Consider the following 72089-nt stretch of genomic DNA (forward strand, 5'->3'; position numbering starts at 1 on the left):
TTTCTTTTATGATTTTGCTGAAAATATTTTCTGGGCCTTGTAGGAGGGAATCTTTTTCCTCTATTCCTATTATTCTTAGGTTTTGTCTTTTCATGTTTTCTTGGATTTCTTGGATGATCTGTGTCAAGAATTTTTTAGATTTAACATTTTTTGATGGATACATTGATTCCTTCTATTGTGTTTTTCACAGTTGAGATTCTTTCTTCCATTTCTTATATTTATAACCATCTCAATAGATTGTGCTTACCTCTATTGTTCCTGTTTTCTTCCCTAAATTCTTTCTCTCCAGAATATCCTTCATTTGTGTTTTCTTTCATTTTTCCAATTCTATCTTCAGATCTTGAGCTGTTTTGTTGAATTACTTCACCTGTCTGACTGTATTTTCCTTCAATTCCTTCAGCTGTTTGTTTGAACAATCCTCTGTTTCTTTAATTTCTTTCAGTGATTTAAGTATTTCTTCTGTAAAGGCCACAAATTGTTTGGCTGGAACTTCCTGTATTTCTTCATGGATGGCCATAATCTGTTTGTCTTTATCTTGTTCCATTTCTTTGCAGATCTTGATAGACTGACTATCTTCCTCTAGTTCTTTACATAGTTTATTTGTTTCCTCTATTATTCTCTTCTTAAGCATAGATGTAAGGTTATCTTCTCGAATTTCACTTACGCTAGTGTTTCCAGGGCTACTTCCCCCAGGATAACTGGGTTCTGGAGATGCCATTTTGCTGTGTCTTTTGTTCGTTGAAATTTTACACTCTAACCATTTGGATATCTTAGGTGTTGAGTGTTAGTTTCTGGTGCTTCCTGGAATCTTGTGGTATGAAGAATCCCCTTGGCAGGAAGGTAATTTTTCCCAAAGGAGGCCTCCTCAGCTTTTGGGGTACAGTCACTGAATGGCAGGTTTTTCAGGAATTGCCACAGACGTACAGACCTGAGTGGTAATTGTGGTCTGTATTAGTCAAGGGGGCTCTCCTCTCACCCAGAGAAGTTCTGGAGACAGCTGCCCTGCTTCTAGGTTTCTTACTATAAATTTAGTGAGTTGCAGCTTTAGCCTAGGTACCCCATGGTTTGGTCAGTTTACTTAGGGATAACTGGTTGCCCCTTGGATCAGTATCTGGGGGTTGATCTCAGGGAACCTAGGCTTCTGTAGGTCTAAGTTTGGACCCTTTGTATCCCAGTACCCTAGAGGTGAGCGGCACTCTCATGTGTGCAACAGGAGGCTTGAGTCTGGAGCCTGTGGATAACCAGCAACTTTTCTGGAGCTAGGTGTCCTTTGGGTTTTCTCCCAACAGGAAGACCCAGTCTGTATTTTGGGGGGGTGGGCATGTAGAGTGCATAGGCACTCACTTGTGAGTTGTTGCTCCAAGCTGGTTACTGGACAGGAACCTGAGAACTTTTCCCAAGAACATTCCCGTATGTGGTGGTGGTAGTGGGGGAGGGGTCAGCTGAGTACTCTAAGCTGGGACCTGCTGTTTCCCTCCCTGTGGAGTTTTCTCCCTACACAGAAACCCATCCTTTAATGCCCTGGCACACACAGTTCTATCTGTGATGGAGAGACAGTTGCCTGGATCTGGCGGCTGGAGCTCCACTCAGGGCTGGCTGCAGTGCACCTGCAAGTCTACAGGACCTTTTCCAGGGATAGATTGGGTGACATTCAGTCAGTCTCACTTGCTTCCTTCCCTGTGAGGTTTTCTTGATAGTGCGACTCCCAGTCTTTTGTGCCCTGGGGTGCACAGTTCAGCCTGGGAAGGTGATCAGGACATGCTTCTTGGGTCTATTTGCTTGAAAATCTTACTCCTGCCACAAAAGCCCAGGAAATTTTCCAGGGATTAGCTGGGTGCTCTGAAGTTGAATCCAATTGTTTTTCTCATCAGTGGGTTTCTTATCACCTGGTAAACACAGTCAATGGTGTTTGGGGGCCAACAGTTCCAACAATTTGTCACTGTGCAGTCTCTGTTACCCCGCTGATCAGTCACAGTGTGTGATCGGCCCTGCCATCTGGGATCTGTTTTTAATTTTTACTGAATATGAGTATTTTGATTGTATACATGAATGTGAACCTCTTGTATGCCTGATCCTCACAGTAGCCTGATGACGTGTTCAGAACTCATGAACTTATAGCAATTGATAGTAGTGGGTCCCAGTTAAACACTGACAATTGAGCCCAATTATTTGCAAGAGCAGCAAGAGCTCCTCACTGCTGAGCCATCTCTCCTGCATTATGTTGCTTATTTATGATCATCATTTACATTGCTAATATTTTCATCTTTCTATTTTTAGCTGTTTAAACATGCATTCCCTTTTAGTAAGATCTTATTAAAGTTGCACTTTAAGCTAGGGCAGTACAGATTTCTGGAAAATGAATACACAACTAGAGTGAATGCGTAATTCCTTGTAGAAGCTTCAGTAAAGATCTCTGAGTTCTTTCAATCTTTTGTGTTTGTTTGATTGACTTTTAGGGGAGGCTGTGTCTTACTATATAAGTCTGTCTGTAATAGAACTCTTTGCATAGATCATGCTGGCATCCAATTCAATAAGGTACACCTGCCTCTGCCTCCTGAGTGATGGAATTAAAGGCATGACAGAATACACCCAGCTTGTCCATCATTTTTTGTAGTTAGTTCATAAATTTCTCTGATGTGTACTTAGTATTGTTCATCTGTTAATTTCTCTCTGTGTGTCTGTCTCATTCTATTTCGCTCTCTTCTCTCTGTTTGTCTTTGTCCACAATAATTGACATGACTATTCCAAAGCAATATCCTATTCAAAAAGTTCAGATATGACACAGTTAAACTTTGTTATTCCGCTTTCTTCTAAAATGACTTAGTGATAACATTAACACTTCTTTTTTTTAATAGAATAGTTTTAATCTTTATTTTTAAATATAGGCTATACATGATTTAGAAAGTAAAATATACAAAACAATGATCAAAGAATAATCATGTGTTCTATGCCTTTTATTTTGTCTGGTCACTCAGAAATATGTTATCAGCTATGATTATTGTTGCTTGCCACTCACATTATTTTTATCCATTTATTCACTGTAGTCCACTTTCCCTTACATAAATATATGAGCCCCCATTTTTATATACTGGTATGCCACATCTCTGATCCATGGTCAAAACATGATATTCAGTGCCATGTTGTCTTTTGACTGACATCACCCATCTGTTCACTGTCCCCTGATAACCAAATCTCATTTGTTGCTAGAAAAAAAATGTCATGAATGTGTTTTTTTCTCCCACCTGTCTCATGACAGGGTCCTGACCTATTCGCCCAAGTAACTGAAGATGATTCATAGATCACTCAAGAACCCAACTAATGTCTAATTCATATTCATGCTTTACAAACTAATGAAACTCCTTTAACACAGGTTTCCAAAGCACACCTTTGGTTTTCCTTATGATTTAACCTTTAGGCTTTTTCTTCTCCCCTCCTTCACCTGATACACAGAACCCAACTATCTAACACTGGCACTTCTGTGTCAGAAAATACATGGAAGCAGCACTAGAATTATATGATTCTATTGCCAATGAAGTATAAATTTATATTGTTGCCACTCTTTCTGTTGTACAAATGCATGGCATATTTTAGAATTCAGTGACCTTCAATGATGTGCATGTGAAATTCAGCCAAGAAGAGTGGGCTTTGCTGAAACCTTCACAGAAACAACTCTACAAAGATGTGATGCTAGAGACCTGTAAAAACCTCACTGCTATAGGTAAGACAGCAAATTTTCTTTCACTTTTAAAATAAGGAGACAAGTCTTACTTTGTTATTGATCGTTTTCTATAATTCCAATTGAGAATGAGGAAGAATGAGGTGAATAAATCAGGCATGGTTCTAAGGGTCATAGAAGATAGTGGTTTAAGTTTTGCTTTAATAATAACATGATATTTCCAGTAATATATATTTTCTGGTACTCTATTTTAGGCTACAATTGGGAAGACCATACCATTCAAGAACATTTTCAAAGCTCTACAAGTAATAAAAGGTAACTTTATGTGCACACTCATACAGATATAAATCTTAAGAAATTTTAATGTGTCCTAGAAGTTTGTTTTTTGTTTCTTTGTTGGCTGCTTTTTATTTTCTGTTTTTGAAATAGGTTTTTTTTCTGTGTAGCTGTGGCTTGACTTAGACTTGCTTGTTAGACCAGCCTGACCTCAACATCACACAGATCTGCCTGCTTCTGTGTCCACAAGTGCTGGGATTAAAGGCATGAACCAGCACAGCTGGCTGTGTCCTGGAGGTTTTAAAGAAAAGCAACCATGTAAAAAAAGCACTGATTTAAGTGTACTGATGATCATTAAAATCTTACAATTCCATTTACCTCAATGTCAGGTATCTGATTTATGTTTGCAAGGCATTCCTTAAGATAGAAGAAAATAAAATAATGTTGTAACAGAAAATACCATTTGAATCATATAGACATTACAGCTACTGAGTTGAACTGCCAATCTGTTTAGTCTCATTTTATCTACTCAGATATTTTAAGAGGTATACATATTGAATAGGCGATCAGTATGTGTCCAAAACTTTCTAATAACAACCACTGTTACTCATATTCATGCAGGCACATTTTAAAGTTTAGTGAAAGGAGCAGCTTATGAGAGTCAAGAATATTGTTGTGGAGAAACCTTAATCCCTATATGACATGTCTATGATGAACAAAAAACAAACTGTGTTAATTCAATGACAGAATCCTTTATTCTTGTAATTTAAATACGTATAACATATGTCACAATGTTTGTAAGGCACATGAGCAGAGGGATATTGAAAGAAGCAGTGTTCCTGTCTTTCTCCAAGAACAATTACTTTTGTAGTAGTCCCCACTTTGAGTAGATTTTTTGAATGAGATAAATGGTTATTGTTAATTGGTTTTGCAACTTAAATGAGAATTCATCACCAAACTAATACTGCTGAAAATACCTATGAATACTAGGAATTTGGAACTTCTTCTGCTTCTCTTGGCTCACTTTGCAAAGGAAGTGTCATTCATACAGTGAAAACAATGCGAATGGGATTGCTGTGGTAAATCTCTGTATTCTTACAATAATCTCTCTCTCTATATATATAAAAAATACTCTTATAGAAAAATGATGCTATGAAAGTGAACCATGGAACAAATGCTCTTACTGTCACAGGGATCTTCGAAAATACCCATAATGAAGGGAAAAATCATTAATGTAAATAACATGATAAAACTTTAAAATTTGATTCTCCTTTACCATTAGACCAAATTATGAAATTAATTAATAAAGATAAATATATTTATTAGTGTAAAGCACTGACTGTGGTAAATCTTTCACATGTGGTAATTATCTCTGCAGGCATGCAAGCAGTCGTACTGGAAAAAACCTTCTAAATGCACTCCATGTGGTAAAGCTTTCTCCAATACCACTGATCTCATACGGCATAAAAGAACACACACTGGAGAGAAGCCTTACAAATGTAATCAATGTGGTAAAGTCTTTGCACAAAAGAGTCATCTCATAAGCCATAGAAGAACACATACTGGAGAGAAACCTTATGAATGTAACGAGTTTGGTAAAGCCTTTACACGAAACAGTACTCTCTTAAGCCATAAAAGAACACACACTGGAGAGAAACCTTATGAATGTAACCAGTGATGTAAAGCCTTTGCAGAAAACAGTATTCTTTTAAGCCATAAAAGAGCACACACTGGAGAGAAACCTTATGCATGTAACCAGTGTGGTAAAGCCTTTGCACAAAATAGTAATCTCATAAGACATAAAAGAGCACACACTGGAGAGAAACCTTATGAATGTAACCAGTGTGGTAAAGCCTTTGCAGAAAACAGTCATCTCTTAATCCATAAAAGAACACACACTGGAGAGAAACCTTATGAATGTAACCAGTGCAGTACAGCCTTTGCACAAAAAAGTCATCTCATAAGCCATAAAAGAACACATACTGGAGAGAAACCTTATGAATGTAACCAGTGTGGTAAAGCCTTTTCACAAAATAGTCATCTCATAAGACATAAAAGAACACACACTGGAGAGAAACCTTATGAATGCAACCAGTGCAGTCAACCTTTCCACAAAACTCATCTCATAAGCCATAAGAGAACAATATTAGGAAGAAACCTTATGAATATACCTAATATGATAAAGCCTTTGCACAGCAGAGTAGTATCCACAAACAAGAAAAGACACACAGTGGAGGTGTGCCTGGTGAGGGTAATTAGTGTGATAAAGCCTTTGCATGTAATATTCATCTCCTAAGACAACAACACATTGTGGAGGGAAACCATATGAATATAACTATGTGGCAAAGCCTTTGCACATAACTTCTCCTAATAAATAAAAGAACACATACTGGAAAGAAGCTGTCTGACTGCAATCAATGTGAATAAACTTTTACACTTCAGAATCATCTTCAAATTCATGAAAGAAATCCTAATGGACAAAAAGCCTGAGTGCTTTTAACATGGTGAAACTATTCCACATTTGTATAATTTTCATCATCATGAAAGGATTCATACTGGAGAGAACTTATGAATGTGTTAAAATGGTGAGGCCTTGCACAAATCTAGAGTCATCATCATCATCAAAATTACCTTACTGGAGAGGAATTCTGTGACTATAAGCAATGTAGAAAGACCTTTGTGTTCTTTGGTCCACTGAGATCCAACAGAACTGAAAAACTAGCCCAGTGGAAATGACCTCCCTTTTCTGGAGGGGAAAGGGAATAGGGGCAATAGGAAAGGAGGGTAGTTCTGGGGGAGAGAAGGGAAGGGGACTACGATTGGAATTTAAAGTAAATAAACTTATTTTTAAAAATAATACAATGCATGGTGAATATCAATTACATGCAACAGTATTATATAATGTGTTTAGGGAAGACTTATTGATAATCCTGATACTCAACATTTACTGTTTTCAGTTGTCTCACTTTACACAAGAAACTTTTAGTCCAGTGGATGAATATGTAGGGAATGGTGAACTAACACCAGCCAGGAAGTTCTCTGAGAGTATCACAATAGTGGTAGCCTGTAGAAGTTTCTTTGTGTACACATACCTATTGTTCCAGAGGTACTATTGAAAAACATCACAACCCACACTGAATTTTGAGATATGAGGGAGAAGGCTTTCTCTTTCATGTATAACCCTGCTTCTGGCCTAGATGTGTAACAATGTCAAGGTTGAGTTTTCTCTGCCTGACTTCATATGGAGAGTGTCTTTAGACATTGACACCACCAATCAAATTTGATAGAGGGCCTTTGACACAGATCCCTGATAACTCTCCCCTCCCTTCAAATATAGGATAATTTCATTCTATATTCTTGTTCTTCTTATTCATATAATAGTATGATGTCAGCTATTTTATTGGTCTTGATTCAGCCTTGGTAAGTTGAATCAACCAAGAAAATTGTCCATTTCATTTAGATTTCCAAATTGTGTGGCATAAAGACTTTTGAAGTAAATCCTAACGATTGTTTGGATTTCCTTAGTGTCTTTTGTTTTGTCCCTGTTTTCATTTCTGATTTTGTTAATTTGGATAGTGTCTCTCTGCCTTTTCGTTAGTTTGGCTAAGGGTTTGTCTATCTTCTTGATTTTCTCAAAGAACCAGCTCTTGGTTTTATTGATTCTTTGAAATGTCTTATTTGTTTCTAGTTTACTGATTTCAGTCCTGAGTTTGATTATTTCCAGGTGTCTATTCCTTTTTGCTGTGTCTGCTTCTTTTTTTCTAGGGCTTTTAGGTGAGCCACTAAGTTGATTATATGAGATGTTACAAATTTCTTCTTGAAGACACTTCATGCTATGAACTTTCCTCTTAGTACTGTTTTCATCATGTCCCATATGTTTGGGTGTGTTGTGTCTTCATTTTCATTGAATTCTAGAAAGACTTTAATTTCTTTGTTTATTTCTTCCCTTACCCAGCTGTCATTTAGTAGTGAGTTGTTCAGTTTCCTTGTGTGTGTAGGCTTTTTACTATTTCTGTTGTTGTTGAGGTCCAGCTTTAGTCCATGGTAATTAGATAGGATACAAGGGATTATTTCAATCTTCTTGTATCTGTTGAGGCTCAATTTGTGACCAACGATATGGTCTATTTTGGTGAAGGTTCCATGAGGTGCTGAGAAGTAAATTCTTTTGTGTTTGGGTGTAAGGTTCTGTAGATGTCTGTTAGGTCCATTTGATTCATGACCTCTGTTAGAGATATTGCTTTTTTTAAAAATTTCTGTTTTGTTGACCTGTACTTTGTTGAGAGTGGGGTGTTGAAGTCTCCCACTAGTAATGTATGGGGATCTGTGTGTGGTTTAGGTTTTATTAATGTTTCTTTTACAATCGTGGGTACCTTTGTATTTGAGGCATAGATGTTCAGAACTGTGATTTCTTCTTGGCAAATTTTCCTTTGATGAGTATGAAATGACCTTCCTCATGTCTTTTGATTAATTTTGGTTGAAAATATATTTTATTTGATATTAGAATGGCTACTCCTGCTTTTTTCTTAGGTCCATTTCCTTGGACCCTTCCAGCTCTTTACTCTTATGTAATGTCTACCTTTGTGACTTAGATATGTTTCTTGTATGCAACAGATTGTTGGGTCTTATTTACATATCCATTCTGTTAGTCTGTGTCTTTATTGGAGAGTTAAGTGATTTGATGTTGAGGGAAATTAACGAGCAGTGGCTGTTAGTTCCTTTTATTTTGATATTGGTTGTGGTACTGTGTTTGTGTGCTTGGTTACTTTTAGTTTTCCTGTAATGACATTATTTATTCCCTGTCTTTTCCTGAATGTAGTTAGCTTTCCTGGGTTATAGTTTTCTTTCTAGGAGCTTCTGTATCTCTGGATTTGTGGGTAGGTATTGTTTAAATTTGTTTTTGTTATTAAATATCTTGTTTGCTCCATTATGATGACTGAGACTTTTGCTGGGTATAGTAGCCTGGGCGGACATCTGTGTTCTCTTAGGGTCTGCATGATAACTGTTCAGACACTTCTGGCTTTCATAGTCTCTGTTGAGAAGTCAGGTGTGATTCTGATTGGTTTGCCATTATGTCTTACTAGGCCTTTTTCCCTTGAAGCTTTTAGTATTTTTTCTTTGTTCTGTATACTTACTGTTTATTATGTGGTGGGAGGATTTTCTATTCTGGTCTAATTTATTGGGTGTTCTGTAGGCCTCTTGTATTCTTATAGACCACTCTTTTAAGTTGGGGAAATTTTTTTTTCTATGATTTTGTTGAAAATAATTTCTGGGCCTTGGAGGAGGGAATCTTCTTTTTCCTCTATTCCTATCATTTTTAGGTTTTGCTTTTCATGTTGTCTTGGATTTCTTGGATGGTCTGTGTCAGGAATTTTTTAGATTTAACATTTTCTTTGATAGCTACAACTATTTCTTCCATTGTGTCTTCCACACCTAAGATTCTTTCTTCCATCTCTCGTACTCTATTGCTTATGCTTACCTCTGTAGTTCCTCTTTTCCTCCCTAAGTTCTTTCTCTCCACAGTTTCCTCCACTTGTGTTTTCTTTAATTTTTTCCAATTCTCTTATCAGATCTTGAGCCATTTTATTGCTTTTCTTCACTTCTCTGAATGTATTTTCCTTCAATTCCTTCAGCTGTTTCTTTGAACAATCCTCTGTTTCTTTAATATCTTTCAGTGATTTAAGTATTTATTCTCTAAAGGCCACAAATTGTTTGGCTGCAACTTCCTGTATTTCTTTAAGGATGTCCATAATCTGTTTGACTTTATCTTCCTCCATTTCTTTGCAAATGGCAATAATCTGTTTGACTTTATCTTCATCTAGGTCTTTATGCAGTTTATTTTTTTTCCTCTATTATCCTGTTCATAAGCACAGATATAAGGTCATCTTCTTGAATTTCATTTATCCTGGTGTGTCCAGGGCTGCTTGCCCCTGAATAACTGGGTTCTGGAGATGCCATATTGCTCTGTCTTTTTGAGCTTTTACACTTGCCTCTGCCCATTTGGCTATCTTAGGTGTTGGGTGTTAGTTTCTGGTGCTTCCTGGAATCCTATGGTGGGGATAATCCCCTTGACAGGAAGATGATTTTTCCTGAAGGAGGCCTCCTAAGCTTTTGGGGTACAGTCACTGAATAGCAGGTATTTTTCAGGAATTTTCAAAAATCACCACAGGCATAGAGACTTGAGCAGTAATTGTGGTGTTTGTTAGTCAATGGGGCTCTCCTCTCACCCACAGAAGTCCTGGAGACAGTTGTCCTGCTTCTGTCTTTCTTGCTGTAAATTTAGTAAGTTGCAGATGTAATCTGGGTACCCCATGGTTTGGTCAGTTTAGTTAGGGATAACTTGTTCTCACTTGGAGCAGTATCTGGGGGTAGATCTCGGGAATCCCAGGCTTCTATAGGTCTGAGGTTAGAGCTCTGTGCCCCAGTACCCAAGCAGTAATCCGTGGCAGCTGAGCACTGCTCTCACATGTGCAGCAGGAGGCTAGAGTCTGGAGCCTGTGAATAACCAGAAACTTTTCGAGAGCTAGGTGTTCTGAGGTAGGGCCAGATGTTTTCCCCACCTTTGGGTTTTCTCCCAACATGAAGACCTAGTCTGTGGTGTTTGACATGGTGTGTAGAATGGGTAGGCACTTGCCAGATGGCTACCAAGCTGGTGACTGGGAAAGAACCTGAGAACATTTCCAAGAATGTTCCCATGTGTGCTGGTGGTAGTGTGTGTGTGGGGAGTTGGCTGAGTGTTCTAAGCTGGGACCTGCCCTTTCCCTGCCTGTGGGGTTTTCTCCAGACAAGGAAACCCAGCCTCTAGTGTCCTGGGGCACACAGTTCTGTCTGTGATGGAGAGTAGGGCATGCAGGTCTAGCGACTGGAGGTCTGCAGGACCTTTTCCAGGGATAGACTGGGTGACCTGAGGTCAGTTCCACTTTCTTATTCCCTGTTTTTTTTTTGTTTTTGTTTTTGAGACTGGAGATCCCAGTCTCTTGTGCCCTAGAGCACACAGTTTGGCCTGGGAAGGTGATCAGGACACACAGGTGTATCCTGCACCTGGGATATTTTCCAGGTTCTCATTGAGTAACCTGAGAGTGGAACTGAGTGATCCCCACACCACGGAGTTTCCTCTCACCTGGGAAACACGATTGCTGTTGTTTCAAGGCCCAGAGTTCAGTCTTTTAGTTGCTGTACCAACATTGCTGTCCTGTTCCTGTCCTGGTCCTCCTGGCAATGCCATCTTGGATTCCCTCTTCCTCATCCCTTTCAATTAATTTTGGTTGAAAGTCTATTTTATTAGATATTAGAATAGCTATTCCTGCTTGCTTCCTGGATCCATTTGCTTGAAAACCTTATTCCTGTTGCAACATCCAAGGAATTTTCCCAGAGATTAGCTGGGTGCTCTGAGGTTGGACCCAACTGTTTCCCTCATCATTGGCTTTCTTCTTACCTTGAAAACACAGTCAGTGGCTTTGGGGGCCCACTGATCCAACTATTGGTCACTTTGCAGTCTCTGCTACCCAACTTATCAGACACAGTGTGCAATCAGCCCAGCCATCTGGGATATATTTTTAGTTTTTACTGAATTTTTATTGTATGCATGAATATGCACCTCTTGTGTGCCTAATCCTCACAGTAGTCTAAAGTTGTCTTCAGAACTGATGAACATATAGCAAGTGAAAGTAGCAGGTCCCAGGTAAACACTAACAATTGAGCCCAATTATTTGCAAGAGCAGTAAGAGCTCCTCACTCCTGAGCCATCTCTCCTATCTTATGTTGCTTTATGATTAGCATTTACACTGCTAATATTTTTGTCTTCTATTTTTACCTGTTTAAACATGCATTCCTTTTTAGTAAGATATTGAAGTTACAGTTTAAGCTGGGGCAGTGCAGATTTCTGGAAAATAAATATACAACAGGAGTGAATGTATAATTCCTTGTAGAAGCTTCAGTAAAGACCTCTGAGTTCTTTCAATATTTTGTGTTTGTTTGATTGACTTTTAGGGGAGGCTCTGTCTTACTATATACGTCTGGCTGTCCTAGAACTCTTTAAATAGATAATGCTGACATCCAGTTCAATAAGATGCACCTGCATCTGCCTCCTGAGTGATGGAATTGAAGGCATGACAGAATACACCCAGCTTGTCCACCATTTTTTGTAGTTAGTAACTGTTAATAAATTTCTCTGATTTGTACTTAGTATTGTTCATCTGTTAATTTCTCTCTGTGTGTGTCTCTGTCTCTATGTCTCTGTCTCTCTATTTCACACTCTTCTCTCTGTTTGTCTTTGTCCACATTAATTTCCATGTCTATTCCAAAGCGATATCGTCTTCAAAAAGTTCAGATATGATACAGTTAAAACTTGTTATTCCGTTTTCTTCTAAAATGACTTAGTGATAACATTAACATTTCTTTTTTAATAGAAAAGTTTTAATCTTTATTTTTAATCTATAGACTACATTATTTAGTAAGGAGGATATACAAAACAATGATCAAAGAATAATCATGTGTTCTATTCCTTTTCTTTTGTCTGGTCACTCAGAAATATGATGTTATTGGCTATGATTGTTGTTGCGTGCCACTCACATTATTTTTATCCATGTATTCACTGTAGTCCACTTTCCCTTCCACAAATATATGAGTCCCCTCTTCACATACTGATATGCCACATCCCTGAGCCCTGGTCAAAACATAATATTCAGTACCATGTTGTCTTTTGACTGATGTTACCCATCTGTTCAGTGTCCCCTGATCAACACATCTCACTTGTTGCTATATAAAATATCATGACTGTGTTTTATCCTTCCACCTGTCTCATGACAGGGTCCTGACCTTCTCACCCAAGTAACTGAAGATGATTCATAGATTGATCAAGAACCCAACTAATGGCTACTTTATATTCATGTCTTACAAACTGATGAAAAACAGGTTTTTGAAGCACGCCTATGTTTTTTTTTCTTTTTTTTCAGTCTAACCTTTAGGCTTTTTCATCTCCCCTACTTCACATCATGCACAGCACCCAACTGTATAACATTCACACTTCTGTGTCAGAAAATAAATTGAAGAAGCAGTAGAATTATATGATTATATTGACAATGAAGTATAAATAATATTGTTGCCACTGTTTCTGTTGTACAATGTATTGCATAGTTTAGAATTCGTTGACCTTCAATGATGTGCATGTGAAATTCAGCCAAGAAGAGTGGGCCTTGCTGGAACCTTCCCAGAAGCAACTCTACAAAGATGTGATGCTAGAGACCTGTGAAAACCTCACTGCTATAGGTAAGACTGCAATTTTTCTTTCACTTTTAAAATAAAGAGACAACTTTTACTTTGTTATTGATCCTCTTCTGCAATTTTCTTTCACTTTTAAAATAAGGAGACCAGTCTTACTTTGTTATTGATCCTTTTCTATAATTCCAATTGAGAATGAGGAGGAATGAGGTAAATAAATCATGCATGGTTCTAAGGGTCACAGAAGATAGTGATTTAAGTTTTGCCTTAATAATAACATGATATTTCCAATAATATATATTTTCTTGTACTATATTTTAGGCTACAATTGGGATGACCATAATATTGAAGAACATTTTCAAAGTTCTACAAGTAATAAAAGGTAACTTTATGTGCATGTTGATACATATATAAATCTTAAATTTTAATGTGTCTTGGAAGTCTGGTGTTTTTTGTTTGTTTGTTTGTTTATTGGCTGCTTTTTATTTTCTGTTTTTGAAATAGATTTTTTTTCTGGGTATCTGTGACTTTCTTTAACTTGCTTGTTAGACCAGCCTGACCTCAAAATCACACAGATCTGCCTGCTTCTGCCTCCACAAGTGCTGGAATTGAAGGCATGTACCAGCACACATGGCTGTGTCCTGGAAGTTTTAAAGAAAAGCAACAGTGTAAAAACAGCATTGCTTTAAGTGTACTGATGATCATTAAATTCTCATAATTCCATGTACTTCAATGTCAGGTATCTGATTTGTGTTTACAAGGCACTCCCCTAAGATAGAAGAAAGTGAAATAATATTGTAACAAAAATACCATTTGAATCATATGGACATTACAGCTACTGACTTAAACTGCCAATCTGTTTAGTCTCATTCTATCTACTCAGATATTGTAAGAGGTATACACACTGAATTGGTGATTAGTATGTGTCCAAAACCTTCTAATAAGCAAAAATTACATAGTAAAACCAGTGTTACTAATTTTTGTGCAGTAACATTGTAAAGTTTAGTGAAAGGAGCAGCTTATGAGAATCAAGAATATTGTTGTGGGGAAACCTTAATCCCTATATGACATGTCTATGATGAACAAAAACAAACTGTGTTAATTCAATGTGGGAATCTTTATTATTTTTGTAAATTAAACTGGTATATCATATGTCAAAATGATTCTAAGACACATGAGCATACGGTTATTGAAAGAAGCAGTGTCCCTGTCTTTCTCCAAGAACAATTGATTTGGTAGTAGTCCCCATTGTGAGTAAATTTTCTGAATGTGATAAATGGTTACTGTTAATTGGTTTTGCAACTTCACTGAGAATTCATCAGCAAACTCATTTTGCTGAAAATACCTATGGATACTAGGAATTTGGAACTTCTGCTTGTCTTGGCTCACTTTGTAAATAAAGTATCATTCATACAGTACAAAAATTTGTGAATGGGATTGCTGTGGTAAAACTCTGAAGGCTTACAATACTCTTCATATATAGGAGAAAACCTCTCATAGAAAAATGATGCTATAAAAGTGATTCACATAACAAATGCTCTTACCATCACAGGGATCTTCAAAAATACCCATAATGAAGGGGAATATCGTGAATGTGAATAAAGTGATAAAACTTTAAAATTTGATTCTTCTTTACCATTAGACCAAATTATGAAATCAATTCATATAGATAAATATATTTATTAGTGCAATGAAATGACTGTGGTAAATCTTTCACATGTGCCAATTTTGTTTGCAGGCATGAAAGAAGTCATACTGGAGAGAAACCCTTTAAATGCACTCTATGTGGTAAAGCCTTCCCTATATCACTGTTCTCATATGGCATAAAAGAATACACACTGGAGAGAAGCCTTACAAATGTAATCAATGTGGTAAAGCCTTTGCAAAAAGCAGTCAGCTCATACGGCATAAAAGAACACATACTGGAGAGAAACCTTATGAATGTAACCAGTGTGCCAAAGCCTTTGCAGAAAACAGTACTCTCTTAAGCCATAAAAGAACACACACTGGAGAGAAACCTTATGAATGTAACCAGTGTGGTAAAGCCTTTGCACAAATCAGTCATCTCATAAGACATAAAAGAACACATACTGGAAAGAAACCTTATGAATATACCCAACGGGATAAAGCCTTTGCACAGCAGAGTAGTCTCTGAAAACAGTAAAAGACACATAGTGGAGAGAAGCCTTGTGAGGGTAATTAGTGTGATAAATCCTTTGCATATAACAATTATCTCCTAAGACAACAACACATTCTGGAGGGAAACCATATGAATATAACTATGTGGCAAAGCCTTTGCACATAACATCTCCTAATATATAAAATAATACATACTGGAAAGATGTCTGACTGTAACCAATTTGAACAAACTTTTGGACTTCAGAATAATCTCCACACTCATGAAAGAAATCCTAATGGACAGAAAGCCTGTGAGTGCTTTTAACATGGTGAAACCATTCCACATTTGTATAATCTTCATCATCATGAAAGGATTCATACTAGAGAGAAAACTTATGAATGTTTTAAAATGGTGAGGACTTGCACAAATCTAGAGTCATCATCATCATAAAAGTATCCTCACTGGAGAGGAATTCTGTGAGTATAAGCAATGTGGAAAGGCCTTTGTGTACTTTGGTCCACTGAGATCCAACAGAACTGAAAAACTAGCTCAATGGAAATGACCTCCCTTTTCTGAAGGGGAAAGGGAATAGGTGCAATAGGAATGGAGGGTAGTACTGGGGGAGAGAAGGGAGGGGAACTACGATTGGAATTTAAAGTAAATAAACTTATTTTTAAAAAGAATACAATGAATGGTGAATATCAATTACATGCAACAGTATTATATAATAAGGTGTTTAGGGGAGCCTTATTGATTATCCTGATTCTCAACATTTATTGTTTTCAATTGCCTCACTTTACACAAGAAACTTTTAGTCCAGTGGATGAATATGTAAGGAATGGTGAACTAACACCAGCCAGGAAGTTCTCTGAGAGAATCACAAAGGTGGTAGCCTGTAGAAGTTTCTTTTGTTCACATACCTATTGTTCCAGGGGAACTATTGAAAAACATCACAACCCACACTGAATTTTGAGATATGATGGAGGAGGCTTTCTTTTCCAAGTATGAGCCTGATTCTGGCCTAGATGTGGAACCTTGTCAAGGGTGAGTTTTCTCTGCCTGGCTTCTTCTGGAAAGTGTCTTTAGACATAGATACCACCAACCATATTTGATAGATATAACTCCCCTCTCTTCAAATATAGGATAATTTGGTTCTGTGTTCTTGTTCTTCTTGTTCATATGATAGGAATGTGCTGTTTAATGCAAATTGAGCATCCTTGAATTGGCTAGTATTAAACAATTATCTACACCAATGCTTGAAGCATCCCAGTCACTCCCCAAGGGGTATAAGACTCTGTTTTCTGGAATTAAAGTTGAACTTACTTTCTGAGGTGGTTCCCAGATTGGCAGATCACTGTTATGCTTGCAGGCTTTCCAAGCTTTATACCTCATCTTCTTACCCTGGTGCCTTCCTGGGCTGGTGGGAAACAGCCCTCCAGACAGCAAGAGAATCATGTTCTCTGAAATTCTTGTAATAAAATGTTTCAAAGTTCATAGCATTTCAATTTCACATGATTCTGGATGTGAGATGGTAAATCAAACAGTGTCTTGGGGGTAGGACTCTTTAAAATGAGTTATACCTAGTGTTTATTTCACGGTAAGTTTGAAGGCAAGCTTCATGGTATGAAATCTTCTGAGGTGAGTACAGTGGCCTATGGAAAATAAATAAGAGCAGACATTTTTTTTTCTGTTTTTAATAGCTGAGTATTGTTCTTATCATGTATAGGTGGATGGCAGAGGAGAGGAACTCCCCTTTGGTATGGACTAGGGAAAGGGGAGGAGAGAAAGATGGAGGGAGGGTGGGACCAGAAGGAGTTGAGAGAGTGAACTTCAATCAGCATATATAATGAATAAATTGTGAAAAAATAAAAACATTTAATAAAATAAAAAATAGTCAGAAAAATAATCAAAATAGTAAAAAGTTGAGTCCAGTTTAGGTAACCGCCCTCCCTCATAGAAAAGAAAGAAGATATATACAAAGAAGAGAAAAACAGAATCTTTGTCTTTGCCACCTTTCTTCCCTGTGGGCTCACTTGATAATCATTATCCAAGGGAAACAATTCTTCTCTCTCTGAAGTTTGTGTTACCATAGAAGTAGGATTCAAACCTGAAACTAATGGCAGAGGTTCCTAGTTAACATATCAAATCAAACCTACCTGCAATTTTCTCCCAGCAATCCTTCAGTTCTTCCATGTTACCTGTTCCTCCAGGATAGTGTAGCCTATGAAATGCCCTGAATTCTCCTTCCCAGGGCCTGAGCTAACCTTACTCCCCCCCCCGCACCCATATATAGGCAAACTATTTTGGCTACCTGGTCTTGTCAAGAGTCATGCAGGAGCAACAGCAGAACAGCTGTAGAAATCATGGAATATGGCTCTCCTGTTAGCATACTCATGTTGAGTTTGTCTTGGAGAAGCATAATCCCATGAACTGCTTTTTCTGAGGACTTTGAACTCTTATATAGCATATCTCTGCTTGTTGTCCTTATGATGCCCATATTCCTCAAAACATGAGGAGCATGAAAGCTACAATGAGGTTTCTAGCCCATCACTGGGCAATATCACTGGCATTTAAAATTAACAATGCTTGATCTCTTTTCACATGTTTACTGGAGCAGATTAATGAATTAACCACTGCCCTTGAAAGGAGCCATAGATGTAGATATAATCACCATTATACTTAGAAAGAATATGGAAAAATAGATTTTTTAACAAGGTCAGGGAAGATGTTTTTGCTGATGGCTCTGGTGTAAAAATCTTAGAGAACAATTTAAAGTTAATAAAAGTACACTATTAATAGTAAAGCCAGGGATGTTTTACGGTTGATGAGCTGAAACAATAGTCCAACGTAGCATTGGCAGTCTGGGCGCTCTCAAACTGGGTCTAAAACTGAGAATCTCTAAAACTGAGATTCTCCTATATTTGTTTTTCCCCTCATATTCCTGATGATTTAATAAAAATGATTAATGAGTAGATGCACACCCCTTTAAGATTTAAAGTACAGGTGCCAGTGCCATGCCATTTTTTATTACTGTTGCTCTATAGTACTACTTGAGATCCATGATGAAATTACCACCAGGAAATATCTTATTGTACAGGCATGTTTTTTATCAATTCTGGGTTTTTTGTTTTCCATATGAAACTAAGAATTGTTCTTTCAAGGTCTGTAAAGAGTTGTGCTGGTATTTTGATTGTAATTCCATTGAGTCTACAGATTTCTTTTGGTAGAGTGGCCATTTTTTACTATGTTAATCCCACCAAACTTGGAGCATGGGATATCTTTCCATCTTCTGATATCTTCCTTGAAGTTTTATCTTTTGTATACAGGAAGGCTTCAGATATATTTTTTATTTAATTTTGTATCCAGCCATCGTATTGAAGGTGTTTATCAGTTGTAGGAGTTCCCTGGTTGAATTCCTTGGTTATTCATTTGTACTATCACATCATCTGCAACACATGCTGGATTGGATATGGAGAAAAGGGAACCCTCCTCCATTGCTGATGGAAATGTAAACTTGTACAACCACTTTGGAAATCAGACTGGTGCTTTTTCAGAAAATTATGAATAATGCTACCTCAAGATTCAGCTATACAACCACTGGGCATACACTCAGAAGATTCTCAACCATAGAACAAGGACATTTACTCAACTATTCTCATAGCAGCTTTGTTCATAATAGCCAGAATCTGGAAACAACCTAGATAATGTCCCACAATTGAGGAGTGGATACAGAAATTGTGGCACATTTACACAGTGCAGTACTACTTGCTATTTAATAACAAGGAAATCAGCAGGCAAATGGATACAACTAGGAAAGATCATCGTCAGTGAGGTATCAGACTCAGAAAGACATGGTATATACTCACTTCTAAGTGGATATAAGTCATGTAATATAGAATGAAGCATACAAAAATCTATAGTCCTGAGGAAGCTATCCAACACAGAGGACCCTAAGGAAGATGCTTAATCCTCATTCAGAAAGGCAAATGGGATAGACATTGTTAACATGAGAAGACAGGGAACAGGGCAGGAACCTACCACAGAGGGCCTCTAAAAGAATCTACCAAGCAGGGTATTGAAGCAGATGCTTAGACTGATAGCAAAACTTTGGGTAAAGAGCACAGAATCATATGGAAGATTCAGGAGATAAAGATCTGGATGGGCCAGACACTCCACAAGACCAACAGAGCAAACATAAATATGGGCCCTGGGGTTCCTGCTCCAACCAAGGACCATGCATGGAGAACAACTAGAGCCCCTGTTCAGATGTAACCCATAAGTATCTCAGTCTCCATGTAGATTTCCTAGTAAGGGTAGCAAGGGCTTTCTCTGACAAGAACTCAGTGGCTGGCTCTTTGATCACCTACTCCTGAGAGGTGCAGCCTTGCCAGACTATAGAAGAAGCAGGTGCAGCCATTCCTAGTGAGTTCAGATAAGATAGGCTAGTATAATATAGTAGGGGAGGAGGACTTCCCCTATAAGTGGACTAGGAGAGGGGTATAGAGAGAGAAGAAGGAGGTAGGTTGTGACAGGCAGAAGGTGAGGGGCGGGCCTACATTCAGTATACAAAGTGAATTAATTGTAATAATCAATAAAAATGTGTTTTTTTCCGGGATGACTGGACTTATGCAACTGTCTCCTAACAACAACTGAAAAGAATACTATTTCATTTCTACACATTTTCCTTTTCCTGTAATACTATTTATAATAAATACCCTCGATAAAATTCAGTGGTTTGTTATATATTCCTGGTATCATAATATAGCATAATATATTACAAATCAAAATTTGACATGTTAAGCATATAAAAATAGTTTATGAGAAAGTGGCTTGAATTTTCAAAAGAGCAAAGAGTGTTTACTTAAAATTCTGGAGGGTGAAAAATGGAAGAAAAAATGATGGAAGAATAAATAATAATATATAAATAAATTAATATTTCTTATATAAATTACATTTTGGTTACTGAGATTTTAAAAATATACACAGAACACTTTTTTCTTTCTTTCTTCTTATTATTATTAATTACACTTTATTCATTTTGTATCCCTCCATAAGCCCCTCTCTCTTCCCCTCCCGATCACACCCTTCCTCCCCTTTCTGCATGCATGCTTCTCCCCAAGTCCACTGATAGGGGAGGTCCTCCTCTCCTTCCTTCTGATCTTAGTCTATCAGATCACATCAGGAATGGCTACATTGTCTTCTTCTATGGCCTGGTAAGGCTGTTCGCCCTCAGGGGGAGGTGATCAAAGGGCAGGCCAATCAGATTGTGTCAGAGGCAGTCCCTCTTCCCATTACTGTGTAACCCACTTGGACACTGAACTGCCATGGGCTACATCTGTGCAGGGGTTCTAAGTTATCTCCATGAATAGTCCTTGGTTGGAGTATGAGTCTCTGGGAAATTCCTTGTGTTCAAATTTTCTTGTTCTGTTGCTCTCCTTGTGGAGTTCCTCTCCTCTCCAATTCTTGCTATTTCCCACTTCTTACCTAAAATTCCATTCACTCTACCCGACAGTTGGCCATCAGGCTCAGCATCTGCTTTGATAGTCTGCAGGGCAGAGGCTTTCAGAAGCCCTCTGTGGCAGGTTCCTAGGTTCTTTCCTGTTTTCTTCTTCTTCTGATATCCATCCTCTTTTCCTTTCAGGATGGGGATTGACCATTTTAGTTAGGGTCCTCTCTTTTGTTTAGTTTGTTTAGATGTACTGATTTTAGTGGGTTTATCCTATGTTGTATGTTTATATGAGTGAGTATATACCGTGTGTGTCTTTTTGATTCTGGGACAACTCACTCAGGATGATCCTTTCCAGGTCCCACCATTTACCTGCAAATTTCATGATTTCCTTATTTTTCATTGCTGAGTAATACTCCATTGTATAGATGTACCACAATTTCTGCATCTATTCTTCAGTTGAGGGGCATCTGGGTTGTTTCCAGCTTCTGGCTATTACAAATAAAGCTGCTACAAACATGGTTGAGCAAATGTCCTTTTTGTGTACTTGACCCTCTTTTGGATATATGCCTAGGAGCAGTATGGCTGGATCTTGAGGAAGCGCTATTCCTAGTTGTCTGAGAAAGCACCAGATTGATTTCCAGAGTGGTTGTACAAGTTTACATTCCCACCAGCAGTGGAGAAGGGTTCCCCTTTCTCCACAACCTCTCCAGCATGTGTTGTCACTTGAGTTTTTGAAATTGGCCATTCTGATGGGTGTAAGGTGAAATCTCAGGGTTGTGTTGATTTGCATTTCCCTAATGGCTAATGAGGTTGAGCATTTCTTTAAATGCTTCTCTGCCATTTGATATTCCTCTACAGAGAGTTCTCTGTTTAGCTCTGTTCCCCATTTTTTAAGTGGATTGCTTGGTTTGTTGCTTTTCAGCTTCTTTAGTTCTTTATAGATACTGGATATGAGTCCTCTGTCAGATAAAGGGTTGGTGAAGATTCTTTCCCAATCTGTAGGCAGTCGCTTTGTTTTGATGACAGTATCCTTTACTTTACAGAAGCTTTTCAGTTTCATGAGGTCCCATTTATTGATTGTTGCTCTTAGAGCCTGTGCTGTTGGTGTTCTGTTCAGGAAGTTCTCTCCTGTACCAATGAGTTCTAGGGTATTCCAAACTTTTTTTTCTAGCCGATTTAATGTGTCTGGTTTTATGTTAAGGTCTTTGATCCACTTGGACTTCAGTTTTGTGCAGGGTGATGAGTATGGATCTATTTTCATTTTTCTACATGTAGACATCCAGTTAGACCAGCACCATTTGTTGAAGATGCTATCTTTTTTCCATTGTATGGTTTTGGCATCTTTGTCAAAAATCAGGTGTCCATAAGTGTGTGGGTTTATTTCTGGGTCCTCTGTTCGGTTCCATTGATCCACCATTCTGTTTCTATGCCAGTACCATGCAGTTTTTAAAACTGTTGCTTATAGTACAAGATCAGGGATGGAGATACCTCCAGAAGATCTTTTATTGTAGAGGATTGTTTTAGCAATTCTGGGTTTCTTGTTATTCCATACGAAGTTGAGAATTTTTCTTTCCAGGTCTCTAAGGAATTGTGTTGGCAATTTGATGGGAATTGCATTAAATCTGTAGATTGCTTTTGGTAAGATGGCCATTTTTACTATGTTAATCCTACCAAGCCATGAGCATGGGAGATCTTTCCATCTTCTCATATCTTCTTATAATTCTTTCCTCAGAGACTTATTTTTTTTTCATACAAGTCTTTGACTTGCTTGGTTAGGGATACACCAAGGTACTTTATTTCATTTGTGGCTATTGTGAAGGATGTTGTTTCTCTAATTTCTTTCTCGGCCCTTTTTTCTTTTGTATACAGGCATGCTACTGATTTTTTTGAGTTAATTTTGTATCCAGCCACTTTGCTGAAGGTGTTTATCAGCTGTAGGAGTTCCCTGGTAGAGTTTTTGGGGTCATTCGTGTATACTATCATATCATCTGCAAATAGTGATAATTTGACTTCTTCCTTTCCCATCTGTATCCCCTTGATCTCCTTCAACTGTCTTATTGCTCTAGCAAGGACTTCCAGCACTATGTTGAAGAGATATGGAGAGAGTGGGCAGCCTTGTCTTGTCCCTGATTTCAGTGGGATTGCTTTAAGTTTCTCTCCGTTCAGTTTGATGTTGGCTCTAGGCTTGGTGTATATCGCCTTTACTATGTTTAGATATGTGCCTTGTGTCCCTGATCTGTCCAATACTTTAAACCTGAATGGATGCTGGATTTTGTCAAATGCTTTTTCAGCATCTAGGGAGATTATCATATGTTTTTTTTTTATTTCAGTTTGTTAATATGGTGGAGCACATTAATGGATTTCCATATATTGAACCACCCCTGCATAACTGGGATGAAGCCTACTTGGTCATAGTAGATAATATCTTTGATGTGTTCTTGGATTCGTTTTGCAAGTATTTTGTTAAGTATTTTTGCATCAATGTTCATAAGGGAGATTGGCATGAAATTCTCTTTCTTTGTTGATTCTTTTTGAGGTTTAGGTACCAAGGTGACTGTGGCTTCATAGAATGAGTTTGGTAATGTTCCTTCTGTTTTGATTTTGTGGAATAGTTTGAAGAGAACTGGAGTTAGCTGTTTTTTGAATGTCTGGTAGAATTCTGCGCTGAAACCATCAGGTCCTGGGCTTTTTTTTTTTGGATGGGAGACTTTCAATGACTGCTTCTATTTCCTTGGGGGATATAGGACTATTTAATTGATTTACCTGGTCCTGATTCATCTTTGGTAAGTGGAATCGATCAAGAAAATTGTCCATTTCATTTAAATTTTCAAATTTTGTTGCGTATAGACTTTTGAAGTAAGTTCTATTTATTGTTTGAATTTCCTCAGTGTCTGTAGTTATGTCCAACTTTTCATTTCTGATTTTGTTTATTTGGATGGTGTCTCTCTGAGGCCTTTTAGTTAGCTTGGCTAAGGGTTTGTCTATCTTGTTGATTTTCTCAAAGAACCAGCTCTTGGTTTCATTGATTCTTTGAATTGTTTTGTTTCAAATTGATTGATTTCAGCCCTGAGTTTGATTATTTCCAGCCATCTATTCCTTTTTGGTGTGTTTGCTTCTTCTTTTTCTAGGGTTTTTAAGTGAGCCATTAAGTTGCTTGAATGCGCTGTCTCAATTTTCTTCTTGAAGGCACTTAGTGCTATGAACTTTCCTCTTAGCACTGCCTTCATTGTGTCCCACAAGTTTGGGTATGTTGTGTCTTCATTTTCATTGAGTTCTAGGAAGATTTTAATTTCTTTCTTTATTTCTTCCCTGACCCAGCTGTCTTTTAGTAGCAAGTGGTTCAATTTCCATGTATGTGTAGGCTTTTTGCTATTTCTGTTGTTATTGAGGTCTAGCTTTATTCCATGGTGATCAGACAGGATACAAGGGATTATTTCAATCTTCTTGTATCTATTGAGGCTTGCTTTGTGACCAATTATGTGGTCTATTTTGGAGAAGGTTCCATGAGGTGCTGAGAAGAAGGTAAATTCTTTTTTGCTTGGGTGTAATAGTCTGTAAATGTCTGTTAGGTCCATTTGATTTATGACCTTTGTTAGAGATATTGTTTCTTTGTTTAATTTCTGTTTAGTTGACCTGTCCTTTGTTGAGAGTGGGGTGTTGAAGTCTCCCACTATTAGTGTGAGGGGATCTATGTGTGGTTTAAGTTTCATCAATGTTTCTTTCTCAAATGTGGGTGCCCTTGTATTTGGGGCATAGATGTTCAGGATTGTGATGTCTTCTTGGTGGAATCTTTCCTTGATGAGTATGAAGTGTCCTTCCCCATCTCTTTTGATTAATTTTGGTTGAAAGTCTATTTTATCAGATATTAGAATGGCTACTCCTGCTTGCTTCTTGCATCCATTTGCTTGGAAAATCATGTTTTAATCATATATACATGTATATATGATTAAAATAAAAATGTGAGCCAGTCTTTGTGGCACATATCTCGAATCCCATCTCTTCAGGAGACACAGCGTGCTGCTGTGTAACTTCAATGTCATCCTGGTCTACAAAGCAAGTCCAGGACATGCATGGCTACAGAGAGAAACCTTGTCTTAAAAAACAGGCTAGATGTGTGCCTAGATATGTCTGGAATCACATAGTGTGACTAGGCTATAGCTAAGTCTTGCCAGGTATGGTGGCACACATCCTTAGTCCTATAACTTGAGATGAATGTAGATCTCTGTGAGTTCAAGGTCAGCCTGGTTTACAAAGGGAGTCCTGGACTGGCAATGATGCACTGAGACACCATGTCACAAAAATAAAACATTAAATTAAATTAAAAATTTCAAAGCCTGGACGTTGGCAAATGCCTCTAATACTAGCACTATGACTGGCAGAAGGAAATGGATCTGTGTTAGTTCAAGTCCTGCCTGGTCTAAAAAGAATGACAGGTCAGTCAAGGCCATACAGAAAATCTCTTTCTCAAAAACCAACATCCTGGGATGTAAACAAAAAACTTCTAGTATCTGAAGGTTGTTTCTTTTTTTTCACTTTTTAAAATTTGTTTTTGTCAATTATAGTTTATTCTCATTGTATCTATGCTGTAGCTCCATCCTTCGTCCCCTCCTTTACCCAACCTCCTAACTTCCTCCCATTTCTGTCCCCAAGTCCACTGATAGGGGAGGTCCTCCTCCACTTCCATCTGACCCTAGCCTATCAGATTTCATCAGAACTGGCTGCATTGTCCTCCTCTGTGTCCTTCCCCCCCCAAGGGGAGGTGATCAAAGAGCCTGACAGTGAGTTCATAACAGAGACAGTTCCTGTTCCCATTACTAGTGGAATGAAGTTCCCATTCCACTCACTTGGAGACTGAGCTGCCATGGAATATATCTAGGCAGGAGTTGAAGAGGTTCTATGTTATCTCCATGCATGGTCTTTGGTTGGAGTATCAGTCTCAAAAAAGACCCCTCTGCCTAGTATTTTTTCATCTGTTGCTCTCCTTGTGGAACTCCTGTCCCCTCAAAAGTCTTACTTAGTCATCAGGTAAATGCAAATCAAAATGACCCCAGGTTATCACATTAAACCTATCAGAATGGATAAGATCAAAAACTCAAGAGACAACACATGATGGAGAGGATGTGTGGAAAGGGGTACACTCCTCCAGTTCTGGTGGGAATGTAAACTTGTACAACCACTTTGGAAATCAATCTGGCAATTTCTTAGAAGATTAGGAATACTACCTCATGATCCAGCTATACCACTCCTAAGCATATATCCAAATTTTGATCAAGTATACAACAAGGGCATTTGCTCAACCATGTTTGTAGCTACTTTATTTGTAATAGCCACAAGCTGGAAACAACCCAGGTGCCACTCAGTTGAGGAATGGATACAGAAATTGTGGTACATTTACACAAGGGAATACTACTCAGCATTTAAAAATAAGGAAATCATGAAATTGGCAGGCAAATGGTGGAATCTAGAAAAGATCATCCTGATTGAGGTATCCTAAAAGCAGAAAGACACACAGGGTATATACTCACTCATAAGTGGGTATTAGACATATAATACAGGATAAACGTGCTAATATCTGTACACCCTAAGAATTTAATCATGAAAAGAAACATGGCTTTGGATGAAGTAAATTATTTACTATGTTCACTTATAATGTAATGGAGGAGGTCACCAATTGTGGTTTGTGTTCTATATTTTGAAACATTGGTGTAGGTATTGAAGTTTGCTGTATGCATATTGAATCCAATCACAGAAGCTTATTTGGTCTTTCTGATACTCTTTCTGTGGCTGTTGTTGATCTAATGCATTTCTACTTGGTGATAGGTATTTTTCTGCTGCAAAGTATAGAATGGGATTCCCATCATCTATATAATCCATTGCTTATTAATATTAGGTAAAGTGTGAAAATGCTTTTCAATGAAGGGTCTCTGAGAAAGTGTGCTGATTTTTTTTAATTTTCACAAATTCCTCTAAGATGTTTGTTTTCAAGCCTGATTTGGATGTCAGTAATTAGGCAAAGCTACATTTGAAATCTTGATTATCATGTGTCAGCCATCTGAGTACACATCCAAGGGTGGAAGATGTTCCCCAATGTGTTCTATTTTTACCAACATTAATGTTAAAATGCTTACTAGTGTGTATGAATGTATGACTATATATATATGTACAGTTTGAAGTTCCATTCTTCTTCATGTTCCCATTAGTTAATATATGGCACCTAATGTTGAAGTACTGCCTTCTGAATGAATTAGCTAGAGGTGCTAAATAATGTAACAGCAATCATATTTATTTCAAGAAAGGATGTTGTGGTGTGTAATGTTATTATGGATTCTTAGGCCATGACAGATGTGTGAAGACCTGGTGACAGCTTTGTGAGGCTTATTTTGGTCATTGTTATACGATGTTCAAAGTCATGTTGCCAGTTTTGCTTACCACAGACATTCTCCACTGATTTCATTGATACTCAAATAACCTTAAATGAGATATTACATCAGTAAAATATTGTCTTCTATCCAGATTATAAACTTATTGTTATATAAGGATGGAAGAACATGAAATAATTTGAATAATAAATGCTATTTCCAAATTAAAATTATATAATCCTTTCGTGTTTTGGAATATGTTTGTTCACTCTTAGGAGTAAAGACTTGCTCATGACACTGTCTCAGATCTATAAGTGAATGTCAGAGAACTGTTTCAGTGGGAATAGTTGGTTGTTTCTGAGCCTGATAATTTGAACTCAATTTCTGGGTAGCCCATATTACTCCTATAGATTTTTCTAATATTTCTATACTTGGGCATTTGTATATACAAATTCACACACCAGCACATACATAAATCATTTTTAAACCTAAATAAGGGCCAGTTTTTTCACTGGTCAAAAGACTCTTTGGGTTTCATGTTGAAAACTCATATATGGGATGTAAGGAGATAGCAAACAGCAATAAGTTGTCCTCTCACTGGCAGATACATACTCAAACATTTTTCGATGTATGAAATTAAAGCAAAGGAGAAAACTCACCTATTGACAACATCAGAAATGATTTGCAGTTGTAAATAAATGTAGATATTGAAGACTTATTACTGTTCATTAAAAGAAAAATGGTAGCTTTGTACATCTTATTTTATCCTTTCATTCCTTGATTCAAGAATAGGTCATTAAAATATCTTAGCTTGGCTCAGAGGTGCATCTCTGTCATCCTAGACCTGGGAGTCCATGGTAAGCTAATCTTTCTGAGACTGTGGTCAGCTTGGTCAACAAAGTGAGTTCTCTTTTGTATTTGTTCGTTCATTCATTCATTTGTTTGTTTTTTAGACAGAATTTTCTTGTGTAGCCTTGGCTGTCCTAGACTCACTTTGTAGACCTGGCTCAAATTCAGGTCTCTTCTTCCATGAGTGCTGGGATTACAGATGTGTGCTACCATGCTCGGCTCCAAATATTGAGTTCTAAATCAGGCATGACTATGTAGAAATATCATGTATTTAAATGATCCCCAAAAATGTACTCTATATCTCAAATTATAGGGTTTCTCCCCTTCAGGTACAGTGCCCAAGGAGCTGAGTCCTGGTACTGTTCCTGGTCCTGGTCCTCAGAGCCTAGCCTTCAGCCCAGCTGTGGCCCCAAAAGTCCGCTGTCAAGTGCTGGCCTTCATGGGCTTTCTCTCTGGGGCTCAATCTATCCCATTAGACTCCTTGGGCACCAACTACACACCTGGCAACATCTTCTATAGATGGATGCACATGCCCAACTCGCGGGAAACTCTTGACAAAAATAGGCTTCATACCCCTTGTCACAGCCCAGACCACAGCCCAGGAATTTGGGCCCACTGTGGGCTGATGGGGAGGCCCCATCTCCGAATACATCACTTAAGATAAGTAAGCAACACCTTTCTAATAATAATATGAAACCAACAACAATATCGCAAGAGTAAAAAACAGCAATTTAAAAATACAGAAAATTAAGGGAACCTTTTCTCTAAGGGGAGCAGGCGCTGGGTGCAGCCCAGCCAGCAATTGTACCAACTATATGTCCACCTCGGGCAGCTAGGACATGGGCTCAGGTGCCCCCAAGTGTGCCACAGTGGAGAGAAATAGTAGCTCATCCATCAAGTGCACAATGGACTGCACGTCCTCTGATGCTAAAGCCAGAGGTTGCACTGGTCCAGCTTTTGGCAAGATTGGGGGACCCGCAGCCATGGGATCCAGGAGCTCACTATCCTCTTGGGGCTCCTGCCCCTGAAGCCGGTCTCAGTGTCTCCTGTATCCCCAAGGACTCCTGCATGTGCAGGCTGCAGTCAAGGACGCAAGGATCTGAACACAGAAGAGGGTGAGCCATCAGCCGGGATAGGGGGACTGCCTGAAGGCACCCAAAAAGGTGTGAGCTCTCCCAAGATGGTATCTACTTGCCAGGGAAGGCGCAGTCCGCTCTCCTGCCTGCAGGACGGTCAAGTTGACTGGCGTCCAGTTCTACTCTCCTGGCAAGAGCTTCAGGACACATTCCCAGTGAGACCCAGGGATGGAACCAGCTGCAGGTTCTCCAGACACCTCCCCGAGCTCTTCCTCCTCCTGCTCTTCCTCCTCCTCCTTCTCTTCCTTCTTCTCCTCTTCCTCCTCTTCATCTTCCTCCTCCTCCTCCTCCTCGGGCTTCATCCTCCTGACCTTCTGCTCCTCCATTGCCAGAAGGATCTCCCCGGCCTGGCGGTCCAACTCTGCAGTGAGCACATGGATCCTGGCATTGTCCAGCAGCCGCCTCATGATGGTCAGGTCCGGAGCCCCACAGATATCCTGGGGGAATCTCTGTAGCCACTGGGACAGGAACGAGAAGATAACCCTGCGGGCAAGAGCAGGACAGAGGGACTTGGGGTCGGGAGCCTGGCCTTGCTTCTGGGCTACGGGGGTGGGGGACATGGGTGTCCACCAGGGCCCTTCCTCTCCTGTTCCTCCCTCTGCTGCTCAAAACCCAGGAGCCCGGTGGGAGACCTCTGTACTCCACCAGCCGGCGAGGTTGTGGGGACAGTCCCTAGGGCAAGAACCCCAAAGGCGAGGCTTCTGGCCGTTATTGGTCCTCCATCCTGGCCATCCCAAATGCTCCTCCCCACTTACCTCCCCCTCCAAACAAGCTCACTCACATCCTTGTTTTCTGGTCCTCCTCACATTCGGGCCTGAAGGATCTATACCTGTGACAGTCCACAGGGATGCCACCCCTAAGGCCCATGTCCCCAACCCACCCAGATGTCTAGAGGGAGATATTCAAATCTTCCTAGGAAGGGGTTTGGGGGTGCTGGGGACTCCATTTATCCCAAACACCACAGATGGGGTCCAGAATCCTTTATCCAAAGGATGCTCAGGGCTTGAGAAAGGGTGGTGTGTGACACTCCCTGGGGAAGGTGAATGGCACCTGCTAGAGCCCCACCCCTGCCCCAATCGCCCATGTATGGCTATGTCACTTTAAAGGGCCAGGCCCGGAACCTAGGCTGCTGCGACACAGTCGTCTGGTTCTGTGAGGGCACAGGCCCTAGAAAACAGCAGGAGGAGGTCTGAGGGCTGGATCCCTGGTGGAGCCGCTCGACTGCCTTTTCAGGATCAGGTCCAGAAAACCTTTCCAGTGGTCGCAAACTTTGGATAAAGGGCCAGAAATAGTGGTGGGAAAATAGGGGATCATCTGGTCCACGAAGTTCACGCCATCATTCCTGAGAAATGGGGATACCATGCAAGAAGGCTAGCTTCCTATTACTCTGAGGAAGGACCACGGCAGGAGGAAGGCTTGAAGTTTGCAAACTCCGAGGGGCACCAACGACCCCTTTCCCTACACTGAAAAGGGAAGCAGACATGAAACGTGTTCCTCAGTGACCCAACAGGAACATTCGCCCAGGCCGCAACCGCGGTGGATGGGGGGTGGGAGTGGACCAGAAAGCTCCCCCACCACACAGCGGCCCTGATTACCTTGGTCTCACGGTGGGGAACAGGCCAGAAACGTGTCATTGAGCACACCATATGTCTCCAGCAGCGGCCCAGGCGACCACCATTGGCTTCCAAGAGACCTAAGCCTTTGGAGGTCTGGAAGCAGAACAACACACTCCTCTCTCCAGCTCCTCTGGACGAGCTGGTCTGTCCAGGCAGCTGTTGCTGCTGGCGTCTGGTTACCTGGCAACCAGTGTTCCGAGTTCCAACCAGAACAATGTTGAGGGAGCATGGTCACTTCCGGGAGTCACCTGCCCAAGCCTCGCCCTCATGGGCTCTCCCTGGGGGCCACCAGCCATGCAGGCTCTGCTGATTAAACCATCAACAATTCCAGAGAGAAATGATGGAGAAGTTGCCCCCCGTCACCACTAGAGGGCACAGAAGCACATGAGAGGGTGCAAGGATGAAAAGAACAGCAGCAGCATAGAGGGATGGCTATCATCCCTCTTTATTCTTTTATTATTATTATTATTATCATCATCATCATCATCATCATCATCATCATCATCATTCCTTTCTTCTTCCCTCGTATACTGCAAACAAATTCACCTTCTTTCATTTACCCTACTAAACTAAAATGTTCTCACGTCTCAGCCTTTGAATATGTATGTTCTTTATCCTTTCTGGGATGTTAGGTACCTCTTGCTTTCCTTTAGGTTTCATAGTGGAATTTATGTGCTGTATACATTTCTACGCATGGTCTATGGGTTTGTTTATGGTGGATTACCCCACAAGACGGTAAGCATATAGAGAAAGAGTAGTGTTTACATCAATCATTTTTGTGTGTTCAGGACTTAGCACAGTATTGGGTACCTAATTCACAGTAACTATCTGTGGAAGGACAATTAACCTTTTAAACAGTAAATTCCTTTAACAAAGTCTTCATAATCTGATAGTAAAACAGAATTCTCACCTAAAGGATGGAAGCATGTGGCAATTTATTTGTTAATGCCAGCCATTGTGCCATCTGTAAAAAACATTTCCTGAAGTCTTTTTATGTTATTCTGTTACTGCTGTTACTAGGACAGCCTCCTCTATGCCTGTTGCCTTCTCTGTGTTCTCTTTAATTTATCCCATAACAAGTTACTTCCTTTAAGCTTTAGTGAGGTTTAGCATCTGGCTTTATTATATCCAAAGACTATCTGTTTCTGCCTGTTTTGTACACAAGGTAAGAATACAACTCAGAGGTAGAAAATTTGCTTCACATATAAGGGGTAAGGAAGGAGGAGAAAGGGGAGGAGAAAAAAAGGAACAGGAGAAGCAAAACATTGCTTTTCTTTATGCAGATGCCCTGCCTTAAATACAGGGGTTAACAGTCTTCCTGTCTCTGCCTTTCAAACAAGATAGAAATTCCAGATACAGCAACAGTGATACTTATTTGGTGTTAGTTTTTTTAACCTGGTCCCTCTCCTGACATTTACTCTGTACCTGTTTTATGTACATGTTCATTTTCTGGGAAGAATCTATATTTTCATTAGGTTTTATGAGAAGTCGTATCCTCAGAAAAAGTCATATCTTCAGAAATTTTCCTGGGCTTTGCATCCTACCATATGTATCCCTAGGAGCCCATATCTGCAAAGGTGATTATGTTCTCTCTATACATCATTTGATGTTATGACTTCAGGATGCATCTTGAACCTTGTTTTCAAGAGAATGTTGTAAACAAGCCTTAAGCTTAGCAGGCATTTTGTGCCTCATGAAAAAATTTCATCATAAAATGTCCTGTCTGAAAAGAACATCTGAGATCATTGTACAATGCACTCAGTTATTTCAATTTTAGTCATTAACATTATTAGTACTATTTACTGTTTTTCATTACTTTGTTAGAGCCCCAAATATGATGACTCTGGTGTAAGAGACTGTGTACACACTGTTAACTAAAAAAATAAAACCACACATTCAAAACAAGTAAAGCCTCCAAATATTGATAAGAATTAGATTTAGATTTAGTGTCCAAAAATAATTCAGTTGAAATGTGGGAAAGACATTGAAACACCATTATTCAGCAAACGTTTAGAGTATATATATATACATATATATATATATATATATTCATATATATACACACACACATATATATGTATATACTTGTAAATATGATGAAAGGAATGTACACATAAACACAACTTAAAAATTCTTGGCACACAGTATATAATCACTCATATAGACATATAATATAGGATAAACCTACTGAAATCTGTACATGTAAAGAAACTAATCAAGAGGGAGGATCCTGACTAAAATGCTCAATCCCTATCCTGTAAGGCAAAGAGGACAGACATCAGAAGAAGAAGAAAACAGGAAACAAGTTAGGAACCTGCCACAGAGGCCCTCTAAAAGGCTCTGCCCTGCAGACTATCAAAGCAGATACTGAGACTTATGGCCAACTGTTGGGCAGAGTGCATGGAATCTTATGAAAGAAATGGGAAATAGTAAGATCTGGAGAGGAGAGGAACTCCACAAGGAGAGCAACAGAATGAGAAAATTTGAACATTGGGGTCTTTCCAGAGACTCATACTCCAACCAAGTACCATGCATGGAGATAACCTAGAACCCCTGCACTGATGTACCCCGTGACAGTTAGTGTCCAAGTGGGTTACATAGCAATGGGAAGAGGGACTGCCTCTAACATAAACTGATTAGCCTGCTCTTTGATCACCACCCCATGTGGGGGGAGTAGCCTTACCAGGCCACAAAGGAAGACAATGCAGCCACTCCTGATGAGATCTGATAGACTAAGATCAGAAGGAAGGAGGGGGGACGTCCCCTATCAGTGGACTTGGTGAGGGGCATGAGTGAAGAAAGGGAAAGGTAGGTGGGGTTAGGAGGGGAGGAGGGAGGAGCTTATGGGGGGATACAAAGTGAATAAAGTGTAATTAATAAAACTTAAAAAGTTAAAAATATTTAACACAAAAATTTAATAAATAATAATAATAAAAGAGAATTCTTGGGCACACACACAAAAGTTGGAAATTCATTAAGCAGGATTTTTTTTTCCTTTTTGTTTTCTTGCCAGGAAAAGTTTGAACATGTCCCTCCCCTGCCCTCTTTTTATTCCCCTCCCCTCCCTTTCCCTTCTCTGCTTTCCTTGCTCAGTGTGAATTTACAAACATTGCACTTGAATGGATGCAATTCTGTGAAAGCATTGCCAAAAGGACCCCTGCAGCCTCACTTCTAAACCTTGAACCTCAAATGCATTCTAGCTATTTTTTTCTTGCACTGGTGATTAAGTAAAGCAACTCATTTTCTGGGGGTGGAGGGATAGATACCCAGACATAGTGAATTCCTCATCTACCCCTCCTCTTTCCCTATGCTTATGTCCTTTAGCACTTTGGGGAACACATTGACAGAGGTTCCCCACCCATGCACACCACAATCATACATGTGTTTTCTAAGTTTTCTAACAAAATTCTTTTAGTTGCCAGTATGAGACCTCGACTAAAAAAGAATTAGATTCATTCTCAGGTGACAATCTCATAAGTGCAGCCAGGCTAATAAGTGAGATGTCAAGGTTACTCAGGTGGGTATTCTTGGCACAGTGCCAGTACACAGGCTCAGACCCAGGAGCTCAGTGGAGCCAAGCCTTCCCTATTTGAGTTCGGTTCACTTCCCTGTTGAAGCCACCTATGGCTCAAAAAAAGAAGATTGTGGGATTGGGAGTGTATATCAGTTGATAAGAGGTGGAGCAGAAGGATCTGAAATTCAAGGTCATTTTATACCTGTTTAGTTTAAGGCCAGGCTGGGCTACAGGGGATCCTAACCAAATAATAAGAATAGTAATAACTACAATACCTTTCATCTAAGAGCATTATTTGACGGTCATTGTTCCAAGCCAGAGCTAACCTCAGGTCACCGACCTTCCTCATAGAGATAGCAAGGAGGCAACAAGGTCCAGCCCCGCAGGATTTTCTGCATATAGACCCCTCTCCAACCGAGGCTTCCTAGCCAAACCTGTGGAAATATGTGTTCCCCCTGGTGACCAGCTTGTAGTGTTGGGATCATGAGGAAGGCAAAGTCACAATGGAGCACAGCTGTTTGATCACTGGCCCACTGAAACTATCACAAGCAAACAAAACCACAAAGGAAAAAAAATGTACTGGGTAAAATGTGCTCAAAGAGAATGGAAGAAGGAGAAAATACCAAAACTCAGAACAGTGGCCTGTCTTTCTATGTGCCCTCTATCCTGTTCCATTAGTGATGGCCTACCCGAAATCAGGATCAGCCCAACTACACCAAAGTTTAGAATGGTGACCTGCATTCAACCAGACCAGAGAATGGAGCAGCAACATATCTGTTGATCTCTGCCAGACCAGAGGCCAAAGCACCAGGCAAACTCTGCCAGACCAGAGACCACAGCAGCAGCTATTCTCTGTCAGATTAGAGTCCAGAGAAGTAGCCAACCTCTGCCAGACTTAAGGCCAGAGCAGGGGCTAATCTCTGCTAAACCAGAGACCAGAGAACATTGGCAGAGGTGCCAAGCCTGGGGCTCCACATACTGTATCCATCCCTTGGCACCTCCTCGCCACTCTCACTGGTACCTGTGGAGCACGACTCAAGCTTCCCAGAAATGGGAAAGAATCAAGTCTAGAGGGATAGAAGGATTCCGCCCTATGTCAGTCCCAGAGACAAAAATTTGGCAGCGAGAGACAAAACAGTTAAGACAAGACACAAACAGCTAGATCCCATTGCTTGTGCAACAGAAAAATACACAGAGCCAGACAGCAGATTCCACCACTCTTACAGGGGAAAAAATGAAAGTAAGATATCAGCGAATCTCTGATGCAGGAGCTACCTGCATTGTCCTTGCCCAAAGATTCAGAGATCACAGAAAACAGGGCACTCTACCACCCTTTACAGATAGGGGCACATTCATCCTCTCTGAGGTCCAGAGATCACAGAAAACTCAGTGCTCGACTCCCTTTACAGATATGCCCCTTCTTTCAAGGCCCGCTCTGGCCCACAGCTGTCCAGAGCATCAGCTCTAACCTTTCTGACCACATAGATTATACATTTTGCCTCAAGGTCCAAAAAAAAAAAAAACAAAACTAGAGAAACACGGAGACAGACACAGACAGATACAGACAGAGTGCTCACTTGCTGGCTGTTGATCAGTTCCATAAGCCTGGGGTGCTTGGGAGCCTTAAGGATCCAATATGAGACCCCACATGTTATGCCCAGGTCTTAAGGTCCCCAAAGATCATCAGGAGCTAGACCATATATGCAACAATAAAGAGTTTTATTTGGGATTAAGCTGGGTCTCTCCAACATCATTAACACAGTGGATCAGTGGATCACAGAGGAGAGCCTTGAGCAGCTGCATGCCAGGGTTTTGACTGGGGATTTAGGAAGGATCAGGAAGTTCTGGTTTAACAGTTACAGGATTGGGTGACATTCATCAAGGGTAAGCTTTTTACAAAGTGATTGGCTAGCTAACATAACTAACATTGAGAGCAGCTATCTCTAGGCCTCAGGAATGTTAGGTATTTTCTGTGTCATTGAATATTCCACGACAAGGTTGGTGGGCTGCTCAGGACAAATGCCCCACTTTGAGATAAGATACCTTCCCATCCTTGTGGTTATCCTCAGGCTGTTCCTTGGGTAGGGAATCTTATGAATGACCTTGTTTTGGGAAATGGTGACCCGTGGCCTGGTTCCTGCTGACCTTATGGTAGAGTCACTATTCTGTGACCTTTAGGTGACCCTTTTGAGGCCTAGTTTATGGAGATGTTTGGGGGTGTCATGTAGGTTCTCTCAGTTCTAAAAGATCCATTTGGATTTTGTGGATTTTGTGGATTTTGTGGATTTTGTGGCATGTCCTATGTCAGAGAGCACTCCAATATTAAGCTGTGATATAGAAGAGTAGAACTGATGATGTAAAGGATTTACTTTTGCTGAGAAACTAGTGGTCCCAGTTAGAATTTAGCTGAGGAAAGACTGTCTGTAAAACACTCCACAGATAAGTAGTTTCTAACCAGGCTCGTTAGAGATTAGGATCCTGGGATACACATGTTTGCTCACCAGGATTATATAGAAATGGGGCAGGGTGAGGTTTTTTTAATTTGTAATTTCCCAATGTGTATTTATCAATTCATGAGTGGGAATGAAAACAGACCAGATTGGTGGGTGTACAATTTGGGTCAGGTAGCTTGATCCAGTGAATATTGAATTTCAAATTAAGGGACTGTCCTATGCCCATATATACAATCCTCATTGACACAGTTCTGTCAGTTCAAATTTGAGACACAGGCTATAGGCTAAAGCTGTGTCTGTCACGTTACAGTCTCAGCTGCTAATATTGTACACAGGGATAACATCAAACAGTATCTTATTAATGGCTTTCCTTCCACAAGAGAATGGCCTGTTTTTCAAAGTCAGTATGCCTATGTGTTTTTTTTTTCAACTCTGAGTTTAAGTTTAAGAGCACTGGCTGTTAATTGTTCAGGAGTTCAATTCCCACCAACCACATTGTGGCTTACAACACCTATAATGAGATCTGGTGCTCTCTTCTGGCATGCAAGTGTACATGCATGCAAAACACTGCATCCATAATAAATAAATAACTAATAAATAAATAAATAAGTCAGTTGTTATTATTAAATTTTATTTTGTTAATGCATCACTGCTCTAGTCTCTTATTAGTTAATATTATTTGATAATCCAGTCATTAAGAATTTCATTCCTTTTTTCCTAGTGCTTTGATATTTGTTTTTGTTTAAAGCAATGTCTCCTGTAGATCAGCTTTTCACATGTTATGTAGTTTACACTTTATTGGAACACTGAATGCTTGCCCCTACTGCCCAGTGCCTAGAACATAGTCCTGCAACTCTTTTCAGGCGGGCCCTGACTGGTCAGTGTGAAGTAAAACAGATCAGTGAATGAGTGTCCACTGACCTCCCCGGGTTTTGTTTGTTTGTTTGTTTGTTTGTTTGTTTGGAGGTTGGTGATTACAAATAAAGAGGGACCTGTGTAAGAATTGAGTTCATTGACCTACTTTGAAGCTGGTGTTGTCACAACACAGAAAGGGAGGGGGAGGAGTGAAGATGGCACTGAGTCAGGTAATCAATTTTAGATGGTCAGTAAAAGTGAAAGGTGTACACTTAGAGCTGGGAGTCATACACAAAGAGAATCAAGAATATTGATTAGTTGCTGAACTTGTTTCTGGAAAGCAAATTTCTACACTTACACTAGTTCAAACACACAGAAAATCTGGACAAAGTGGTGTGGTAGTGCCTAACAGGAATGCTTTCCCCTCCCCCCCATTTGAAAATGCACAACCTGAGAGAAAAGGTATGAGTAATACTTTGTGGTCTCTAATATATGCTTGGATTCCCTGAAGAATATTGGACCATAAAGCAATTTTCAAGTTTTAAAAATAATTTTTGAGATTACAATGAAATTGTTTCAAACTTCTCATTCCTCTCTACTCTTATGTCTCAAATGCTCGGATGAATGGTTATGGTGGCTACTTAAAAATCAAAAAAACGTGACTGTCAGGTTCTCCCAGCATCCCTCAGTCCTTACCTATTACAAGGTATGGGTGTCAAACACAGTTCTCTAGCTCAGGAGTTGAGCTGCCCTCCTCCCAGCTGTCCTTCCTTATGTATTCTAACCGTTTTGGTTACCTGGTCTTTTTCATTTATCATTTTTCCTTTATGATAAATTTTTCATTTAAATTCATCATTTAATTTAAATAATAAATTAAATGATATTTAAATTTAAATTTAATTTAAATTTTTATTTAAATTTAAAATGATAAATTTTTCATTTATCATTTATCCTCCTGGCCCTTTGTTCTGGCTCTCTACTTCCCTCTGTCTTCTCACATAGCTCAGGATCATGTCAACTCTAGACTGTCCCACATTTCCCTGTGTCTATGTTCTCTCTTTTATCTATAATAAACTTTCTACTCCAACATACCTAGGAACAGCCACATCCTTTTTGTTTTATATCTCATTTTCAATCAGCTTAACTACTCCTTACTTTCAAATTCATGGCCATTTGTTTCTTTAATGGTTGTTACTGTTTGGCTTTGACCGAAGTTTGGCTGAAGGACTTCCTAACTATGAGGTAGAGATGAATTCAATGGACACTGAGTGTGTAACATAAATTACCTGTATCTTGGAAAATGAACAGGTGCCCTGGGAGAGTGGAAGTTTGAATTTTAAATCATTTCCAAGATGAGGGTGTTGCAGGATATTTGATCCCAGGGTGATCCCTTAGATTGTGAACTGTAAAAACCTGTGCTTTGTTAGGTATTGTTGGGCCCTAACACAAACCTTAATTCCAAGAATTTTCTGTATATTCTAAAAAGGTAATTATGGGATGATTCTGTCAGCCCTGGAACATACCTTTAATTCAAAAGCTCTCTGTGCACAGGATGAAATAATGTTAACCCTAGGTCAAGAGGCAAAGCAAGAAACCAGCTGACAGGGATTAAAGAGTAAGTGGAACTTTCAGCTGAAATGTATTTAAGACAGAGTGTAAAAGTGGAAGGAGTTTTAGCTTGGTAAATTTTGGGATTTTTTAACTTTGAGCTAGAAGGCTTTGGCCTTGGGTTCCTTTGGCCTATCCCCCCTGAGCTGTTATCTGAACTGGTGAGCTTTTGGGGACTTTTCCTCTTGGAGTAGAGGTGAGTAGCAGGGTCAGATGGGTGCTTCCTTTGCCTCTCTGTGCTAGCAGGTTTCAAATCAAATAATTGGGATTTTCATTCTTTTAGAACAATACTAGGGTTCTGTGTGCCCATAGGGGTTAGGGCAAAGCTAGAATGCCTCTGCTATCTGCATCATTTGATCTTTGATCCACTGGTAGAGGAGTTACTACTGTCCTGAGACTCAGCTCTATTGTTCAAGCTAATGAGGGACTCTGGGCAGGCCTAGAAGTCAGGAGCAAGAGTGGGAGGTAGTTTATGGGTTTGTTCTGGGATTTTCTTCTGATGTAGCTCTAAAGAGCTGTGAGTGAGACCAGAGGCCATGTCATGCTGAGTGTGGGGCCATTGTCCCCAGGCCTGGAAGAGCAGGCTTCTGAGCTATCACAGCCTGATCTGCTTTGAATGAGATGGATGGTTGTTCAGACTATGGATCAGGCTGTGTTTCTGTTGGTCTCCATGTGGTAATCTCAGCAGAGACCCTTGGCCTCCGACCCTTCCTGAGAGTTGATTGCCCAGAGAAGTGAGGACTTTGCATCCTGGGCAGTAGAAAGTCATGGTGCTTATAATATGACTTATCTAGTGTGCACACACAGATACTGGTTTTGCAGTGGACAGATTGGAAAACTGAAGGTCTCATTTCTAGAAATGATGAATGTTGTATTTCACATAGAGCTTTGCATAACAAATTTTACAACTCGTTTTGAAACTGGAAGAAAAAAGGGGGTGGTGGTCATCTTTCAGCAATACTTGATTATGTTTTTTTTAACCTTTCAACTACCACCAGTCACAATGGCATGATTTAGGGAAATTCAAATCCACGGTACAAAAGGAATTTCTGAGATGCAGAATTTTGTCAGGTGTGCCTGGTTTTAAATAAGTGGATAGGAAAGATACACATATTGTGACATAAATCATGCAGCAGGAAACAGAAACTAAATTATTCTCCAACCTTTTTTTTGTGTATGATTGTTGGCAAGGGATGGGCTGTGCCTGAACCCACAAGGGGACATGAGGGACTGCAAGCCATAGCCCAGCTTATGATCACCTCCATTTTCTAAGAGACTTCCAGAGCAAAAGGACTCTCTGTAAAGGAGGTTAGTAGTAGCTGGAGGGTCAGAAATATAAAGATTTAGGTGTCACTTTGTGTTTGTCTTGTAGCAGTTGTGAAATCTGTGTTTATTTAATTTTTATTAATTAGAAAATCAAAGGTATCTCTGGTGCAGTGCACATTTTTCATGTTAGAGTTTCCTTAGGTCTTTTCATGTAAACTTGTCTCTATTTTAGGCTTATGTTTTTGACTTTTTTTCTCACCCCTCATTCTTTCATAAACACTGTACACATTCTTGATTATTGAAGTTTGTGGTAAGTACAGAAGTCACATCATGCCAGAAGATTATGAGATTCATGACAATAGAATCATCCCTTATTTTTCTGTTTTCCTCTGTTTCTTACCAGGTGGCTTTTCTGATATGAGATAGAGATTTTAGATTATTCTTTAGCAATCACATAAAGACAATTTGCACTATGTCTGTAGAAGGCAGAAGAGACAACATGAAGGTGAGTGATACCAGTTGGCCAGTTTACTCCTTCGCTTTTGACATTTTCTTTTGGTGATCTGTCATTTTCTTCAGAAGTTTCATGTGTCCAGTGGTCTCCATATTCTTTAGTTGGATGATTTTATTCTCCTGTAAAGATTAAATCAAAACCATACCCCATCCCTAATTTGGGGGTGAGGGTTGTACCTTTTTAGGCATGTTATATCTTTTATAGGGCAAATGATTTTTTGAAAATAGAAAAAGTATAGTATCTCAATTAAAGTTAAAAAAATACCTTTGAAAGTTTACAAATATACCTTAAAGTGTATTTATTTCTAGATAATAAAGGGCATTCACTTTAATTTTCAGCCTGCCTATTACAAGCAGCTTTTAAATAAAATCACTTTAAATCCTATGTGCCTGCCTCTGCCTCACAGGTGGTATGTAAAAGGCATGTGCCTCCCAAATGCTGGGATTAAGGCTATGAACCACCAACACCCTGTCATTGTAACTGCTGAATTTAGAAAGCAACTAATTAATAGATAACTGCTTGTCTCTGCTGGGATTAAATGCATGGTCTATCACCACGCTGCTCAAATATATTATATTCATTCCAAATTATTCCAACTCAAACAAATTTATACCTTTGAATTTACTTAAAACATTTAAACCTCTTAACTGTTTTTAATATGAAACAACAAAAGTATCCTTTTTTTATTTAAGAAGAAAACACTAGTCTTTATAAGTTTGTTTAGACTTAATGACCAAGCTGTCTGATGAACAGTTACCTCTGCTTATTCAGGGGATCTCTACTATTCATATCTAATCATCAATTTTGATAGGATCCACCATTCTTTTCATGTGGAAAGATTCAGTTTTACCAGTGAAGAGACAGTTCAACAGTTTCTCACTATCTACTCCTTTTAGTTATGTTTACTTCTTTTTGTTGTACAGTATTTAGGAGTGCTGTTAAGTTGCTAGCAAGAGATCTTGCTGCTATTTTTTTTCTAAATGTAATTAGTGCTATGAACTGTCTTCTGGTCAACACTTCTATTGTGTACTATGAGTTCTGATATGTTATGTATTCATGTCATGGAATTATTGCAAGTTTCTTATATCTTTTGATACTGTTCAAGTATATCTTCAATTTTGGAGAATAGTATATGAGTTGGTGAGAAGATGGAATAATCTTTTGTGCTTGGGTGGATGTTCTGTAAACATCATTTGGGTATATTTAGTTTTTTGATGTTAGTTAGCTGGAACATTTCTCTGTTTAGTTTGGTCAGAAGGACCTGTCCATTGGTGAGAGTGATAATACTGAAGTCTTCCCCTATCGGTTTATGAGCTTGCGATGCAAGCTGCAGAAGTGTTTTTTTTTTTTTTTTTTTTTTTTTTAATAACTTGGGAGCTCTTAGGTTGGGGGCATAGATGTTAAGTATTGAAGTGTTATATTGCTGGATTTTTTTAATACATCATTTCCTTTACATCTTTTGATTAGTTTTTTTGAAAGCTGTTTTGTTAGATATTAAAATCGCTATACAAGCTTCATAGTCCATTTATTTAGAATATCTTTTTCCAACCCTTTACCTTGAGATAATGTCTATCTTGATGTGAAGCTGTGTTTGTTGTATTTAGAAGAAGGGTGGATTCTATTTTATCATCCATTTTGTGAGTCTGTGTTTTTTATTGGTGAATTTGTGTCGATGATATTAAGAGATATCAATGAATAGAGATTGTTATTTCGGTGGTGGTGGTGGTTTTAGCACCTTGAGTGGGGCTGTATTTGTAGATACATATTATTTAAAATTGACCTTTTTATGGAACATTTTATTTTCCCCAGTTGGTGACTGAAAGTTTCTGGGCATAGTTAGTAATTTGTGTTGCCTTCCGTAGTTTTTTAGAGTCAGAAACACTCTGTCTAAGCCCTTCAACTTCTAGCATTTTTACTGAGAATACAGGATTAATTCCAATAGATCTGCCTTTTTTGTTTTTTGGTTGGTTTGTTTTTTGTTTGTTTTGGTTTGTCTGATTGGTTGGTTAGTTTGGTTTGTTTGCTTTTATTTGCAGCTTTTCATATTCTTTCTTTATTCTGCATGTTTTGTATTTTGATTATTCTGTGCTAAGAGGACTTTGTTTTCTGGTCCAGTCTCTGATATTTTGTATGCTTCTTGTGCCTTGATAGATATCTTCTTCTTTAGATTAAGAAATTTTTCTTGTTTGATTTTGTTGAAAATGTCTTCTGGACCTTTGATCTCATCCTTCTTCATTTAATCTGATTATCAGCATGCTTTATGTTGTCATAATTCTCAGAGTTCCTGGATGTTTCCTGAAAGATTGTTTGTAGACCAGGCTGGTTTTGAACTTACAGCTCTAACTCCAGTCGAGTGTTGGGCTTAAATTTAGGCCAACATGCCTGGCATCAACATCACCATCATTGGCTGCTGAGCCTGGAATATATGGATTTAGGTATTTTATTTTGTTTTGTTTTGTTTTGTATATGTAAGCATAGGTTTTTGTGCTGATCTTCATCCACATCTTGCATTTGAAATTTGGCAGGGAGTATATTTAATTTCTTAGGATGGCATTTATTCATGACACTAACACTATCTGAGCTTTCTGAGTCACTGAATTGTAAGTGTGTGACACTCTTCTTACCTGTTGTATTTGTTTTTTTTTAATTTTATTTGTTTGTTTTATTCACATTTAATTTATTTTTAATTTAAAAATTTTTTATAATTTATTCTCTGACATGAACTCGAGTCTTTGATCACCTCCTCCTGTTTGGTGCAGCTTTGCAAGGCCAAAAGCAGAGGAAGATTATGCAGCCATCCTTGATGAGACCTGATAAGTTAGAAGGGGAGGAGTTCCTTCCCAATTAGGAGACTAGATAAAGGGCATAGGGGGAGAAGAAGGAGGGTGGGTGGGACTGGAAGGAGATGAGGGAGGGGGGTTATGGCAAGGATACAAAGTGAACACATTGTAATAAAGAAATTAATTAAATTAAAAAATAATTTATCCACTTAACATCCCAATTGTAATCTTCTCCCTTGACTCTTCCTTGTCTCGCCCTCCTTTTTTCTTCCCCCCTTACACATTTCCTATATCTCAGATACAGGGAGCCCTCCTCTCCTACCATCTGAACCCAGCCTATCAAGTCTCACTAGGACTTCCCGCATCCTCTTCCTCTGTGGCATAGCAATGCCCCCTCCACCATGGGGAAGTGAGCAAATAGCAGACAGCAGGGTCCATGTCAAAGCCAGCACATTCTCCCCTTAGTATGGATCCCACATGGAGACTGAGTTGCCTATCAGCTACATCTGAGTAGTGGTCTAGGTCCTCTTAATGAATGGTTTGTGGTGGGTGCATCAGTCTCTGCAGGTATGCATGGGCCCAGATTTTTTGGCCTTGCGGATCTTCTTATGGAGCTCCTGTCAGCTATGGGTCTTTCTATCCCCCAACACTTTCTTATGATCCCCTGTGCTCTGCACAAAGTTTGGCTGCAAGTCTTAGCATCTGCTTCAATCCCCTGCTGGATAGTCTTTCAAAGGACATGTATGTTAAGCTCTCATCCTGTTCTCTCTCTTTAGTCACTTCTGGCATCGATTCTATTTGCCCTTTTGAATGATAATTGAGCATCCTCTATAGGGTCCTCTTTTTTATTTAGCTTCTTTAGGTCTGTGGATTGTACTATGTTTATTCTGTATTCTGGCTATTATCCACTTACAAATGTGTATATACCATGCATGTCTGTCTGCTTCTGGGTTACCTCACTTAGGATGATCATTTGTAGTTCTATCCACTTGCCTGAAAATTTCATGGTTTCCTATTTTTAAATACCTGAGTAGCATTGCATTGTGTAAATATAGCACAATTTCTGTAACCATTGTTCAGTTGAGAGACATGTAGGTTGTTTCCCGATTCTGGCTATTATGAGTATAAATGCTATGAGCATAGTTGGGCAAATATCTTTGTTAAATGGTGGCGCATCTTTTTGTTATATGCCCAGGAATGGTATAGCTGGGTCTTGAAGTAACACTATTTCCAATTGTCTGAGAAAGTATCAGATTGATTCCTAAAGTGGTTGTTAAGTTTGCACTCCCACCAGCAATGGAGGAGTGTTCCTCTTCACATTCTCACTAGCCACGTGCTGTCACTTCAGGTTTTGATCTTAGCCATGATGGGTTTAAGATGGAATGCCAGAGTAGTTTTGATTTGCATTTCCATGATGACTATTGATATTTAGCATTTATTTAAATGTTTTTCCACCATTTGATATTCCTCTGTGGAGAATTCTCTGTTTAGTTCTGTACCCCAGTTTGAAAGTGATTATTGTTGGAGTTTAATTCATAGAGCTCTTTATATATTTTGTTTGTTATTTATAGAACTGTTTATAGAGCTCTCTGTTGTTTGTAGGGTTGGAGAAGGTCTTTCTCAGGCTGTAGGCTGTTATTTTGTTCTATTCACAAAATTCTTTGCTTCATAGAATCTTTTCATTTCATGAAATCCTATTTATTAATTGTTGATTTTAGAGCCAGTGCTCTTGGTATTCTGTTTAGGGAGTTATCTTCTATGCCAATGAGATCAAGGCTCTTTCCCACTTTTTCTTCTAACAGATTTAGCATATCTGGTTTTATGTTAAAATTCTTTGATCAACTTGAACTTTAGTTTACTGCAGGGTGATAAATACAGATCTATTTTTATTTTTCCACATGTGGACTTCCAGTTAGACCAGCACCATTTGTTGAAGATGCTGTCCTTTTTCCATTGCATGGTTTTGGATTCTTTGACAAAAATCAAATGTCCATAGGTGTGTGGTTTTTTTATGGGCCTTCACTTTAATTCCATTTATCCACCAGTCTGTTTTTATTTCAGTACCATGCAGTTTTTATTACTATTGATTTATAGTAGAGCTTGAGAGCAGGGGTGGGGATACCTCCTGAAATCTGCTATTGTACAGGATTATTTTAGCTATTCTGGAATTTTTATTTTTCCATATAAAGCTGAGAATTGTTTTTCAAGGTCCAGAGGAAATTGTGTTGATATTTTGATGGGAATATCATTGAATCTGTAGATTGTTTTTTGGTAAGATGGCAATTTTTACTATGTTGATCCTACTGATCCATGAGCATGAGAGATATTTCTATCTTCTGGTATCTTTTTCAATTTCTTTCTTCAGAGTCTTGAAGTTGTTGTTTTGTTTTGTTTTTTTCATATAGGTTTTTCACTGGCTTATTGAGGATAACGCCAAGATACGTCAGTTTTTTTTTCCTGCCTATTGTGAAGGGTGTTGTTTTCCTAATTCTTTCTCAGTCCATTTGTCTTTTGCATACAGGTGTGCAACTAATTTTTTTTAGTTAACTTTATATCCAACCACCTTCAACTGTAGGAGCTCCCTACAGTAGAATTTTTGGGGTCACTTTTGTTACCTGTCATATCATCTGTGAAGAGCAATACTTTGACTTATTCCTTATCAAATTGTATCCCCTTGATCTCCTTTAGTTGTCTTATTGCCCTAGATAGGACATTAAGTACTGTATTGAAGAGATTTGGAGAGAGTGTGTGGCCTTGTCTTGTCCCCAAGTTCAGTGGAATTGATTTAACTTTCTTTCCATTTAGTTTGATGTTAGCTATTAGATTGCTGTACATTGTCTTTACTATTTTTAGATCTGTGCCTTTGTCCCCAGTCTCTCTAAGACTTTAAACAAGAATAACTGTTGGATATTATCAAATGCTTTTTTGGCTTATAAGAAAATGATCCTGTGCTTTTTTTTAATTTGTTTATATGATGGATTAAGATTCCATATATTGAATGATTCCTACATGCCTGGGATGAAGCCTACTTGGTCATGTTGGATGATATTTTTGGTATGTTCTTGGATTTGGTTTGCGATTATTTTATTGAGTATTTTTGCATCATTGTTCATAAAAGAGATTAGTCTGAAGATCTCTTTCTATTTTGGGGTCTTTGAGGATTTATCAAGGTGACTGTTGTCTTACAAAAGGAGTTTGGTCATGTTGTGTCCATTTCTATTTTGTGGAATAATTTGAAGAATATCAGTTTTCACTCTTCATTGAAGGTCTTGTAGAATTCTGCTCTGAAATCATCTCGCACTTGGCTTTTTTTTGGTTGGAAGGATTTTGATGGCTGCTTCTATTTTTTTAGGCAATATAAGACTATTTAATATCTTTACCCAATTTTGATTCAACTTTGGTAAGTGAAATCTAACAAAAGAATTTTATATTTCATTTACATTTTTCAAATTTTGTGGCATATAGGCTTTTGACATAAGAGCTAATAGTTCTTTGGATTTTCTCAGTGTCTGTTATCTCTCTCTCTTCCTGTCAGACTTTGTTGATTTGGATAGTGTCTTTCTGCGATTTACTTAGTTCGTCTATGTATTTGATTTTCTCTTGGTTTCGTTGATTCTTTGAATTATTCTCTTTGTTTCTAATTTATTGATTTCAGCCCTGAGTTTGGTTATTCCTAGTGGTCTACTCCTGTTGGGTGTGTTTGCTTCTTTTTTTTTAAGGGCTTTCAGGTGTGCCATTAAGTTGCTTGTATGGGATGTCTCCAATAGCTTATGAAGGCCTTTAGTGCTATTAAAACTCCTCTTAGGACTGCTTTCATTGCATCCCATGAGTTTGGGTATGATGTGCATTCATTTTCATTGAACTGTAGGAAGTTCTTTCTTTATTTCTCCCCTGACCTAGATTTCATTGAGTAGGGAGTTGTTCAGTTCCCACGTGTGTGTAGGCTTTTATTATTTCTGTTATTGTTGAGGTCCATCTTTAGTCCATATGGTCTGATAGGATACAAGACATTATTTCAATCTTGTTGTATCTTTTGAGGCCTGGTTTGTGATCTATTGTATGGTCAGTATTAGAGAAGGGTCCATGAGGTGCTGAAAGAAGATATATTCTTTTCTGTTTGGGTTAAAAAATTCTCTAGATATCTATTAGGTCCATTTGATTCATGACATCCATTAGTGTCATTATCTCTCAGTTTAAGTTCTGTTCCATTGCTCTGTCCCTTGATGATAGTGACATATTGACATCTCCCACTATTAATGAATGGTGATTAATATATTATTTAAGCTTTATTAACATTTCTTTTACAAATGTGGGTGTCCTTGTATTTAAGGCATTGATGCTCAGAGTACAGATGCCATCTTGGTGGAAATTTCCTTTAATGAGTATGAAGTATCCTTCCTCATTTCTTTTTATTTATTTATTTAGTATTTTTTTAATTTAGGAGCAATAACTGATATCAGTCAATATTTTCAAAGTTTGAACATACGTGTAACAGGATAGTTTTTTAACAAAATCTTTCAACATTTTACTGTTTTCTTTTTTTCTTATTTAATTTTTATTAATAACAGTTTATTCAATTTATATCCCCCTGTAACTTTCTCCTGCCTCCCCTCCCAATCCGACCCTAGGTCTTCCCCACCCCTGTCCCTCTCCTAGTCCACTGATAAGGGAGGTCCTCCTCCCTTTCACTCTGATCCTAATCTATCTGTTCTTATCAGGAATGGCTGCATTGTCTTCTTCTGTGGCATGGCAAGGCTGCTCCCCCCCTCGGGGGGAGGTGATCAAAGAGCAGACCAATAAGTTCCTGTCAGAGACAGTCCCTGTCCCCATTACTATGAAGCCCACTTGAATACTGAACTGCCATAGTATACCTCTGTGCAGCGATTTCAGGCCATCTCCATGAGTGGTCCTTGGCTGGAGCACCAGTTTCAAAAAGACCCCTGTGTCCAGAATTTTTGGAACTGTTTCTGTCCTTGTGGAGCTCCTGTCCTTTCCAGGTCTTACTATCTCCCACTTCTTCCATATGATTCCCTGCACTTTGCCCAAAGTTTGGCTATGAATCTCAGAATCTGCCTCGATACCCTGCAGGGTAGTGCCTTTCAAAGGCCCTCTGTGGTAGGCTCCTGTCCTGTCCCTGTTCTCTCTCTCATCTGATGTCCATCCTCTTTGCCTTTCTGCATGGGGTTTGAGGATCTTAGCCAGCATATTCCTTCCTGATTAACTTCCTTAAGTGTACAGATTTTAGTATTTTTATCCTATATTTTATATCCAATATCCACTTATAAGTGAGTATACACCCTGTGAGTCTTTCTGCTTCTGGGATACCTCACTCAGGATGATCTTTTCCACTTACCACTATTTACCTGCAAATTTCATGTTTTCCTTGTTTTTCATTGCTGAGTAATATTCCATCATATAGATATACCACAATTTCTGTATCCATTCCTCAACTGAGAGCCAACTGTGCTGTTTCTGGCTTCCGCTATTACAAATAAAGCTATTACAAACTTAGTTGAGCAGATGTCCTTGTTATATGCTTGAGCGCCTTTTGGATATATGCTTAGGAGTGGTATAGCTGGATCTTGAGGAGGCGCTATTCCTAATTGTCTGAGAAAGTGTCAGGTTGATTTGTAAAGTGGTTGTATAAGTTTACATTCCCACCAGCAATGAAGGATGGTTCCCCTTTCTCCAAATCCTATCCAGCATGAGTTGTCACTTGAGTTATTTGTCTTAGTCATTTTGATGGGTGTAAGGTGAAATCTCAGGGTGCTTTTGATTTGCATTTCCCTGATGACTAAGAATGCTGAACAATTCTTTAAGGGTTTCTCTGCCATTTTATATTCCTCTATTGAGAATTCTCTGTTTAGCTCTGTACCCCATTTTTTTAATTTGGGTTACTTGATTTGTTGGTGTTTAACTTCTTGAAATCTTTATAAATACTGGATATTAACCTTCTGTCAGATATAAGGTTGATGAAGATCCTTTCCTAATCTTCAGGCAGTTATTTTGCTGTGATAACAGTTTCCTTTGACTTGTAGAAGTTTTTCAGTTTCATGAGGTCCCATTTATTGATTGTTGTTCTTAGAGCCTGTGCTGTTGATGCAGGAAGTTGTATCTTGTGCCAATGAGTTCAAGGCTCTTCCTCACTTTTTCTTCTAACAGGGTTAGTATGTCTGATTTTATACTGAGGTCTTTGATCCACCAGAACTTTAGTTTTGTGCAAAATGATAAATATGGAACTATTTGTATTTTCCTACATGTAGACATCTAGTTAGACCTGCACCATTTGTTGAAGATGCTATCTTTTTTCCATTGTATGGTTTTGGCATCTTTGTCAAAAATAAAGTGTCCATAGTGTGTGGGTATATTTCTGGGACTTCTATCTGATTCCGTTTATCCACTAATTGGTTTCTATGCAAGTACCATGCAGTTTTTATTACTGTTGCTCTACAGAAAAGTGTAAGATTAGTGATGGAGATACCTCCAGAAGATCTTTTATTATGGAGGATTGTTTTAGCAATTCTGGGTTTCTTGTTATTCTATATGAAGTTGAGAATTTTTCTTTCAAGGTATATAAAGAATTGTTTTGGTAATGTGATGGGAATTGCATTAAATCTGTAGATTGCTTTTGGTAAGAGGACCATTTTTACTATGTTAATCCTTCCAAGCCATGAGCACATGAGTACTTTCTATCTTCTGATATCTTTTTGTAATTCTTTCTTTAGAGACTTGAAATTTTTTCATACAAGTTTGTGCCTTCCTTGTTTTGGGTCCCACCAAGGTACTTTATGTCCTTTGCGACTATTGTGAAGGGTGTTGTTTTCCTAATTTCTTTCTCAGCCCTTTTGTCTTTTGTATACAGGAGGGCTACTTATTTTTTTTTGCTTGATTTTGTATACAGCCACTTTGCTAAAAGTGTTTGTCAGCTTTAGGAGTTCCCGGGTAGAATTTTTGGGGTCATTCAGGTATACTGGGCAGCCTTGTCTTGTTTCTGATTTTGGTGGGATTGATTTAAGTTTCTCTCCATTTAGTTTGATGTTGGCTATAGGTTTGCTGTATATTGCTTTTACTATATTTAGGTATGTGCCTTGTATCCCTGATATCTCCAATACTTTAAACATGAATGGATTCCGGATTTTGTCAAATGCATTTTCAGCTTCTAAGGAGATTATCATGTACTTTTTTTTTCTTTCAGTTTGTTAATATGGTGGATCACATTGATGGATTTCTGTATATTGAAGCACCCCTGCATGCCTGGAATGAAGCCTACATGGTCATAGTGAATGATATCTTCGATGTGATCTTGTATTCGGTTTGCAAAGTATTTTGTTGAGTATTTTTGCATCAATGTTCATATGGGAGATTGCCCTGAAACAGGCTTTCTTTGTTGGGTCTTTGTGAGGTTTAGGTACCAAGGTGACTGTGGCTTCAATGAATGAGTTTGGTAGTGTTCCTTATGTTTCTATTTTGTGGAATAGATTGAAGAAAACTGGAGTTAGCTCTTCTTTGATGGTCTGGTAGAATTCTGCACTGAAACCACCTGGCCCTGGGCTTTTCGTGAATCTGAGAATTTTGATGAATGTTTCTATTTCCTTAGGAGATATAGGACTTTTTAGTTGATTTACCTGGTCTTGATTCAGCTTTGGTAAGTAGAATTGATCAAGAAAATTGTCCATTTTATTTAGATTTTCAAATTTTGTGGCATATAGACTTTTGAAGTAAGTTCTAATTGTTTGGATTTCCTCAGTGTCTATTGTTTTCTCCCCCTTTACTTTTCTGATTTTGTTAATTTGGATAGTGTCTCTCTGCCTTTTAATTAGTTTGGCTAAGGGTTTGTCTATCTTCCTCATTTTCTCAAAGAACAAGTTCTTGGTTTCATTGATTCTTTTAAATGTTTTATTTGTTTCTAATTGATTGATTTCAGCCCTGAGTTTGATTATTTCCAGTCATCTATTCCTTTTTTGTGTGTCTGCTTCTTTTTTTCCCCTGGGGCTTTTAGGTAAGCCATTAAGTTTCTTGAATGAGATGTTTCAAATTTCTTCTTGAAGGCACTCAGTGCTATGAAGTTTCCTTTTAGCAATGCTTTCATCATGTCCCATAAGTTTGGGTATCTGGTGTCTTCATTTGCATTGAATTATAGGAAGACTTTAATTTCTTTCTTTATTTCTTCCCTGACCCATGTGTCATTTAGTAGTCAGTTGTTCAGTTTCCATGTTTGTGTAGGCTTTTTTTATGTTTCTGTTGTTGTTAAGGTCCAGCTTTATTCCATGGTGATCAAATAGGATACAAGAGATTATTTCAATCTTCTTGTATCTGTTGAGGCTTGCTTTGTAATCAACTATATGGTCTATTTTGGAGAAGGTTCCATGTGGTGCTGAGAAGAAGGTAAATTCTTTTGTGTTTGAGTGTAAGGTTCTGTAGATGTCTGTCAGGTCCATTTGATTCATGACCCCTGGATTTCTTGGATGGTCTGTGTTAGAGATATTGTTTCTTTTTTTCTCTGTTTTGTCAACCTGTTCTTTGTTGAGAGTGGGGTGTTGAAGTCTCCCACTATTAATGTATGGTGATCTATGTGTGGTTTAAGTTTTATTAATGTTTCTTTTATAAACATGGGTGCCTTTGTATTTGGGGCATGGATGTTCAGGATTGTGATATCTTCCTGGTGGAATTTTTCTCTTGATATGTATGAAGTGTCCTTCCCCATCTCTTTTTTTATTAATTTTGGTTGAAAGTCTATTTTATCAGATATTAGAATGGCTACTCCTGCTTGATTCTTGGTTCCATTTTCTTGGAAAAATGTCTTCCAGAACTTTACCCTCAGGTAATATCTTGTGACTTAGGTGTGCTTCTTATATGCAGCAGATTGTTGGGTCTTATTTAGGCATCCATTCTGTTAGTCTGCATCTTTTTTATTGGAGAATTGGGTCCACTGAGAGAGATTAATGACCAGTGGCTGTTAGATCCTTTGATTTTGATATTGACTGTGATAGTAAGTTTGTGTGCTTGGTTACTTTTTGTTTTGCTGTAGTGAGATTAATTATTTCCTGTGTTTTCTTGAAAGTAGTTGGTTTCTTGGATTGTATTTTTCCATCTAGTGTCTTCTGTAACACTGGATTTGTGTGTAGGTACTGTTGACATTTGCTTTTGTCGTTGAAAATCTTGTTTTTTCTATCTATGAATACTGAGAGTCTATGAGGGTATAGTAGCCTGGGCTAAAATCTATGTTCTCTTAGGGTCTGGATGATATCTGTCCAGGCCCTTTTAGCTTTCATAGTCTCTGTTGAGAAGTCAGGTGTGATTCTGATGGGTTTGCCATTATATGTTACTTGGCCTTTTTCCCTTGCAGCTTTTAGTATTTTTCTTTGTTCTGTATACTTACTGTTTTTATTATTATGTGGTGGGAGGATTTTCTTTTCTGGTCTATTTTATTGGGTGTTCTGTAGGCCTCTTGTGTTCTTATAGAACTCTCCCTTAAGCTGGGGATTTTTTCTTTTATGATTTTGCTGAAAATATTTTCTGGGCCTTGTAGGAGGGAATCTTTTTCCTCTATTCCTATTATTCTTAGGTTTTGTCTTTTCATGTTTTCTTGGATTTCTTGGATGGTCTGTGTCAAGAATATTTTAGATTTAGCATTTTTTTGATGGATACATTGATTCCTTCTATTGTGTCTTTCACAGTTGAGATTCTTTCTTCCATCTCTTATAGTTATAACCATCTCAATAGGTTGTGCTTACCTCTGTAGTTCCTGTTTTCTTCCCTAAATTCTTTCTCTCCAGAATATCCTTCATTTGTGTTTTCTTTCATTTTTCCAATTCTATCTTCAGATCTTGAGCTGTTTTGTTGAATTACTTCACCTGTCTGACTGTATTTTCCTTCAATTCCTTCAGCTGTTTGTTTGAACAATCCTCTGTTTCTTTAATTTCTTTCAGTGATTTAAGTATTTCTTCTGTAAAGGCCACAAATTGTTTGGCTGGAACTTCCTGTATTTCTTTATGGATGGCCATAATCTGTTTGTCTTTATCTTGTTCCATTTCTTTGCAGATCTTGATAGACTGACTATCTTCCTCTAGTTCTTTACATAGTTTATTTGTTTCCTCTATTATTCTCTTCTTAAGCATAGATGTAAGGTTATCTTCTTGAATTTCACTTACGCTAGTGTTTCCAGGGCTATTTGCCCCAGGATAACTGGGTTCTGGAGATGCCATTTTGCTGTGTCTTTTGTTTGTTGAAATTTTACACTCTACCCATTTGGGTATCTTAGGTGTTGAGTGTTAGTTTCTGGTGCTTCCTGGAATCTTGTGGTGTGGATAATCCCCTTGGCAGGAAGTGTAACTTTTCCCAAAGGAGGCCTCCTCAGCTTTTGGGGTACAGTCACTGAATGGCAGGTTTTTCAGGAATTGCCTCAGACGTAAAGACCTGAGTGGTAATTGTGGTCTGTATTAGTCAAGGGGGCTCTCCTCTCACCCAGAGAAGTTCTGGAGACAGCTGCCCTGCTTCTAGGTTTCTTGCTATAAATTTAGTGACTGTAAATTTACCCTGGGTACCCCATGGTTTGGTCAGTTTTCTTAGGGATAACTGGTTGCCCCTTGGAGCAGTATCTGGGGGTTGATCTCAGGGAACCTAGGCTTCTGTAGGTCTAAGTTTGGACCTTTGTATCCCAGTACCCAAGAGGTGAGCACCACTCTCATGTGTGCAACAGGAGGCTTGAGTCTGGAGCCTGTGGATAACCAGCAACTTTTCTGGAGCTAGGTGTCCTTTGGGTTTTCTCCCAACAGGAAGACCCAGTCTGTATTTTGGGGGGGTGGGCATGTAGAGTGCATAGGCACTCACTTGTGAGTTGTTGCTCCAAGCTGGTTACTGGACAGGAACCTGAGAACTTTTCCCAAGAACATTCCCGTATGTGGTGGTGGTAGTGGGGGAGGGGTCAGCTGAGTGCTCTAAGCTGGGATCTGCTGTTTCCCTCCCTGTGGGTTTTCTCCCAACAGGGAAACCCAGCCTCTAGTGCCCTGGGGCACACAGTTATGTCTGTGATGAAGAGTCGGGTGCAAGGGGCTGGTGGCTGGCACCCCACTCAGGGCTGGCTACTGTGCACCCACAGGTCTGCAGGACCTTTTCCATGGATAGACTGGGTGATATTCAGTCAGTCCCACTTGCTTCCTTCCCTGTGGGTGTTCTTGAAACTGGGACTCTCAGTCTCTCGTGCCCTGGGGTGCACAGTTCAGCCTGGGAAAGTGATCAGGACATGCTTCTTGGGTCTATTTGCTTGAAAACCTTACTCCTGCCACAACAGCCCAGAAAAATTTCCAGGGATTAGTTGTGTATTCTAAGGTTGAACCCAATTGTTTTTCTCATCATTGGGTTTTTTATCACCTGGTAAACACAGTCAATGGTGTTTGGGGGCAAACAGTTCCAAATATTTGTCACTGTGCAGTCTCTGCTACCCCACTGATCAGTCACAGTATGCAATCAGCCCTGCCATCTGGGATCTTTTTAATTTTTACTGAATATAAGCATTTTGATTCTATGTATGAATATGAACCTCTTGTGTGCCTGATCATCACAGTAGTCCAAAGATGTGTTCAGAACTCATGAACTTATAGCACTTGATAATAGTGGGTCCCAGTTAAACACTGACATTTCAGACCAATTATTTGCAAGAGCAGCAAGAGCTCCTCACTGCTGAGCCATCTCTCCTGCCTTATGTTGCTTACTTATGATTATGATTTACATTGCTAATATATTCACCTTTCTATTTTTAGCTGTTTAAGCATGCATTCCCTTTTAGTAAGATCTTATTAAAATTACAGTTTAAGCTAGGGAAGTGCAGAATTCTAGAAAATGAATGCACAACTGGAGTGAAAGTATAATTCCTTGTAGAAGCTTCAGTAAAGACCTCTGAGTTCTTTCAATCTTTTGTATTTGTTTGATTGACTTTTAGGGGAGGCTGTGTCTTACTATATAAGTCTGTCTGTAATAGAACTCTTTGCATAGATCATGCTGGCATCCAATTCAATAAGGTACACCTGCCTCTGCCTCCTGAGTGATAGAATTAAAAGTATAACAGAATACACCCAGCCTGTCCATCATTTTTTGTAGATAGTAACTGTTCATAAATTTCTCTGATGTGTACTTAGTACTGTTCATCTGTTAATTTCTCTCTGTGTGTCTCTGTCTCTCTCATTCTATTTGGCTCTCTTCTCTCTGTTTGTCTTTGTCCACATTAATTGACATGACTATTCCAAAGCTATACCTATTCAAAAAGTTCAGATATGACATGGTCAAACTTCATTATTCAGTTTTCTTCTAAAATGACTTAGTGATAACATTAGCACTTATGTTTTAATAGAAAAGTTTTAATCTTTATTTTTAAAGTATAGACTATACATGATTTAGAAAGGAGAATATAGAAAACAACGATCAAAGAATAATTATGTGTTCTATGCCTTTTCTTTTGTCTGGGAACTCAGAAATATGATGTTATCAGCTATGATTATTGTTGCTTGCCACTCACATTATTTTTATCCATCTATTCACTGTAGTACAATTTCCCTTCCACAAATATATGAGCCCCCATTTTCATATACTGGTATGCCACATCTCTGATCCCTGGTCAAAACATGATATCCAACGCCATGTTGTCTTTTGACTGACAACACCCATCTTTTCACAATCCCCTGATAGCCACATCCCATTTGTTGCTAGATAAAATATCATGACTGTGTTTTTTCCCTCCCCGTATCTCATGACAGTGTTCTGACCTACTCTCTCAAGTAATTGAAGACAATTCATAGATCACTCAAGAACCCAACTAATGGCTGCTTCACATTCATGTCTTAAAAACTAATATAACACCTTTAACACACGTTTTCAAAGCAAGCCTTTTGTTTCCTTTACAATCTAACCTTTAGGCTTTTTCTTCTCCCATCCTTCACCTGATGCACAGCACCCAACTGTCTAACACTAGCACTTCTGTGTCAGAAAATGAATGGAAGGAGCATTAGAATTATATGATTATATTGCCAATGAAATATAAATTTATATTGTTGCCAATCTTTCTTTTGTACAAATGTATGGTATATTTTAGAATTCAGTGACCTTCGATGATGTGCATGTGAAATTCAGCCAAGAAGAGTGGGCTTTACTGGAACCTTCCCAGAAGGAACTCTACAAAGATGTGATGCTAGAGACCTGTAGAAACCTCACTGCTATAGGTAAGACTGCAATTTTTCTTTCACTTTTAAAATAAGGAGACAACTCTTACTTTATTATTAATCCTCTTCTATAATTCTAATTGAGAATGAGGTGGAATGAGGTGAATAAATCAGGCATGGCTCTAAGGGTCACAGAAGATAGTGATTTAAGTTTTCCCTTAATAATAATATGATATTTCCAATAATATACATTTTCTGGTACTATATTTTAGGCTACAATTTGGGAGATCATAATATTGAAGAAAACTTTCAAAGTCCTACAAGTAATAAAAGGTAACTTTATGTGCACGCTGATACAGATATGAATCTTAAGAAATTTTAATGTGTCCTAGAAGATTGTTTTTTGGTTTGTTGTTTGTTTGTTGGCTGCTTTTTTATTTTCTATTTTTGAAATAATTTTTTTCTGTGTAGCTGTGGCTTAACTTAGAATTGCTTTTTAGACCAGCCTGACCTCAAAATCACACAGATCTTCCTGCTTTTGCCTCCACAAGTGCTGGGATTGAAGGCATGTACCAGCACACATGGCTGTGTCCTGAAAGTTTTAAAGAAAAGCAACAGTGTAAAAACAGCACTGCTTTAAGTGTACTGATGATCATTAAAATCTCAGAATTCCATGTACTTCAATTTGTGTTTACAAATTCTGATTTGTGTTTACAAGGCACTCCCCTAAGATAAAAGAAAATAAAATCATTTTGTAACAGAAAATACCATTTGAATTATATGGACATTACAGCTAATGACTTGAATTGCCAATCTGTTTAGTCTCATTCTATATACTCAGATATTCTAAGAGGTATACACATTGAATTGGTGATCAGTATGTGTCCAAAACCTTCTAATAAGGAAAAATTTCACAGTACAACCAGTGTTACTCATTTTCATACAGTAACATTGTAAAGTTTAGTGAAAGGAGCAGCTTATGAGAGTCAAGATTATTGTTGTGGAGAAACCTTAATCCCTATATGACATGTCTATGATGAACAAAAAACAAACTGTGTTAATTCAATGTGGGAATCTTCTATTATTCCTGTAATTTAAAAAGGTATATCATATGTCACAATGTTTCTAAGACACATGAGCATAGGGATATTGAAAGAAGAAGTGTACCTGCTTTTCACCAAGAACAATTGGTTTTTTAGTAGTCCCCACTTTGAGTAGATTTTTCTGAATGTGATAAATGGTTACTATTAATTGATTTTGCAACTTCACTGAGAATCCATCAGCAAACTCATAGTGCTGAAAATACCTGTGAACACTAGGAATTTGGAACTTCTTCTGCATGTCCTGCTCACTTTTTAAATGAAGTGTCATTCATACAGTACAAAAATTTGTGAATGGGATTGCTGTGGTAAAGCTCTGAATTCTTACAATACTCTTCATATATAAAAAACAAAAACCTCTTATAAAAAAATGATGGTATAAAAGTGAACCATGTAACAAATGTTTTTATCATCACAGGGATCTTCAAAAATACCCATAATGAAGGAAAAATCCATTAATGTGAATAACGCGATAAAACTTTAAAACTTGATTCTATTTTACCATTAGACCAAATTATGAATTTAATTCATATAGATAAATATCTTTATTAGTGTAATGGAAAGACTGTAGTAAATCTTTCACATGTGCTAATTATCTTTGCAGGCATGAAAGCAGTCATAGTGGAGAGAACCTTCTAAATGCACTCTATGTGGTAAAGTCTTCCCCTGTACCACTGATATCATATGGCATAAAAGATCACACACTGGAGAGAAGCCTTACAAATGTAATCAATGTGGTAAACCCTTTGCAGTAAACAGTCATCTCTTAAGCCATAAAAGAACACACACTGGAGAGAAACCTTACGAATGTAACCAGTGTGGTAAAGCCTTTGCAGAAAAGAGTACTCTCTCAAGCCATAAAAGAACACACACTGGAAGGAAACCTTATGAATGTAACCAGTGTGGTAAAGCCTTTGCAAAAACCAGTCATCTGGTAAGCCATAAAAGAACACACACTGGAGAGAAACCTTATGAATGTGACCATTGTGGTAAAGCCTTTGCAAAAAACAGTCATCTGGTAAGTCATAAAAGAATACACACTGGAGAGAAACCTTATGAATGTGACCAGTGTGGTAAAGCCTTTGCAAAAAACAGTCATCTGGTAAGCCATAAAAGAACACACACTGGAGAGAAACCTTATGAATGTAACCAGTGTGGAAAAGCCTTTGCAAAAAACAGTCATCTGCTAAGCCATAAAAGAACACACACTGGAGAGAAACCTTATGAATGTAATCAGTGTGGTAAAGCCTTTGAAGAAAACAGTACTCTCTCAAGACATAAGAGAACACATACTAGAAAGAAACCTTATGAAGATACCCAATGTGGAAAAGCCTTTGCACAGCAGAGTAGTCTCCAAAAACACGCAAAAACACACAGCGGAGAGAAGCCTGGTGAGGGTAATTAGTGTGATAAAGCCTTTGCATGTAACAGTCACCTCCTAAGACAACAACACATTCTGGAGGGAACCCATATGAATATAAATATGTGGCAAAGCGTTTGCATATAATATCTTTTAATATATTAAAAAACACATACTGGAAAGAAGCTGTCTGACTGCAATCAATGTGAATAAACTTTTGCACTTCATAATCATCTTCAAACTCATGAAAGAAATCCTAATGGACAAAAAGCCTATGAGTGCTTTTAACATGGTGAAACTATTCCACATTTGTATAATTTTCATCATCATGAAAGGATTCATACTGGAGAGAACTTATGAATGTGTTAAAATGGTGAGGCCTTGCACAAATCTAGAGTCATCATCATCATAAAAGTATCCTTACTGGAGAGGAATTCTGTGACTATAAGCAATGTAGAAAGACCTTTGTGTTCTTTGGTCCACTGAGATCCAACAGAACTGAAAAACTAGCTCAATGGAAATGACCTCCCTTTTCTGGAGGGGAAAGGGAATAGGGGCAACAGGAAAGGATGGTAGTTCTGGGGGAGAGAAGGGAGGGGGACTATGATTGGAATTTAAAGTAAATAAACTTATTTTTAAAAAGAATGCAATGAATGGTGAATATCAATTACATGCAACAGTATTATATCATAAGGTGTTTATGAAAGACTTATTGATAATCCTGATTCTCAACATTTACTGTTTTCAATTGTCTCACTTTACACAAGAAACTTTTAGTCCAGTGGATGAATATGTAGGGAATGGTGAACTAACACCAGCCAGTAAGTTCTCTGAGAGTATCACAACAGTGGTAGCCTGTAGAAGTTTCTTTGTGTACACATACCTATTGTTCCAGGGGTACTATTGAAAAACATCACAACCCACACTGAATTTTGAGATATGAGGGAGGAGGCTTTCTTTTCCATGTATGATTCTGCTTCTGGACTAAATGTGTAACCATGTCAAGGGTGAGTTTTCTCTGCCTGACTTCATCTGGATAGTGTCTTTAGACATAGACACCACCAATCAAATTTGATAGATGGCCTTTGACACAGATCCCTGATAATTCTCCCCTCCCTTCAAATATAGGATAATTAGGTTCTGTGTTCTTGTTCATTTGATAAAAATGTGCTCTTCAATGAAAATCAAACATCCTTGAAATGCCTAGTTTTAAACAATTATCGACATCTATCCTTGGAGCATCCCAGTCACTCCCCAAGGTGTAGATAGCCTCTGTTTTCTGGAATTAAAGTTGAACTTACTTTCTGAGGTGGTTCCCAGTGTGTCTGATCATTGTTATACTTGCAGGATTTCCAAGCTTTATAACTCATCTTCTGCCCCTCATGCATTCCTGGATTGGTGGGAAACAACCCTCCAGGCAGCAAGCGAATCATGTTCTCTGAAATGCTTGTGATGAAATGTTTCAGACTTCATAGCATTTCAAATTTCACATGTTTCTGGATATGAGATCGTAAATAAAACAGTGTCTTGGGGTGGGACTCTTTAAAATGAGTTATACCCAGTGTTTATTTCACAGTAAGGTTGCAGGCCAGCTTCATGGTATGAAATCTTCTGAGGTGAGTACACTGGCCTATGGAAAAGAAGTAAGTGTAGAAATTTTATTTCCCTAGTTTTAATAGCTGAGAAGTGTTCCAATAAGATATGGGTGGATTGCAGAGGGCAACTTTTGAATGGACTAGGGATGGGGGTTGGGGAAAAGAAAAACAGAACCTTTGTCTTTGCCACCTTTCTTCCTTGTGGGCTCACTTGTTAATCATAACCCAATGGAGACCATGCTGCTTTCTGTGAAGTTTATGTTTCCATAGAAAGTAGGATTCAAAACTGGAACTAAAGGCAGAGGTTCCTACTTAACATATCAAATCAAAGCTACCTGCTATTTCCTCCCAGCAATCCTTCTGGTCTTCCATGTTATCTGATTCTCCAGGCTGGTATAACATGCAATATCCTGAATTGTCCTTCCCAGGGCCTCACCAATATAAAGACACCCATATATAGGCAAACTATTTTGGCTACCTGGTCCTGTCAAGAGTCATGCAGGAGCAAGAGCAAAACAGCAGTAGAACTCATGGAATGTGGTTCCCCTGTTAGCATAGTCACAATGAGTTTTTCTTGAAGAAGAATAATCCCAAGAACTGCTTGTCCTGAGTACTTTGGACTCTTATGTAGCATAGCTCTGCTTGTTGCCCTTATGATGCCCATATAACTCATAACATGAGTTGTATGAAAACTCTAAGAAGTCTTTTAGCTTGTCACTGGGCAATATCACTTGCATTTAAAGTTAACAATGCTTGATCTCTTTTCACATGGTTACTGGAGCATATTAATGAATTAACCACTGCTCTTGAAAGCAGCCATAGATGTAGATTGTTAGCAATGACCATTACACTTAGAAAGAATTTGGAAAAATAGATTGTTTAACAAATTCAGGAAAGATGTTTTTGCTAATGACTCTGATGTAAAAAATCTTAGAGAACATTTTAAAGCTAAGAAAAGTACACTCTTAATAGAAAAGCCAGGGATGCTTTAAGGTTGATGAGCAGAAACAATAGCCGAAGGCAACATTGGTGTCTAAGCACCCTCAAGCTGGGTCTGAAACTGAGACAGCAGGTGATTCCCCTATACTTGTTTTTTCCCATCATCTTATTGATATAATTTAATAAAAATTAGTAATGAGTAGATGCATACCCCTTTAAGATTTAAAGTACATGTGCCAGTACTATGTGAATTTTTTATTACTGTTACTCTATAGTACTACTTGAGATGTGGGATGAAGATACCTCCAAAAAATCTTTTATTGTACAGGCATGTTTTTATCAATTCTGCGTTGTTGTTTTTTTGTTTTTGTTTTTCCATATGAAACTGAGAATTGTTCTTTCAAGGTCTGTAAAGAGTTGTGTTGGTATTTTGATTGGAATTGCATTGAGTCTGTAGATTTCTTTTGGTAGAGTGGCCATTTTTACTATGTTAATCTTACCAAGCCTAGAGCATGGGAGATCTTTCCATCTTCTGATATATTCCTTGAAGTTTTTTTTTTTCATACAAGTCTTTCATTTGCTTGATTAGAGTCACATCAAGGTACTTTATGTTATTTGTGGCAATTGTGAAGGGGTGTTGTTTCCTAATTTCTTTCTGACCCTGTTTTTCTTTTGTATACAGGAGGGCTTCAGATTTTTTTAAAATTTAATTTTGTATCCAGCCACTTTGCTGAAGGTGTTTATCAGCTGTAAGAGTTTCATGGTTGAGTTTTTAGGGTCATTCATGTGTACTCTCACATCATCTGCAACACAAGCTGGACTCGATTTGGAGAAAAGTGAACCCTCCTCCATTGCTGGTGGGAATATACACTTGTACAACCACTTTGGAAATCAATCTGGTGCTTTCTCAGAAAATTATGAATAGTGCTACTAGAATATTCAGTTATACCAACTCTGAGCATATATTAAGAAGATTAAAACCATTCAACAAGGCCATTTGCTCAACTATACCCATAACAGCTTTATTGACAATAGCCAGAATCTGGAAACAACTTAGATGTCCCCAAACCGAGGAATAGACACAGAAATTGTGGCACATTTATACAATGCAATACTATTCAGCAATTAAAAACAAGGAAATCAGCAGGCAAATGGATGCAACTAGAAAAGACCATTCTCTCTGAGTGAGGTATCCAGAAGCAGAAAGGCACTTATGGTGTATACTCACTTATATGTGCATATTAGTCATATAATATAGGATTAAAATACTAAAATCTATAGTCGTAAAGGATATAAACAACAGGAAGAACCCTAGGGAAGATGCTTAATCTTCATTTAGAAGGGAAAACAGGATAGACATCAGTAATGGGAGGAGACAGGGAACAGGGCAGGAACCTACCACAGAGGGCCTCTGAAAGAATCTACATAGCAGGGTATTGAAGCAGATGATTAGACTCATAGCCAAACTTCGGGCAGAGAGCATGGACTAATATGGAGGATTCAGGAGATAGAAAGACCTGGATGGGAGAGGTCCTCCACAAGGAGGCCAATTGAGTCAAAAAATATGGGCCCTGGGGGTCATGTTCCAACCAAGGACCATGCATGAACACCTAGAACCCCTGCTCAGATGTAGCTCATAAGTATCTCAGTTTCCTTGTGAGTTCCCTATTAAGGGTAACAGCATCTGTCTCTGACATGAACTCAGTGGCTGGCTACTTGATCACCTACTCCTGGAAGGTGCAGCCTTGCCAGGCCACAGAGGAAGAATGTTCAGCCATTCTTGGTAAGACTTGATAAGAAAGCAGGGAAGGAGGACTTCCCCTATCAGTGGACTAGGAGACAGGCATAGGGGGTAGAAGAAGGAGGTAGGTTGTAACTGGCAGAAGATGAGGGAGGGGGCTACAGCCAGAATACAAAGTGAATAAACTGTAATAGTCAATAAAAAAGAAAAAAAATAGTTTTTTTTCTGAGATGGCTGGACTCAGGCAACTGTCTCTTAACAACAACTAGAATGAATACTATTTCATCTCTATATATTTTCCTTTTTCCTGTAACATTATTTATTAGAAATATCCTTGATAAAATTCAGTGGTTTGTTGTATATTTCTAGTATTATAATATAGAAAAATATTTTACAAATCAAATTTTGACGTTAAGTGTGTAAAAATAGTTTATGAAAAAGTGGCTTGAATTTTCAAAAGAGCAAAGAATGATTACTCAAAACTCAGGAGAGTGAAAATGGAAGGAAAATTGATGGAAGAATAAATAATATATAAATAAATTAATATCTCTTACACAGTAATTATAACATTTTGGTTATTGAGATTTAAAATATATACACAGGATATTTCTCAAGTAAACAATGTAAGCTATTATTAATAGCTCTTATGCACACACCCCGAAGTATTTTTTTATATTATTCCTCTTGTCACTGAAATGTGTTCTTTGACAAGTCATGCCACTACACCGTGATGTTCAGGCTCTAATACTGACTATTCAATTCTTATTTCAGGGTGCTGACTGCTTTTGGCCCAATTAGGACTGATGTCAAACAATGTTTGATTTCTGTGTCTAGCTCAGGTCATAACTTTTGATGATACATTTTGAGTTAATCCACAATTTCAAAGTAAAATGATTGCCCTTCTTGAAATGTTAAATGTTCTCTCTCCCTCTCTCATACACGCATACACACACACACACACACACACACACACACACACACACACACACGCGCGCATGATAAATGTAATAGCAGTTATTGGCAACCCAAGACTTGAAATTGAAAGAGACAAAAGAGGGATATATGAGAGATTTTGTAGGTAGGACAGAGAAACGAGAAATAATGTTATTATATTAAAAATCTCAAAAAACAAAAGTACATGTTTTCCATGAATAAAAAAATTGAATAATATTATATTTTGCACTCATGTGATTCAGGACAATCAAGTCCATTCTATCTTAGCACATGGTAAGCTTTGCTTCAGTAAACATGAGTGTAGATGTGTGCTGGATCAGTCCAAGTCATCTGTTTCTTATGGATAATGGTGGAACTCCTCATTCAGTGTGTACAGTACATACTTTCTTTTAAATTGACTCAAGAATTTTAGTATTTGTTTGTGTAAACATTATAAAATAAAGTTCCACTAAACTTCTTTTTTGGTCCACTTTCTTCTACTGTCTCCTTTCATCCTTTTACACAGAGATGCTCTCCAACCTGGATGATAAAGAGTGTTCAGTAGGTGCAGCAGAAGAATGGACATTGTTGTCTAGTCCATTCTGTTAGTTCCTGTCTTTCTATTGGAGAATTGATCATCCAAGTTGAGAGATTTCAATGAGCAATGTTTATTATTTCCCTTTATTTTGTAGTAATGGTGTGAGGTTTTGCCTCCTGATTTGATGCTTGGGATTATTCATTCTTTGTGTTGTCTTGGGTGTGGCTAACACTTTAGATTGGAGTGTTCGATTGATTGGCTTCTGTAGTGAAGTTTTACAGAGATACTGCTCATATTTGGTTTTATTATGCAATATATCTTTATTCATCATTTATTATTGAAAGTTTACTGGATATACGAATAAGGGTCCCTTAAAGATTATATGTAATCTGTCTCAGCCATTCTAGGTTTAGAAACTCTCTTGAGAGATCAGGAGTTATTCTAAAGAGCCTGAATTTATATGCAACTTAGTATTTTCAACTTATAACTTTTAATATCCATTCTTTGTTTAATATACTTTTCTTTACATTTAATGTTTTGATTTTGTGTGCTGAGCACAATTTCTTTTCGGTACACTTTAATTGTTGTTCTATATACTTTTTGTACTTTACAGGCTACCCCTTCTTCATTAGGTTAAGGATACATTCTTCTATTTTTTTTTCTGAAAATATTTTCTAGGATTTTGATGTGATTTTTTTCTATTTTTTCTATTTCTATTATTCATAGATTACTTTTTTGAACTTTTCAGATTTTCTGGATCTTTTGTGCATGGCTATTTAATGTTTCTTTTGACACAATTGTTGTTGTTAGTCTTCTTTTTCTTCTTCATCATCATCATCATCATCTTCTCATCCTTCTCCTCCTCCTGCTTCTCTTTTCTTTCTCCAACTCCTACTTCTCTTTTCTTTCTCTTCATCCTCCTCCTTCTCCTTTTTTCTTTTAAAAATAGTCACTTTACTTATATATTCATCCGGATTAAAGTTTTCCCTTCCTTTAATCCTGGCATCTTTCATATCTCCCCTTCTATCCTGTCTAAATTCACCCTCATATTAAAAAAGGAGGGCTATAATGTATAATAAGAAAATAAAATAGCATAAAGACAAAAGCAAACACATCTGAGTAGGTAAAGAAAAAGAAAAAGAGCCCAAGTTGGGAAATGATGAAGACTTGATCATACATGCAGGACTTTCATAAAATATTAAACTTGAAACAATAGTATACACACAGAGAACCTGTAGCTTTGAAAATAGAAAAAAATATTCAGCAAATTAAAATAAGAACTATGATTTAAAAAAAAAAAAACTTTTAAATGCATGCCAGAATTCTAGGACATGAGAATCCAAACTTGCCAGTGAGGGAAATTTTTGGCCATCTACCTTTTGGAATGTACTCTTAAAAATACAATTAAGAGTAGTGCCTGGGATAAAATGAGTGTCCCTTGGAGAAAACTACATTTTCATTTGCAAGCACTTATCAATTAGAGATAGGGCTAGGGACAGAACACTAAAGGCCTTGTGCATGCTGCCTCAGTCTCTCACAATTTATCTATTCTTCAGTCCTCTTAATTTATAGTGCTTTGTTCTTTGATATCCTCTATCCTTTCTGGCTCTTACACTCTTCTAGCTGAATTACTTAAGAGCCTGAAGGGGATATTCTGAGGTCTCTCACTGACTGTCTATTTTCTCTATGGGTCTCTGAATTTGTCTCCATCAGATGCAGGATGACTTTTTTTTGATGATGGCTGAACAAGATACTGGTCTATGAGTATAGCAGAATGGTGTCAATGGTCATTTCATTACTTTTAGTAGAATGTAGTATTTGTTTTCCCTCAGAACCATGGGCTGTGTAATTTCTTTTTCTTGATCAATAAACCAGTGTCAGGTGTGGATTCCATTATGTGAAGTGGGACTTAAGTCAAACTATAGATTGGTTATTCACTCCTACAACTCTTGAACTAGTATGTCTTACAGGTAGGACATTGTTATAGTTCAAAAGTTTGGTAGCTGGGTTAGTGTTTATATTTCTCCTCTTGTAGTTGCAGAGCACTTCCCATATCAAAGTTCCTAGAATGTAAGTCTGAAGGTTCTATGTAGGTACGAGCTCTATTTATTTGTGTTCCATGTAAGTGTAAGTGTCATCTCCAGCAAAAGGGCATTGCAGTCAATTTGTGGAAAGCTGCCTATAGTCTTGGCAAAAGCCTGTATTGTTTTGGCATTACAATCACACTACTTTGGCCAATACCTCAGTTAAATATAAACCATTACCAGTACTGGATGCTTAATTTAGTGACAAGAGATTTCCAGTTGGGACTTTCTTCTTGTGTGGTGATTTCTTTTATATTGGCTTCTTATATGTATATATTTTAGAAAGTTTCTATTGCATTAGGTTTCCACTGTGCCAAACAAATGACCCTTAATTTTACCTGTCTTTCCTCATGTTACCTTTTCATTGCCCTCTTCCTTTCCCAATCCCCTTCAATTCTATCTTTTTAGTCCACCTTCCATTTGTTCCAAGTATTTTATTTCCCTTTCTGATAGAGAAATCTTTGCTTCCCCTAATCTCCAGTTCTTAATCTGTATGTATCCCCTGTGGTATTATGTTCAGTTGGTTACATATCATACATCTTGCAACTAATATATATGTAAAACAAATACATACCCTATTTCTCTTTTGGGGTCTAGGTTCTCTCACTCTCAGTTACCTGCAAATGTGCATTTACCTTCACGTTTCATGATTTGATTTTTTAAATGTCTGAGTAATATTTGATTATGTAAATACATTAGTACTATAATAAAAATAGAAATACACACTGGAAAAACAGACAAAATCTTCACAAATGGTGCTGACCAAATTAGATGCCTATATGTAGAAACATGGAAATAGATGCTTATTTTCACTCAAAAGTCACCTCCAAATGGATTAAATCCTCACCAAAGTTTATATACATTTAAAGTCTTGAAGTCAGCACAGCTATTTGACAAAGATCTAGCATAGCTGAGTTGCATGTTACAATAGCCTTCATACTTTCTTTCAGCCTTGGTCTTGATCTCCACTTGCTACATGCTTAGAGGGCTTTCAATACATGTACAACCTGGGGCCATTGGAGCAATGGGAATTTTTTTCATGAATCATTTATGCCTTCATCCTGAAGTACTGCTTCTAAGCTTCCCCAGAAAAATCCTGAGCATACTGCTCCTCTCATTTTTAGGGGAAATATCAATTATCTGGCCCTACATGAATGTTTTTCTCATGGAAGTTGTAACTCACATAAAAATGGCAGAAAACTCCTTATGAGACTTCAGTTCCAAGATAGTCTTGCACAATCTACCCCCATGCTTCCCCAAGAAGAAAATAATCAGAACAACATACTCTTAAAAAGGCAAACAAAGTTTCTAGAGCTAGGAGAGGTGATAGTAATTGAGATTAAATACCTTGTACTGCTGTATCCTCAGATGAATACTTGGCATATAAGATTAGGAGTTACATACGGTATGCCCTCAATGATTAGATAAAGATGTAAATGAATGGCTGGAGACATGTTCACCTTACACTAGGATCTATAATGATGGACAAAGAATGTTTTCTATAAATGATTTTTAAAATGAGGTATTAGGACCTCCTTTTCCTAAAAATATCAGCTTTCACAGTATCACTCTGGTGTTGTATGACCAAAATAATGAAAGAATATTTAGATTTAGCACATAAGTAAATTCTACAAAGATATGAGTTATAGACAATGCATTATGCCAGGAATTTAATAACAACTGTTGCTGCTTTGGCATAAATTGTTTTTCATGAGGCTGTCCATTAAAATATAATAATATACTTCTTGGGACAAAGCAATATGCCCAGGCTGGCTTGAAGATTTTCTATCTCTTGCCTTTGAATCTGAGAATGTGTCCAACCTGAGAATGGGCTTTCAGGCTGTGGCAAATATCCCTCCAGATTCTCAAAAATGTCATGTTATGGCATTGATGAAGAAAAATGATAGTAAAAAGAGAAGGTTTATCAATGATGACTAAATTTATGACCAAGAAACAGTTAAAACACCTGTCTAGAGACAAAAATGATATAATCTATGTTTTAGAACAAGGTGAATCTCTCTTTTATTATTGAAATCTGTCTAAATAAAGAAGTACTCTGACTGCCAGTGAATCAAGACTCTAAGTTTCCTTAGACAACCATGTCTGACTCATTTCTGCTCTACCTTATCCTTCCCTCCTCTCTGGATACTATCAAAGGCTGGGGCTGGTCCCCAATCTTTTGCCACACTTTCTTTTCTTTCACACTAGGGTGAATACTCACAACTGAAGATCTAGAGCTATATGCTTCAGAGTAGATAGGACATGTGAAATCTGTGTTCTAGATTTGAGTTACCTAAATCAACATCGTCATTTATATTTCTATCTACTTATGTGCATAACATTTCACTTATCTATATCAGTTGAAGGATATTTAGGTGTTCTCATTTTGTACCTATTGTGAACAGAATAGCAATGAGTATGGTTGAGAAAATATTTTTGAAGAGTATGTTGAGTGCATTGTGCATATGTCAAGGAAAGATATAAGTGGTTCATATGGTAGATCTATTTTCATAATTTTGAGAATTCTGCACACTGATTTCTGCTGTGGATGTACAATTTTGCAACCTCCCTTTGCCAGAGGTCCAGGTTTTTGCCTGTCCAACAGAAGCTGTCAACTGTCAACCCAATTCCTGTTTCCTCCAGAAAAATAAAATACTAAGGGAAAAGTATATAGTACCTATATTATTTATCACAATTACTATTATGTAATTAAATTTTGAATACTTATATGTCCACGAATTAAGAAGTAACATGTATAACTTAGTAAAATGTTTTTTTTCAGATGTGGTTTCTATTCTGAAATAGAGTGTATCTATATAACATTGCTTAAATGGAGAACTCTTTTGGTTATGGTTAGATATACATTTTATATAAACTTACTAAGTGTAGGGGTAAATAATTTCATTGAAGACACTAAGGTATTTTATTATAGTCCAGTTATTAGACTTAATGATGGGTGAGTCAGGGTGCTTGAGAAAGATCCCCAAAATAACAGATGTGCTAACAGATAAGCACAGAGCCATGCAGGCCAGGACCAAGCCCAGAGGATCCTCAAAGGACAGGAAAGTCACTGCCATGGGCAGGCACTTGTTTCTCTCAAGGTTTGGGTACTCTTGAATTCAGCAAGGGATACATTCCTGCTGATCTGTGGAGAGAAAGTAAATCAACATCTCAACTCCTACAAGTCACTCCATGTTCAGTCCATGAAGAGATTTCCAATGATATTTTGTGCATCCTATCACATTCTCTTTTACTATAGTACCAAGAAGGACACTAAACATACATTATTTGTCTTTGTCATTTGAGGTATTGGTTGCCTAAGTTTTTTTTTTTTTCTAGCTAGATCTATGATTAAAGATGGTGAGTATTTTTTGTGTGTTTCTCAGTAAATTGTGTCTTATTTATGCTTCATTCTGTCACCCATGTTTATCATTAATTTTTACAATATATTCACCTTGTATCCCAATTGTAACCCCCTCCCACATCTACTCTATGACCCACTATTCCTCCCCACCCCTCCCCTATTCTTCTCCTGTGTCCTCTGATAGGGAAGGTCCTAATAGACCCTAGCATATCAGGTTCCATTAAGACTCCCTGTATCCTATTCATCTGTGGGCTGACTAGGAGACCCCACCAGAAAGAAGTGATCAAGAAGCACGTAACCGAGTTCAGAGACTGTCTCTTCTCCACTTATTAGGAATCCCATATGGAGACTGAGCTGTCCATGGGCTACATCTGAACAGGGCTTCTAAGTCCTCTCATGCTCTTTGGTTGATGAATCAGTCTCTTGAGGGCCTCAGGACCCAGATTTTTTGCTTTGTTGATCTCCTTGTGTGACTCCTGACCCCTTCAGGTCCTTCTCTCACCCACTTCTTCAATAAGACTTTTTGTGCTCTATACATAATTTTGTGGTGGGTGTCTGCATCTGCTTCAATCACCTGTTGAGTGGAGTCACTTAGTGTTCATCCATGGAAGGCTGTTATCCTGTTCTCTGTTCTATGGGTTCTGGCATCTATCCTGTTTTCTTTTCTGAATGTGAATTAAGCATCTTCCCTATGTTTCTCCTTTTACTTTAGCTTTTAAATTATCTAGATTTTAGTATGTCCAATCTATATTGTATGGGTAATGTCCACTTATAAGTGAATATATACCATACATGGATTTCTGCTTCTGGGATACATCACTCAGGGTGATCTTTTTAGTTCCAAGCATTCGTCTGCAAATTTCATGATTTTCTTGTTTTTAATACCTGAGTAGTATTTCCTTGTGTAAATGTACCACAATTTCTGTATCCATTCCCCCATTGAGGGACATCTAGTTTGATTCCAGTTTCTGGCTATTGTGAATAAAGCTGTTATAGTCATAGTTGAGCAAATGCCCTTGTTGTATGGTTCAGCATCTTTCTGATATGTCTAGGAGGTGTTTAGCTGGGTCTTGGGGTAGCAGTATTCCAAGTTTTCTGAGAAAGCACCAGACTGATTTCCAAAGTGGTTGTACAAGTTTACATTCTCACCAGCAATGGAGGAGGGTTCTCCTTTCTGCACATCTTCTCCAGCATGAGTTGTCCCTTGAGTTTTTGATCTTAGCCATTCTGATGGGTGTGAGGTGGAGTCTCAGAGTCATTTTGATTTTCATTTCTCAGATTTTTAAGGACGTTGAGCATTTTTAAGTGTTTCTACACCATTCAATATTCCTCTGTTGAGAATTTATCTTTAGCTCCGTATCCAATTTTTTATTGGATTATTTGATTTCTTGGGTTCTTTATGTATTCTGGTTATTAGCCTTCTGTCAGATGCAGAGTTGGTGAAGATCCTTTCCCAGTCTTTAAGCCATCATTTTCTTCTGCTGACAGTGTCCTTTGCTTTAGAGAAGATTTTCAGTTTCATGAGGTCCCATTTATTGATTGTTGATCTTAGAGCCTGTGCTGCTACTGTTCTGTTCAGGAAGTTGCCTCCTGTGCCA

The 72089-nt window shown here is 38.2% G+C and overlaps 1 protein-coding gene, 1 long non-coding RNA gene and 1 pseudogene across 2 annotated transcripts; all 3 read left to right on the top strand.

Annotated features, from left to right (window-relative positions):
* Positions 1–3589: 3589 nt before the first annotated feature.
* On the top strand, positions 3590–4693 carry LOC132651081 (uncharacterized). Its single transcript, XR_009588983.1, has 3 exons — positions 3590–3718; positions 3931–3991; positions 4123–4693. It is a non-coding gene; the product is annotated as an uncharacterized LOC132651081 (long non-coding RNA).
* An 880-nt stretch (positions 4694–5573) lies between these two features.
* Positions 5574–6017, top strand: LOC132651080 (zinc finger protein ZFP2-like; annotated as a pseudogene).
* Positions 6018–30162: 24145 nt separating this feature from the next.
* LOC132651039 (zinc finger protein 436-like) lies at positions 30163–59195 on the top strand (the record flags this gene model as incomplete). The annotated part of the gene is made up of 2 exons (XM_060376351.1): positions 30163–30238; positions 58774–59195. Coding segments are annotated over exons 1-2 (498 nt in total), but the record flags the coding sequence as incomplete, so codon positions are not given.
* Positions 59196–72089: the final 12894 nt, after the last annotated feature.

The sequence above is a fragment of the Meriones unguiculatus genome (assembly GCF_030254825.1).
Source record: "Meriones unguiculatus strain TT.TT164.6M chromosome 13 unlocalized genomic scaffold, Bangor_MerUng_6.1 Chr13_unordered_Scaffold_39, whole genome shotgun sequence".
Classification (NCBI taxonomy): domain Eukaryota; kingdom Metazoa; phylum Chordata; class Mammalia; order Rodentia; family Muridae; genus Meriones; species Meriones unguiculatus.